The sequence below is a fragment of the Neolamprologus multifasciatus genome, chromosome 6 (assembly GCF_963576455.1).
Source record: "Neolamprologus multifasciatus chromosome 6, fNeoMul1.2, whole genome shotgun sequence".
Lineage (NCBI taxonomy): Eukaryota > Metazoa > Chordata > Actinopteri > Cichliformes > Cichlidae > Neolamprologus > Neolamprologus multifasciatus.
Window position 1 is genome coordinate 16,964,252 of NC_140444.1, and position 69,393 is coordinate 17,033,644.

Below are 69,393 nucleotides of genomic sequence, written 5' to 3' on the forward strand. Positions count from 1 at the left end.
GATTTGCAGAAAACTAAAAGAAGCTGCTAAATGGTTTTTCAGTTGTTGTTGTTGTTGTTGTTGTTGTTTTGTCAGGCCACTGTTAAAAAAAAAGTCAATAATGCAAAGCACGTCTAGTGTGACAGACAGCAGATTTTTTTTCATGTGATTTTAACTGTCTTTGCCCTAAAGGCATTCTGCAGTCAACCATAAACCCCTCTTCCTAGCCCGTTTGGCGCCCCGGGCGAACACTCCCTCTGGTCCCCCCCCCACACACACACACAAAACATATTAAGGATTATACATTAACATAAAACTGTTGTCGGAACCATACTGAATTTCGCCAGACAAACACACACAGACACACATATGAAGAGAGAGAGAGTATGCATTGATGCATTGTATGCAAACAGCTACCAAACAGCCATCATAATTCCTCATACAATGAGAACAGGATAAATCAACAATTGACAATGACTAATTAATATTGAAATCTGTAACATATTGTATTGTTTGGAGTTTAGTCTGTTACTGTTACTATTTTTTACCATTTCTTCTTGGAGCAGCTGTAATTCACATAATTTCCTTAGGGATTAATAAAGTATTTTAATTCTGATTCTGATTGTTTCAGGATGACCTGCCATTATCCAGTGACACATCTGCTTACCTGTATCTTTTGCTCGTTTCTCTTCCTCTTCTTTTCTCTTTTTTCTAAACTGAGCACCTGATGGCTTTGAACTTTTCTTGTCCATCTTGGTTTTAATTTTGCACTCCAGTATGAACACAAATCCCCCAACTCGAGGATCACCACAACATAACCTAATAGGCTTACACCTTAGTTCACAGATTCACTTTATTTCTGAGTTTTCACACAACCCAGGATTCAAATCATGAATACATAATGGGCTTGGATTTACAACATTATGAATTAAATGTGCTCTATTTGGAAGCAGCCAGCCCCCCTCCCCTTTCGACGGGCTGTGTGTGAGACTTTAAATCATCAAACTGTAAATTATAAATTTTAAATTGTTATTGATCCCTTTACCCCGAGTCCTAAAGTGTATATTTATTTTCTTACTCTTCTTATATTTATTGTTTGTTTACTTTCACTGCTGTAACTGGAGCCTCGTCGTCTCGTCTCTCTATATACTGTACTGTATGTAGCGAAGATGACAATAAAGTTTACTTTGACTTCAGCAGCAAGCAGGCGCACTGAGGGCTCTCGCGCTCACTTTTCGTGTATAGAATTTCGAAAAAACATCGGTGCAAATTATAAGTCTGTATCATAATGTCGGGTGTTTTCGTGTTTGTTGTTTTGTTTTTATTTTGTTTTATTTTGCGATTGGATATTAGATGCCGCTCCAGCCAGCCAGAGAATCCCCCGCCGCCCCGCCCTCTCCTCCCTGTGCCGCAAGCAGCAGGCGCGCCTCGCAAACGGAGGGCGCCCTTACTCCCAGCAAATGGGCGATAGAAAACCTATCGGTGCCTATGTCGTTCCCAGTATGCGCTGGCTGATGTCGGGGCAGCATGAGTACGAGCAATTTTTTTTTTTGCCGATGTCCGTGATGCCGCCCCCCACCACGATGCCGCCCCGGGCAACCGCCCGTGTCGCCCGTATCTAAAACCGCTACTGCCTCTTCCAGGCGTTTGCTGTATCCACTGTGCCTGCTGGCAGAGGTCATCAAGTCAGGGAATCTTTCCTGTCCTCCAGCTTGCTTTTTGTTGCAGCAGACTCAACTGTTCGAAGTCATGACCACCAGTGACTTATAAATAAAAAAAGTTGGTATGTGGTTTTTCAGGGTTTCTTTTAAATGTCACACCACTGTTAGAAATAAGCTGTCAATAATGCCCAGCACACCAAGTGTAATAGTGCACCCAATGTAACCTTTGATAAACACTGAACACTAAGGTTTTGTTTTGTTTGTTTGTTTTCCTGTCAACCAGTGATTAAGAATGACTATCGCCTCACTCTCACTGGCCCTCCACATCGACTATAGTTAAAATAAAGAAAAATTACACAGCTGTTATGTGTCCAGCTAATTTAGCTCCTATAGCAAGAAAACTGTGTTTTTAGTGCCTGCATTTATGTCTACATTTGTCTTATAATACTGCCAAAGTTACAGTTAGGAAGACATGGTTTTTAATGCTAACATGCAAATCTGGTAAAGACTGTTGGTTGATTTGCATGAAGCTAAAAGAAGCTGTTGAGTTCTTCACTTGTTTTTCAGTTGTTGTTTTTTTTTTGTCAGGCCACTGTTAAAAAATGTCAACAATGCAAAGCATGCCTAGTGTGATAGATAGCAGATATGTTCTTGTGATTTTTACTTTCTGTGGCCTACAGACATAAGCCCTGCCTCATGGTGCTAGAATAACCCTGATATGATTTGTACAGTGCAGGTGTTCCTCCAGATGTTTGCTCTATCCATGAGAACTGTGCCTCCTGGTAGAGGTCAACAAGTCAGAGAATCTTTCCTGTACTCTGGCTTCCATTCTGCTGCAACAAACTCAGCTGTTATAAGTTATGACCCTTGATAGTCCCTTGATGCCACAGGCACAAATGAAAAACCTGTACTTTTCCTTGCTCTAGCAGAATTTGGGAAATTACAGAGCTGGGGAACTGATAGTCCAAGTGTGAGTGCACTCTTAACCAACACTTGGACTATCAGTGTATAGGAAGCATCCATCTAGAAGAGCAGTTTGGTGCCTCAAGGCTTACTTCAGCTTTTTCCTCTGATTGGATCTTTACGCAGACACACAACAGAGTCTTGGGGGAACTCTAAGTGGTGTATGAAACATGACTTGTCATTTCATATCTAGGATTTGCCAGTCCTTTCAGCCTTAAGGTGTATAGATGGAATGTTATTATGGACTGCTTGATGTGATGAGTGGTGAACTGTGGTTGCAGAGCAACAGGGCTTAAATGTCTTGGTTATATTATGGCAGCTCATTCCACGGGAGTAAACTCAAAAGTGAATGTTTATGCTTGCAGTCTCACAGTTAGCTTTTGGTGCCACCTTTTGGCTTTTAGGCAGAACATCAAATTCTGTGACCTGAATTACGTGTTTTGGAAGGAGGGGGAAAAAACCTTAGTGGTGTGTCAGCACTGCAAACAGATTCATCCCAAGCTCCTGTGCTATGTAGGAGTCATTCATGTTTTAAAGCAGAACTGCAGGAACATTATAACCATGTCTCTAGAGCACACACCATTATGTCTGAGCAACACAGTGATCGTTAAACAATGCCAGTGTAGTAATTTCCTGCTGGGGTTTCAACAATTACTCATACAGTTTTAAAGCAGTGTTACTGCATTATTCTATTTATTTTCTCATAATGAGATCCCTTTTTAAGTTGCTAAAAGAAGTACCTGTTTTGCAGTTTTATCCTTTATATGGTATTTATATCAGATTTTGATTGACGTTAATGCTGCAGTTTTTGGCTCCCTGCCAAAAATTGGCCCAGCTTTTCCTTCGTTTTAAGAATTCCTTCTCAATAAAAGCCCCCTCCCACGGGGATCGTTTGTCTGCCTTTAGTAATAAACAGAGGCGGGCCAACGCTTTGGTGGCGAGCTCTTATTGTGAAGGCGAGATGAGGCCGGCACAATGCTTAGTCACGCTGAGTTACAGCTTTCCCCTCCTTTCTGTGTGGCTCGCGGCTCGGCAGACCGCGATGGAGGAATTGTTCTAGACTACGGTAATTCTCTGTTATTCCAAATTTAAGGAGCCATTAGTGATTAATGTCAGTTGTCTGGACATATCTGGATTTTGTGCGGTCTTGTTAGCAAGAATATTTTGATACCGCTTTGTTAGCACGTTTGTTGCGAGCTCGGCTCACAGCCGTTACTCTACTGTCTATTATTAGGAGCCTATTTTGCTGTCAGCTCTGTTTCCGAAACGTTTGACTTGTTTTTTGAGGGGGATTACGGCTCTTTCATCGTGAGACCTTCTGAGTTCACCGTCGTTGCAAACCCACCAGAAACCTTCAACCGATTTTGCTTGCTCTGCTCTACCTTTGCGTGCCAGGTCTGTGGATTATTTTTGTTTTACAAACGCAAGCTCAGAAATGATCCTCGTAGAGGACACACGATGGCTTTTTGTGTGCTCTTCATGTTAGGTAAATGGCGCGGAAATCCAAGTCCATCAGGGTTTATGTAAGGCACTGGCTTCACTTCTGGGTCATGTTTTGGTACATCCAGTTCCACTGTTTGTTCGGTGAAGAGTTCACGATGAGTCACCGAGGAGAGCTGGTTGCCAAAATGCCCGAGAAACGCGCTGGACTCTGTACTTGTGTTTGTTTCACTTTTGGCTCGATTGCGTTTGCTGGCTTTGTAGCACAAAACAAAATAAAAATCGCTGACACAGCTGTAGGTGTAGCTCAGATCAAACTGTTAAACTTGTAGAGTCCCTCCAGTTGTTGTAAGACACCCAAGATCTGTAGGCCTGAAGGGTGGCACGCAAACCGACGTGCAGGGTCTCTGTCAGGGGTGAGTGTGCATCTTTATTACTGTGCTATTGATGAGCCAACTTTCTTGTCAAGATTAGGGTTGCAGTGGAAGATTTTTAGCAGCATCAGCATAAATCGCTGGTTTATCGTTCACGTTAGTCTTTTAAAGATGTATACTGGACATTTTCAGTTTCTGTTTGAGTTCGTCCTTTAGTAAGGATTTACTGCTGCCAACTCCTTGAAACTTCCTTGTTTAGTGTCACCGTCGATTGACAGTTTAATTGCACTTATAGAACCTGTAATGAACAAGTTTTTTCATATTCTTCTTAATAATAAATGTAATCATAATACGTGCAGTGTTTGTGAGCTGATTCATCAATTGATTGATTCAACAACAGATTCTTTAGAGCGGCTTGGACCCAGTTATACCTGTCGCATTCATCATACCCCAAAACGTGTTTTTATTATTGATGAAATGTCAGAGTAATGCAGCAGGTATAGCGTGGGACTTGGGGAGCTTGTTTGTCAGTGAGTCGTTTCTGTCTGCTGTGGAAAGTGGGCGAGTTGAGCAATATGTTCTCCTGTGAAACTATTTCACCCAGAATCCTGGAAGGGGGGAGGCACAGCAGTAAATGTGAATCGCAGTGTGTTTCATATTACAGCGAGCTTAACTGGCTGACTTCCTCATGATGAGTTCCATCATGGTTACTGACGTGTCCCCATTTGTTGGTAAAATGAATAACTCTCCAACTTAGTTTGGTTTTTTTTCCCCCTTAATCTTTAATGATTGCAAAGCACACTGTAACCTATTTGCAGATCGGAAAGCTACAAGGTCATATAACCTGGCCTTTTGTTTTGTTTTGCGTCCTTTTATCAATGCTCCACTTAACGATCAGTGTGAGTGTGTGTTTGTGTTGGTGTGCATACACAACTCACGGGTGCTTTGTTATATAACTGAACCCTCACAGCAGCATTGTTGCTGAGTAATTCAGACTCTTCCTGATTAGAGCGCTCCAAACAGACATTAACCACATGTTTCTTGTATTGTACGTCAATGTTGCAGGCAGTTCATATTCTGAAAAGAAGAAGTGGGATTGGAATAAAAAGGAAGGCATTAAATTTTCAACTTAATGGGTTCAACGTAGTGGATCTGATCCCACCTATTACCTGTAGAAGTATTTGTTTGTAAGCCAGTCTGCAGAGCCAGAGCCCTCTCCTCCTCCTGGATTACTCCGATAAAAGTACCTCTTGACTCTGATTAAAAGATTGTTTTGTTTTCTTAGCCTAATTTGGTTTAAACATGTCTGGAAGATGCTGCAATAGATGTACTTGGATTCTGCTGTTGGTTTGAACAAACTGTTCCTTCTGTTCAAACCCCCAGTGGATTGGCAACAGGGCAGAGCAAGAGCACACTTACTCATGCTGGCCTGTTAAATTAAAGCCTAATTTAAGTCACGGCGTTGTCCTTTAAAATGAGCAGCACTCCCTAGCTGCTGCTTACACACTCACTTACACTTGTCGTTTTGCTTATATTGTTAGCCTCTCTATGTGGACATTTTTTCCTTTTAAAAGTAGTGAAAGTAATAAGTAGGATTCCAGGCATTTGAGTTCCTCACCAACAGTTTTTCCTTTGCGTGTTTGGAGTTTTAACACTAACTCACAATATTCACTTCACCCTGTCTTTTATCAGCTGTGCACACTACCTGTGTGTGAAGAGATGCCAGATAAGGAGAAACTATCATGACAAATGAAAACGCGTTAGGCTATGTCCACACTAGCCCGGATAGATTTGAAAACGGCGTTTTCGTCTGAAAACGCTCCGCGTCCACACTAGCATTTTCAGTCGTTTTCACGCAAAAGCAAGTGAGAACTAAAGAATTTGAAGAAAAGTTTTTTAAATTGTCTTGCACACAGAATTAGTAAAGCAATGTTTTAAATCAAGCCTGATAATGATTTCCAGGGTATTTTTCGTTGCTCATTTGTATTCAAATGTATTAAATAAACACTGTTCCTGGATTGGTACCCAGTACTAACACATACCTTATTGTATGTTGAGTTGAGGTAATTGTGTCGTATCAGAACTCGGGTAAAAAACAAAACAAAACTGGATCCGTGCATTAGTATTGGCGACTGATAGAGAGAACTAGAGCTTGGGACTCATAAAAGCAGAAGATGGTATTTGTTTTTAATGAGCTGCATAGTCATCGTTACAAAGACAAAGCCTTGACTGTAAGTGGAGTGCATGAGGAAGAATGACAGAGAATTATGTGTCACTGCATTGATAAAGTTTTGTTGTATGAGTTCATAGATAAAGAATAGTGCTGAATCACTCGCTATGCAAGGCACTAATGTACGTATGTAGACCGAGCGGAGAGGCAGAGTTTATCAGTATGAAACAAACACATGCTCTCTCTCTTTCTCTCCCCAGCTGTCAGCTGAACCAACTGCTTCTTAGTAAGTAAACAAACAAATAGGTGGGCATCCTCAAGGAAGGCTTCTCCAGAGAAAACAACGAAACACCGCTACCACTCCATTCCTAAAGGCTCAACTGCCTCACCTAGAGTCTCAGACTCTGAATAGCTCTTTTGAAGACAGCTTTGATTATTACTTTTTGCAACAAAGCAATAGATTAAATTTTTTTTTTATCACTGTGCAAGATTGATCTGCACAGTTTGTGAATCTGGCACAGCTCTTGAGTTGTTTGATTGAAGACTTTTTGAGCAGTCAAAATATATTTGATTAGAAGGCTCAGAGGAAGACAAGATAACAGAGACTTACTGCACACTGACTGTTTATATTGCTGGGTATGATTAATACCTTTCTGCTGAAATAATAGAGAAGTGGAAAGGAAAGCAACCGTGTTGCCAACACAAACAACTGATCCGAGTGTGGAGCAGTTCTTACTTTGCCTGCTATTCTCTAACTCTTTCTCTGAAAAGTTAACCTTCAAACAAAACCAGAGGGACCCTTAATTCAAGGCATTTTAATTATGTTGGAACTGCAGCATATATTAGTACATGCAGCCACGAGTGGCAGCTCGCATTCAACGCTCTAGTAATGCCATAATGGGCCGAATGGCTGGACTGAAGTACTGAACATAGCAAGGAAATCCCCATGTTTTTATAAACCAGACATAACTCTTTTACTCATAGAAAAGTCAGGAGGGCCTGGAGCTTTCTGTGTGGCTGTCTACCAAATTCCTCAAATTAAATTCTTCTTTTATTTCGACCCATGCCTGCATGTGGTGCAAGGATGCCCCATAACGCCGTCCACTGTTCTTGAGAAGGCGACCAAAGAGGAGGAGAAAGGGTAGGAAATGACGGAGTGTTTGACAGAATACAAAGCGCTGGTGACTCCGTCCACGCGCAATGGTCACCGCGTCTTCAGCTACACGCTCAAGAGCCACACGTCGGCCGCCTTCGCCATCATGAACGAGCTGCGACTGGAGCGGCAGCTGTGCGACGTCACGCTGCGCGTGCGCTACAAGGACCTGGAGGCGGTGGACTTTGTGGCTCACAAGGTGGTGTTGGCCTCCTCGTCCCCGGTCTTCAGGGCCATGTTCACCAACGGCCTGAAGGAGTGCGGTATGGAGTTGGTGCCCATCGAAGGAATTCACCCCAAGGTTAGTTTGTTTTATCCTTGCCATGTTTTGTTTGATTTGTACTCGTTTAAATGTAAGCTGTAGTATTGTGTTTATTTGTTGACTTCCGAATAACTAAATGGGAATCGAGTTACTCCTCTTTCAGCGTAAACCGGCCTCACATTATTACAAGGGAAATCCAGTATGTATGGGACTTGTAACTTTAAAACCAAGCTGTATACCACAATGGGCTTTTCCAGCATTGTTAGAAAAAAAAAATGGCTCCACTTCCACAAAAATTCTGCACTGCTTTAAAGTGAAACAGAAAGTCAGAATTGCTTTAAAACCATACTCAAATTATCATACCTTTATAGATAACACCGTCTACTGTTTTTCTTTATCATTTATCTTTGTACAAGTGCAATTAAAAGTCAAAACTAAATGAATATCAGCCTTACATCACACTGATTATTAACCAAATGGGTTATTCCAAGCATCTTGGAGGGTTTGCTACAATGCCTGCCCTTTTTAGTTGCTCTGTAGGACTCCTCCTTGTTGCTATATGACTGCATATTTGGATTTTAAATTTTCTACATCACACTTTATGATTGTTAATCTCTTTATCTGAAGTGTCTAAAACATTTTTATAATACATGCAATTTATATTTGGAAAATCTGTGTACCCATGGATTGAGTGCATTTCTCTTTTTTTATCTTTTTTTTCCACGAGCAAATAATATGTTCAAAGTAATTATGAGTCATATGTAAAAGTGCATAAATATTTTTCTATGGTACTCAGGACTGAAGTTCCACCTTTTTAAAAAGTAAGCTCTCTCTCTGTGAAACAGGTATGCACAGTGGCTAAACAGTTTTATCTTGACTTCCTTTACTTGCGTTGGGTGTTTACTGAGCTCACATAGAGCGTGATCGACACAATATCTATGACGTGATAGCTTGTGAGATGCTAATCTGGGTTCCTTCCTTCCAGAATTAAGCATAGCATTAAATTATTTTTCTCTCCAGCTTCTCTCGCTCTAATTTTCTCATCTGTGCACTGACCTCCCACAGTCCAACTCCTTACGTTGTGTCTTTTCACCATTTTAGGTAATGGACAGACTGATAGAGTTTGCCTACACAGCCAGCATCTCTGTGGGTGAGAAGTGTGTCATCCATGTGATGAATGGTGCTGTCATGTACCAGATAGACAGCGTGGTCAAGGCCTGCTGTGATTTCCTCGTCCAGCAGCTTGACCCCAGCAACGCTATTGGCATTGCCAGCTTTGCAGAGCAGATCGGTTGCACAGAGCTCCACCAGAAGGCCAGAGAATACATCTACATGAACTTCAGCCAGGTAAGGCTTAAATAGCATCTCGAATGAAAGCATTTTCGTTAGAATCACTGAACTGCATTGTTTTTTCCTAATTTGTGGAGCTTAAGTAATGATTTTGTGATTTAGAAATCAAGAATTAAACATGGGATATTCTACAAATCTGTTCAAGTTTTTGGGGCAGGAAATCTGTGTGTAAAGTGTTTTGAGGTCTGGGTAAACAATGTTTCACTTGCTGCATTGTGGTTTCTTCTGGTGAGTTCAAGCTATGAGTCCACTGGCAGACTCATAGCATGCATTCTCTTCACAAGAAGGCCAAGAGAATTCAAGCTATCAGTCACAATGACTTGCGAGTATCTATGTGGGTTTACTTGCGGCTGAAGCATACCTGACTGCAAAAGATGATGGTACAACGCAGTACAAGAAATGAAAGGACAGTTAATATTTCTCCCTCATAAGGAGATAAGATCAAGGGCAAGTCCAGCTTATGACAAAGACGTGTCACATGTCTGTCTGTGAGGTTAAACCTATAAATGGTGTAATATTCAATACATGCCTGCTCACCAGAGGTTTGACTTTTTAAATATATTGTGGCTGTCAGGGTAGGAAACCAGTTTTCCTTTGTTAGAAAGAGATTATTTGTTGCCAGAGTTGGTTTTGTTCTCACTGTTATGTTATAACTGATCAAAATAAGCAAAAACAAACAAACTGATAAAGATTACATGATTGATCCGTAATTTAAAATAAATCTGTTTGTATTTGGAACAGAGACTGTGCACAGTTTAATTGATCCAGCAGTTACTTTAGGTAAGAAAATTAGATGAGAATTTGCTGCTGGTCTAGATTCCATTCAGCCATATATGTCTGGATTTTGGACTTATGCAGCTATCATTAGCGGTCTGGAAACTTTTAGCTCAGAAATATTAATCAGTTGTTTGGAAAATCTTTCCAGTTGTTGTAATTACTCACACCAGATACTTTATTCTTTAACAACACTTTTATCATAAAAAGTTACTTTAAATCTGTACTCCTGCTTTCCAGGTAGCAACCCAAGAGGAATTCTTCAACTTGTCCCACTGCCAGCTGGTCAACCTGATCAGCCGCGACGAGCTCAACGTGCGCTGTGAGTCCGAAGTCTTCCAGGCATGCGTGGCCTGGGTGCGATATGACCGGGAGAACAGGCGACCGTACGTCCAAGCCTTACTCCAGGCTGTCCGCTGCCATTCCCTCACCCCCAACTTTCTGCAGACCCAGCTTCAGTCTCTGGACTGGGACCCACAGTGTAAAGACTACCTGGCTCAGATCTTCCAGGACCTCACCCTCCACAAACCCACCAAAGTGATTTCTTGCAGAACTCCCAAGGTGCCGCAGCTCATCTACACAGCAGGGGGTTATTTCCGTCAGTCGCTCAGCTACCTGGAGGCTTACAACCCTTGCACGGGAACCTGGCTGAGGCTTGCTGACCTGCAGGTACCCCGAAGCGGCCTGGCCGCCTGTGTGATCAGTGGGCTTTTCTATGCTGTTGGTGGAAGAAACAACGCGCCTGATGGTAACATGGACTCAAACGCTTTAGACTGTTACAATCCTATGAACAACTGCTGGCTGCCGTGTGCACCCATGAGCGTGCCCAGGAACCGAATCGGAGTCGGAGTCATCGATGGCATGGTATATGCAGTTGGTGGATCACATGGGTGCATTCATCATAATAGTGTGGAAAGGTAAGTGAAGTTGGCTAATAATGGAAGGTGGTATTTCTTTTATTACACAGACCAATTCTGCCTATTCTGAATTTATTCTTTTATCAATTATGTGTGTTTGAATGTAGAAAGAAAACCAGCAGTCTTTTACTGGTTGAACAGTTAAGTAACAATTACAGTATGTGGTCAGCACAGGTCATTTTAATGAAAGGCTTATGATTGTGTCTGTCAAGAGAAGTAATCGGGTAACTTCCTGGAAACATTTTACTTCCTGCAATTTATTTTTAGATCACACAAAGCTGCTGTGAGGGTGTTTGAGTCTACAGGGAAATATTTTTGTAATATTAAACTTAGTGACAATTGAAAAGAGAAACAAGACACCTTTTGTTTTCTAAGCTTGGCACGAAATGCTTGCACGAACATTGTTATATGACCAGATCAAGAAGAACTAATGCTCATTCTTTCTCAGATTGCTTAACATCTTGAGATAATCCTGCCGGATGCGGCTTTTAATCCACACCTGTGAAACGGCAGCTTTGCTTAGGTGCTTTCTGGTGTTGGGTGTTAACAGTGACTGAACAACATACATTTTAATAAATAATAACAAAAAGGGAAGCGGAGAGCCCATCAACAAGTCCCATGAGAAATATCCGAGGTGCCGTATTGGCCTTGCTCTGACTAACCTTGACATAAACCTGCCCCAGATTTTTCACTGCTATCCATTTAAAACGGGGATTACTTAAATTTTAATTCAAGGCAGAAACTTTACCCAAAAGTTGGCTTTGTTCCTAAAATAGAAGCTCTTACACAGGTAGCCCACAGTCTCGGTAAAAGAGGAACATGTCCAGCCGGTCTGAACAATCACGTAACATCCGAAAGCACATATGACGCAGATACTGAGGAATGAAACTAATGAATCTGTGGTGCAGACTCCTGGCAGTGGTTCATTCATTGGGATGATTAGTTACAAGAGTTGGTTACATTTGCGATTTAGAAACCCGATAAGTAAACTGACTAATGTTACTAGTTGGCAAAAAGAAAACGGGGAGATAAAGCTCAGAAATATAGCGATAATTACTTTCTTTTCAAACTATGTAGCCTTCTCAGTTTGTGTTGGTTCTCCACAGGTATGATCCAGAACAGGATCAGTGGCAGCTGGTAGCCCCGATGTTAACACGACGTATCGGTGTGGGTGTGGCGGTCATCAACCGGCTGCTCTACGCTGTGGGGGGGTTCGACGGGGCCAACCGGCTCAGCTCCTGTGAGTGCTACAACCCCGAGAAGGATGAGTGGAAGACCATGGCTCCGATGAACACGGTCCGCTCCGGAGCTGGTAAGAAGGAATTGTAAAGCTGCCTCCTAATGATGAAAAACATTTCTGACAAACAATCAATTTACACAACTGCCCATGCAGTTTTCCACCTGTGATTTGTAAAGATATGCAAGACTTCCTGCCCCTGCAGACCTTCCTGTTTTTGCTAGGTAGACCCAAGCAGTACTTAAACCAGACAGCAAGGGCAGCTTAATAGTGAGGCAAAGCAAATAAACAAAGATTTCAGGTAAAAAGCAACATTTCTCAAAAAAAAAGAAAAAACAATTGAGAAATTAGACAGAACCTATAATGATCTTGCAGTACACATCACAGAGTGTATATGGAAAAAGTGAAGCCAAAATATCTAGGCATTTTATTGCCGTCTTTTGGCAAGCTTTGAGATGTGAAATCCAACTGGACTCTGGGAAGAAACTAGTTACCTCAGCAGTTATTACTCATATCTAGAGAACAGACCCAAGACTTTGGCAGGAAGTCTTTATGTATGGATGCTTATTAGTACTCTTATTGATACTACTTTCCATATTTTGGTGTAAAATAAACAGAAGCGTGACTATGGCCCCTTTTGTCAAATTGGTAAGCTTAGTTTTGTGTTGCTTTTTTAACTTCTGCAATAAGTTATGAAAGCAAGGTGTGTTTTGTAGCGTGCATCTGGGGTTAACGACTGGTAACAGGTCTGACCACGTCAACACTGGTTATTGCTCTGTCCACAGTTTTGAACAGTCTGTCCTGTCAACCGTGACCAAAAAACACTGGATTCAAACAAACAGCAATGTTAAAGGTTATCGCTCCAGCAGCAGCTTCCTCGTGATGGGGAGGTTAAAAATTTGTAAACTTTAACTTTGCAGAGTACCAATAGCAGTGCTGTTTGTCAAGGTGCTTATCAGTACTTTGGTATACACCAGTCTCAAATGTTAACAATCAAATGCTGTTACTTGAAACCTGTGTGAAATTCAGTGATTGTGTGGGTCAGTCAAACTTTGATATCATGTAAATCATGTATCTGTTTGGAAAAAGACTTCCATTTGAATAGAAATCTAAGTGAAAATGGCCCTAAGCTACCTTTCTCTGTGATCTCAGTGAACTTTCCTCATGACTTATTAGGGCTCAGTCGCTAGTTTCAGCTCAGAATAAATCAAACATGCACAGATCCAGAGATAACTCCTCACTTATGGTTTCAAAACATACAGATGGAGATGGTGAAAATGCTCAGGTTGAGGTTTCGTAACTGGACTTCCCAAACCAATGAGTGTCATTGCTCTGGCAGCATCCATCTTCTAAACTGTGTGTGATAGGATAAAGGCATCCATGAGATATTTTGGCTTTGCTACAGTGGGCAAAATCTGCTATGTTGTCAGTCTCTGTACAGAGTCAATAAACAAGAAGTACTCCGAGCACAATCCCCCACCCAAGCACCTCACCTTTTGGGCACTATTTAAATTTTAAGGGATTAGTATTGTGTTTTGTATACATTCATTTTGTTTTTTGGATTTCATTAGTTTTCAATTTGCTTAAAAAAATAAAGTTTGTAGTGCAGTAGAAATTAAATGTTGACAATAAAAACATAGGGGCAATACTAACCACAGAATAAAAATATACATTTTTATTTAAGTTTCACCTTATTTGACTCCGAAGAAGAGGTCAGATGTCCAAAGAAAATTTTATCTTTAAAATCTCCATTGATCATACCTTATATGATGAAATGTTTCAAATAGCTCTACGACCTCCAGATCTGTGTGTTGACCTTGAAGAGGTCAAATTTGACATGATAATTAAAATCTTTATGCTGGTACTTCATATATGTTGACACACCACATTTGTAAGGATCATAGTTTCTAAGTTATAAGGATTCTTTCTTTCTTTTTCTTTTTTTTTTTAGCAAATAAATCATTAAGTTGACCTTTTAAGATCATGGTGGATGTAAGCCAAATTTGAATGGATTGGTAACATTTTACAACCGTCACAGAAGTGTTATAATAAACACAACCTCCTTGGCAGAGGTAATGATTTTTCTTAACCAAGAAACGCATTAAAGAAAAAACCGAAACACTTATGTGGGGAGTGTGTATGTCTTTCTTTGTGTGTCCTTAAATACATGTTTGGCCTGGAGTTTTAATTGTATTATTTTCTTTCTTTCTTTTTTTTATGATGGCAGTCAAAACAAAACTACCTGTGACCGTAGCGTAGACGTTACTCTTTTCTTCAGCCAGTTCTGCCATGTGCTTACATGTGTCTGCCCACATTTAGTTTGAATAAATGAAACGGTCGACCTTTTCTTTTAGGCGTGTGTGCACTTGGCAATCAGATCTTTGTGATGGGCGGATACGACGGCACCAACCAGCTGAACACGGTGGAGCGCTATGATGTAGAAACCGATACGTGGAGCTTTGCTGCCTCCATGAGGCACAGACGCAGTGCTCTGGGAGTCACTGCGCTGCATGGACGCATCTATGTGTTGGGTGAGTAATGTAGCTCGTAGAAGCCCGCTGAGAGAAAAGCAACGATTTGATTTATAAAATATGTTTTAATTATTATACCGATATCAATGCAATTATTTTGTTCACCTCCCACATTTACAATCATTGGGTGTGAGCCAGTACTCATTTAGGTCACGAGCACCACACCACAGCATTTCATTCAGGTTGAGGTTTGGACTTTGGGATATTGCAACACCTTCATTGTTTACTTTTTCAGCCATTCTTTAGTAGCTTTGCTACTGTTCTCGCGATCATTGGCCTGTTGCATGACCTAGTTTTGGCCAAACTTCAGCTGTCAGGCAGATGGCCTCGCACTTGACTCTAGAATACTTTGCTAAACAGTACTTTGGTCTTGTGGCTGTAAAACATGCCCATATTATCACGCCTTCACCACCATGGACGGTTGTCTTGTGGTTTGTTCAATTGCGTCTTTGCAGGTTTGTTTGTTTTTATTTAGTTTTTTTGTTCCTCAAAATGCCAAAAAATATCTGATTTTATAGAAGTCCTCACACTTGCTGATGATCAGTCAATGAAGTGCAATTAATTATCAGCACTTAGCTGCTACCGACACTTTTATTTCTTATGCAAGTAGGGAAGGTGTACTTTGGTTTTCACACACTGCCTCTGCGTTTCAGTTTGTGTTAAATAAATAATGACAGTGTGTAATATGTCATGTGATGTTGTGTTTACGTAGGAAGTCACAATTAGAAACAGGGTGTGCTTTCTTTTTCATGTGTCTGCGTATTAAAACTATTTGTAGTGTAACCGTTAAGTGTTTAGATGCATTTTGCAAGGCATGATTATCCTTGGGTAACTTGTTCAGTTTTTGTGACTATAAAATGTAAATATTTAAGTTTTTATGAGTCACAGTAGCAATAACTAACTCCTATTTACTCACTCCACTTAGTGTTTGTTATCCATAGCTCAGATCTGTGCTGTGCTTACAGGAGGTTACGATGGCAGCACTTTCCTCGACAGTGTGGAGTGTTACGACCCAGAGCAGGACACTTGGTCAGAGGTGACCCACATGACTTCAGGCCGCAGCGGCGTGGGAGTGGCTGTCACCATGGAGCCCTGCCAAAAGGATTTATTGCAGTGTCAGGCGTGTGACGGTGGAAGAACCAGTGGCAAGGCGGACCCTTCGGCAAATGCACGCGAAGATCTGAGCAGGACCCGATCCACACACTGACACGCATCTCAAAACTGACCTGTGAAAACTGGTCCTTTAAATTGAGTGTCGTTATAAGATCCAGACAGTCCAGCTGTGCTCCAACGCGGCATTTAAAGCCCTCAGCTAGATCATAATTTGTAAAGTTCAAGAAAAGGGCTCCATAGTAAAAAGGTCACTTTACTGGCCCGATGAGTCATCAGGGGCTCTTTATTGCATTTAAAGAGCAAACTAAATCTGATAGGTGAAGGAAATACTTCAAGCGATCAGATTATGTAAACAAAACGTAGCGTGTGTGTGTGTGTGTGTGTGTGTGTGTGTGTGTGTGTGTGTGTGTGTGTGTGTGTGTGTGTGTGTGTGTGTGTGTGTGTGTGTGTGTGTGTGTGTGTGTGTGTGTGTGTGTGTGTGTGTGTGTGTGTGTGTGTGTGTGTGTGTGTAGGCAGCAATCAAAGTGCCATTACAATGCCTGTGGGCATTATCACTATGTTGGTATATTCTCCTGAGGTGCTTGTGTGGGAAGGCACAGGCTGAGTCACTGTGTGGAAATTAGTGTTAACCCAGAGAGCCACAAGATGAAGATCGTACAGTGGGCCTCATGCAAGAGCTTGTTTGATGTGCTTATACAGGCCATCTTAATTCAGTCCAATAGTTCTTTACAAAATCACAATCTGCACATTAAAAAAGAATACATAAATAAATGAAGAAGAAGAATTTAAGCTTCTGATGTTGGATATATCCAGTACTAGCAGTCCAAAGAAACTGTGTAGTAACAGGAGGTTTTTGATATAGCACAGGAACCATTATTTCCCTCCTGTTTATTGTATATGTAGACAGTTATTTGCTGTTATTTTTAGTAGTAATGTACATGTTTAAACTCACCATCTGTTTAGAACTCATTTTTATGCAAATAATCTATTTTTATTTAAAGTGGATATCCTGTATGACGCCTGTGAAGGCACGCGGAAGATATTTAAATCGGTTGTTGTTGATCTAAGCTGAAGACAGATTCTGCAGCTCCAGAGCTCTTATCCCACCTTAAATATTTTCAAGAACATTTTGGATTACTGGATCACACACAAGAATATACCTGTGATGTAAAAGAGGATTTTTTCAAGCAAACTGGCAAGGTGGTTCCAGTTTTAAATCCAAGAACAAACGGCCTGTGCGAGGCATTTGGTGTTGGTGTGATCCCTCGCCTGCAATACCACCCATGACGTGTGCTGTTAGATTCCAGGAAGAAATACTTTGGCCTTTCTTACATGACTACCTGACACTCGGCTGCAGGTTTATTTTGGTAGGCACGGCTAAAACTAGCAGTCCTGCGGTAAATCCAGCTTTCACAGTGGGTTTCTACTGTTTTGTCGCCTTTTAGTGATCTTACTGGGGCAAAATAATAAACGCCTGTCACTTAGTGCATAACACTTCCACAGAATCACCACCTTTTTATGGAACCACTTAATCAGAAATTACAACCTTCACGAAGGTAGGATTTATTGCAGGATGTCATATTATAGAGCATTAGATCTAGTTAAGTGTGTATAATCATAAACTGGCAGCTGAGGTTCTGTTCCTTCAACTGCAGTCATGCAGCTGTACGGGTGTGGGGGAAAATGTGCATGCACCTGCCAAATTGTATAAATTGTCATCTCAGATTATGGTAGAAAAGATCTGCTTTAAGCAAGTGGTTGTTGCATGAGGCCCACTGTCACAAATTCAAGTGTTGATGCAAGAGTCTGCATAGTAACAAATGTGTTCTTTAACTGATTGCATAAAATGTGAAACTTTAGTAAAATACTGAGCGATGCTTCTTCTCGGGCTCCACGATTGTCGTCCAGTGGGATCGGTGTGCAAAGCGCCAACAGAATGAAGAAATTAGTTTAGGCTGTGTTTAGAGGAATCAATATTGTATCATTTAAACAGCCTGGATTCAAACATCTCACTATTTACAGACAGAAATGAGACCCTCCCACGCGCAGTAAACAATTTTTTGGATTTTCACATCCTTGAGACCTCAGACACAGAAATTACCATGTTTGTGCATTCGTGTTCAAATATTGTATACTAATGATTTGAAAAAGGGGAAAAAAGAAAAACTTGCTTAAAAAAATGTATTTGTAACAGCGGTTTAAGCTACAAATGTTTTTAAGTGATGTTTTGTACATTGATATTCTACAAAGTCTTGTACAGGAATTCAGAGCTCACTTTTTTATTTATTTGTTCAGGTCCTTTGTGATTTTTCTTCTTCCTCTAAACTGACATCAGCTTTGTATTAAATTGGACTCTGGTGTAGTGTTTTAATAACTAGCATGCATTGTAACAAACTAGGAATGCCTGTTACAGCAGATTTTGGATGTTTGTTTAAAAAAAACAAAAATAAATTAAAAAAAAAAAAAGACACCGACGCTTCACCTTGAAAGGGACCTTTTTTCCCCCCCTGTCCAGTGGTTGGATTAGAGATGAAAATATTTAACATCTGCTTTGTACATTTCTCCCCAAGCAAGAACTACCCTGTACAGTAATGCACTGTTAATTAAAATGTGTTTATTGCACTGCTGTAGTCATGTAATAATTTTAGTTCTGATAGTTGCTGGGTTGTGTGTGTTTTGTTTTTTCTTCTTGATGTTACGTTCATTTGTGCTGTTTTCAAATCAGTAGTGGCCACTAGAGGGAGCTAAAGCGCCTTCATATCTTCTTGTATTTTATTTCTACATTTACCCTAAAATAAAGTTACCAGTTTACGCTTTTTGCTAAAGATGGATGCTCCCTGCCCACTTTGATAGGTACATCTGATTAACTACTCATTAATGCAACTATCTAATCATACAATCACGTGTCAGCGACCCACTACATTCGGGCATGAACACATGGTCTACGTGGCCTATTGAAGTTCAAAGTGAATGTCATCAAGATGATTCTGAGTGACTTTGAATGTGGTGTGGTTGTTGGGGCCAGGCAAGTTTTTTTTAGAAACTGCAGATGTGCTGGGATTTCCCCCACACACAACCACCTTTAGCGTTTACACGGAATACAGCAAAAAGGAAGAAATATCAAATTAGCAGGAAAAAAACTCTTGTTGATGCAGTAACTCATTTAGCACTTGTTACAACCAAGATATGCAGAAGAGTATTTTTAGTAGAGGCGAAATGTTGAAGCAGATGGACAACAAGAGCAGAAACCCACATCATTTCCCCTCTCTTGCTCTGATGATTCTTAATTTCTGCTGCAAAATTTGTGTGGTGGGGTCAGAATCTCATGTAAGCAAGAAATCCTGCTTTATATTTATGTTCAGGCTGCTCGTGATGGTGAAGTGTATACTTTGAGCCCCAACTGAGCATCATTTAAACTCCACACCCTACCCGTGCGTTCTTTCTGACCATGTCCATCTCTTAATGACCAAAGTGTACCCATTTTCGACATTATCCTAATTTTAGCGGAATAACCTGTAGGATGTTGAGCTTAAATTGTCTCAAACCAGTTTCCTGAAAATGACAATGAGTTTGCAATTCTCCGATGGCCTCGGCAGTCACCAGACCTCAATCTAATAAGGCATATTTGGAATGTGGTGGAACCGGAGATTCATATCATGAATCTATGCCATGAAGGATTAGGACATGGCAAAAAGAGCTTCAGCCCAATATGAGCAAAATGCACCTAATAAAGTATGTGTGCGTGTAGATACTAGTGTGCAAAGTCTCGTTTTTATTATCTTTCTAGTGTGTTTTTCAGTGAGGCAAAAGCAGGCATGTCATTTACCGACCACCCATGATACCTCCCAACACATCTAATTTCCTGGCTAAACCCAGCAGGTGGATAAGGTAGACCACTGTTTACACTACCGAGAAGTATTGTGTGGGCTTATAAGAGTATTAAGACTTGGCAAACACAGGCCTAAAAAACACAGACTTAAAAAAGAATCTGTGAAGATATACAGCTGCGTCATCAGTTTCTCGTTGGAAGAAAACAATATCTTTCAAATATTGCAGATGGAAATTTAAGCAGTTAATAGGCCTCTAAACTTTTCTGCTTAACACCCGACGTCAGATTGTAACCAGAAACGCACGTCAAAGACAGGAGGATGATAAGTTTGTGATTCAGTTTGGACGGAAAGAAAGTCACTGCGGTAACTTCCTCTCTTCCTTTCTTCTCCCGAATATTACCACAGCATGAGTTTACAAAAATGTCAAGGTTACGCAACACTAATCGAGGTGTGGCTGAAAAATAAGGAGGCTGTTCCTGCTTTGTCTTGCGTGAGACCAGGAGCGTTATTTAATAACCATGCCTTCTTATCATTTGAAAGTCATACGATAACAGACCGCGTGCTTGTATTCTGATGGGTTTATGGGTTGTTGATTGTTAGGACCGGGCAGGGATCTTCTATTGTGATAGGTGAAGAAATGTCCGCTTATACACTTTGATCTATTAACTCATCTTCTACACATTGAAGAAATCTCCTGTTCAAGTTTTAGCATTTACTCTCTCCTAGTTTTCCTGAAAATAAAAATGGGTCTGGAGTCTTATGGGTTAATTTAATATAAAGCCTCATTTGAAATTGTTGCTAGGGGCGCAAATATACACTAACTGCAGTAATCACATTAACTACGTAAAGATTACTTGAAGTGTGCCTCTGTAAAGTCAGCGCTCACATGCGTTGAACATGCTCGCTGACAGTGGTTTTATTTTGAAAGTTTCGCTTGGATGTGCCGCGTGAGTTCTCGCGAGCTTCACACCGGTGAGCGCCTCTGAAAGTGATGAAAAAAACTCTGGCCACTGCCACCGGACACCAGAGGATCCTGTGTGCGCGCAGGTATGTAAAAGTAGTCTTGCTGACGCTTGCTTCTGTTTTACTCTGTTGGGCGAAACTTCTGAGATAATTTCAAACTTCAGTGGAAACTTAAAACTTAATGGGAGATAAGTTCTCGAGGTTATACTCGTTTGATTTAGGAAGTAGCTTTGGAAGTTCACTCATTACCTGCGTTGTTAAATGAAGACAACGCCACAAGAAACGCCACTTTTACCTCAAATTTAACACAAGCAGCGATGTTAAGAAGAAATTAGCCAGGCAGAGGTCTGCTGCAATGATTTGTATTTGGTTACCTGTGTGTGCACAAATCCGCACAGCTCACATCACAAATTAACAGGATATTTATCTCGTCTTGATGCAGTAGTATTGTTATAAAACAGTGGAGCTTCTGTCCTTCTTTCTCTGTTTATCTATTAAGGTGGGCTTCAGGACACAAAATTGTTTCCATTCTTTCCAGAGAGAGAGAGAGAGACTCTCTTTGTTGTCAGACTAGTTCATCCTGTTTGAATCCCCCTTTGAGCGCAGGAGGAGCGTCCATTCATTCAAGGTCAATAAACAGCCAAAGCTCATGTGTGTTCTTTGTGTCATGTAACTTTAAAACCTTTGACAAGATTTTCTCTGGAGACTTCTCTGCATTGAAAGCCTGTTCCAGCTTCATTGCTCAAATCCACTCGTTCCTTTCCTTTCGTCTCCTTTCATCAGTGTGGAGCAGCAGCCAGGATGATCCCAGTGGGTGAATTCAGATCCCTCGGCACAGAGCCCAGCTCGAAGTATAGGGTCCTGAAACCATGGTGGGATGTTTTCACAGAGTATCTGTGCATTGCTATGCTCATGATTGGAGTCTTTGGATGCACTTTGCAGGTAAGGTGTCTACACTTTGTGTCCATAAGTTTTCAAAAAGTAAAACCAAGTCATCGCTGACCTTGTCTGTCTCATTGTAGATGCCATGATAATTCCTGCGTTATCTGCCCACCCAGTCACGCGAAAAAGGAAAGCACTACAGCTGAACGAACTTGTTTCTCCTGACCCACTTTGTGCACATTCAGATCACAAACTGGCTGCTTAATGTGTGTCTCTCATCACATGAATATCATTTCTGTGTCACATTAAAATAGCACCAAAGTAAAGCAAAGGGACTACAGTGTAGTCAGCGCTAATCAGATATAATAACATACAAATTTCACAACTTGTTTACTGCAGATTTCTTAACTGTTGTGTTTTTCAGAGCAGAAGCATCAGTTTATTCCTCTAATTGTACTAAATTGTTGTTTAAGCGTAGACACCAACAACAAAGGGGCATTACAGGGGACACATTCATGAAAAGAATTGGTCACAAAGCTGTCTGAATTGCTGCACCATCTACACAGTCTGTTTGGCGAAACTGAATGTGTGAAAATAATTCAGCAACCAAAGGGGTTATCTATAGTCTGACACTCATTATTCCTTCTGTCAGTGTAACATTTATGAAGTAATTATGGATTTCAACCAAGCAATTAAACATATAACCACCACCTTTACAAGGATGGTGTAACACACACATTTAATTTTAAATTAAAAATATTAAATCATCTGCTATTTTCGACCAAAAATCTCACAACTCAAAGTTTATCCAGTCTGGTTTCTTTCATTTACGAAATATCTCAAAAATCTACCAGTAATGAAGAAACTTTTGTACATACTTTAATTTTCTGCCATCTTGATTATAACTAACTCACTTTTCACATGCATTTCTCAGTCTGCTTTAGCCCGTCTACCATTGGCCTAGAATACAGCAGCTAGGCTGCTAACAAAAAACTAGTCAATACTCATAACAAAAGGCTATAAATAAAGCCATTAATTATTTTTGGCCTTTTGTTCTTCTCATATGTGTATACATAAGTGTGTATGTAGGAATAAATGAAAGTGTGTTTGTAAGTATAAATATGTACTTTTATTCTTTAATCGGTTTTTATCCAAACTGCGAAGCACTTTCTAATTGTGGATTTTAGTGTTGTGATTTCTTCTTCAGACATAGGTAATCCAATTAAATGTAAAAATAGAAATGACAGAATTAAATCTCCCTTTCACTTAGTGCTGTTAGACACGCTGTGCTCTTTAACCTCTGCAGCAGCACAAAATCTCGTTAATTAGAAAACAATAAAGAAAATATTCCACTACAGTGGAATCTTCTGCTTTGGTGATGGATTTTTCTTGCTTTCCTACAGCAGCATGTTAATAGTGACTTTTACTCTGAAACACTGGTGCTTAGTGTCTTAATGAAGAGGTGGAATGGATCATCCCTCCAAGTAGTGTCATGTCTGATGTCATGGCTTGGAAAGTATAAGCCTGTTTCTGATTGTTGCTCGTCTGTTTGATGACGCATCAAAGGGTGGAGGATTTCATGTATTTTTAAACCCCTATCTGATTTTATCATCTGCAGTTTTTAGCTTTTGCATTTAGGCTTTACCCGCAAGGTGAAACCTGTTAGTTCATCACTCCCAAAGCGTAACATTATACACTAAGTGATAAATTGTCAGTATATTACACTTCCGGGAACCCATCACGTCCCTATATTACAAGATCAGAAAAATGAGGAAACATGAGAACCGTTTAACAAACGTACACGTGTAGATTCATTAATCTACACATGTACGTTTGTTTTACTTAAATCACTTTGGAAAACACTATCTAACATGCTGGTTGAGGTTAGGGATAGAGTTAGGGTTAGGGCTGGAATACATGGCTGGAACGTGTATTACCGCGGGAGCATCATTCTACTAGATTTCATCCATAACCTGGCACGTAGCATAAGAACGTGGAAGGTCACCTTTCGCATTCCTCAGAAACGCCTCGGGATTTGACAAATTGTGACTATGTTACGCCTGAGAGTGAGAACAAGCGGATTAGTTTAGGCCTTGCTGTTCTCCAGTCAGAAATACTTGCGTACCAACAAGTGAACTGGGCTTTGTTTTTATCACGATATTTTTATGTTCTTTTTTTTTTTATAGCTCACCCAAGACAAGATTGCATGCCTGCCAAGCCACTTCACCAGTCCAACACCAAAAGCAATTGACTGCAGCAACATCAGCAGTTATGGGGACAATGAGAAGTTGCAGAACACACTGGTGACCCCGGCGAGCCCCATCATAGTGGAGGTGTTTGGGCGGAAGAACAATCTGGACATTCATCAATACGTGTTCGTCAACAACTATTGCTATGAGAGGTCTGTTCACTGGTATGCAAAGTACTTTCCGTACCTCGTGGTTATCCACACCATAATCTTCATGGTAACAAGCAGCTTCTGGTTCAAGTTTCCTGGAACATCTTCTAAAATTGATCTCTTTGTCAACATTCTTGACAAGTGCTTTGACTCACCCTGGACCACAAGAGCCCTGAGTGAAGTTTCCGAGGAAAGAGGCGAGGAGAAGCTAGTCAACTGGAGGAGGAACACTATGACTAAAGGCTCCACAGAAGGACAAATCGATGAGGAGGAGACTGTGGGCCTCCTTCGCTCCTGCTCTGTTAAGTCTAATCAAGAAAAGAGAAGTGCAGAACCGAAGTCTACCCTCTCTTTGTTGGATAAGAAGGAAGGAGAGCAAGCCAAAGCTCTATTTGAAAAGGTGAAGAAGCTCCGAACTCATGTAGAGGAAAAAGACATTTTGTACCACATGTACGTGCTGCAAACTTCAGTAAAGGTCATCCATTTTCTTTTGATTATTATTTACACTGCATTGCTGGTACCTAACATTGAGATAGTTGTGCAGTGTTTGGTTCCGCCTGAGCTGACTGGTTTTGATATCTATTGCTGTAACCACAACAAAGCACATCTTTTCTCCAAGCTTGCCTACTGCTATATCTGCTTTGTGGCCGTATTTGGACTTCTGCGTATCTATACCCTCTACTGGCTTTTCCATCGACCTCTAAAGGAGTACTATTTTGAGCAGGTCAGACTGGAGACCGGAATTAATGACATACCTGATGTGAAGAATGATTTTGCCTTCCTCCTGCATCTTGTGGACCAATATGATGCTCTTTATTCTAAAAGGTTTGCTGTCTTTCTTTCTGAAGTCAGTGAGAGCCGCCTCCATCAGCTTAATCTAAACTACGAGTGGACGGACAAAAAGTTGCGCACGCGTCTAGCCAGGAACACCAGAAACCGTCTAGAGCTACACCTATTAATGTTACCAGGGCTTCCAGAAACCGTTTTTGAGATTCCCGAACTGGAATCACTCAAACTCGAGCAGATGAAGAATGTCACCATACCGGCTAGTATAGCAAAGCTAGAGTCTCTCCAGGAGTTATCAATGGTCTACTGCCCCGCAAAGCTCCAAGTTGCTGCCCTAAACCACCTGAGAGAACATTTAAAGATTCTATATCTAACCTTTGAGCATTTCGAAGAGGTTCCTGTGTGGATGTACACCTTACACTGCCTGGAAGAGCTCCACCTGGAAGGTCCTTTAACCAACGAGGTGTCCAAAAGTCCCATTCTGGATTCCTTTAAAGAGCTTAGAGCTTTGAGGGTCCTCACTTTTCGCTCCAAACTTACAAAGATCCCCTCCAGCATAGCAGATGTTGCGTTCCAGTTGCAGCGCTTGCGTATCTACAATGAAAGTGTCAGGGTCCAGGCTTTAAGCATCCTGAAGAAGTTAACCAACTTAGTTTCACTGGAATTAGTGGGCTGTGAGTTGGAGCGCATCCCAAGCGCTGTCTTCAGCCTGAGCAATCTGCAGGAGCTGGACCTGAAGGAAAACAAACTCACTACTGTGGAGGAGATCCTGAGCTTACAGCACTGCAGGCATTTAGTGACACTTCGGCTATGGCACAATAAAATCTCATACATCCCTGAACATATATCTAAGCTGCATACCTTGGAGACACTGGACATTAGCTGGAACAAGCTAGGAAAGCTTCCCTCTCGGCTCTTCTACTGCACCAAACTCCGGCACCTCGACATCTCTCACAATCAACTCACTTCACTCCCTTCTGAAGTGAACATCCTGCAGAGCCTGCAGTTCTTCTCCGCAGCTTTCAACTCCTTAGAGACAGTGCCAGAAGAGCTGTTCTCCTGTAAAAGGCTAAAAACACTGATTCTTGGTAACAACCGCCTTTCACACCTCAGCTCAAAAGTAACCAACCTTGCCCAGCTGGTCCGGCTGGATATTAAAGGAAACCGTCTGGAGTACTTACCTCAGGAGATAGGGGACTGTCCCCTGCTGAGTGGGCTGATAGTAGAAGATAACCTGCTGGATCAACTGCCATCAGATCTAAGAAGCAAGTTAAATAACAGCTGAGTGTGTGGAGCTAAGGTTTGTCACATACTTGTGTTTTCTAATTAAAGAGTGGTGGGTGAGCTTGAAAAAACATTTTTGATACAAATATTTTTCAGAGAGAAGGAAAAGGAAAACCCAAACCACAGCTGACCACTAAAAGAGAACCAGTAACTCTAAAGCTGAAGACTTTCATAGGACTGACCTAAAGAGGTGCTGGTGAGAACACAAAGGTCTAACACAGTTGGATCAGACGGTCTTTAATCTACCAGGTGCCTAGCACAAAGTCCATGTGATGTCAAATTGTGCCATATGCAAACTGCATGCATTAAGTGGACATCATGAAGGCTGCTTCCCGCATGCTTTCTCCAGGCAGCTTAAACCACACTGTGCATTTCTAGTAGGGAAAACACATCTGTGGACAAGTGTGGAAATCCTAATTGCCCCAGTTTTGCATATCCATTAAAGACTCTATTTAAAAGCAGTCATAACGAAATGATTCATATTTTTTGATTTTCACAGTTGAAAATGTTTTTTATGTGTTGTCCTGAAAATACCATCTTTTTTGGTAAAACAATATTTTATTAAGTTAAAATGTGTAAAAACACATCTACATTTCATTTTTACAAAACGTGATTTTTACTTCAGTAGATGACACAGAAATGTAAAGTGGAACAAAAAAAGTGTTGTGATTCAAGATCAGATTAATACTGTATGTGGGGATGAAATAAGAGCTATAAGTACTTTACAGAAATAAAACAGCGAACATGCCTTAACCTTCAAATATTTTGGGACTGCACCTCCGTTTGTTTACTAAAGACTTTTGAACTGTATCCTGCTTGACGGGTTTGCACAGCGTGAATATGCATTTCATACAGTGTGGTGGTTCATGTCGCTCTGTTTCAGTTCCAAAACACATGGAGGGAGAAAAAGCCTTTCAGTAGCTGGATAAAAGGTGTTCATATCTCTGTTTACACATTCAGTCAAATGGAGAAGTGAGTGAATTCATACTGGGGTGGTATGAATAAGGTAAAGGTTCACTCTCTACAACATTGACTGTGCATGATGTGAGTGCCAGTGGTAATGGCTGCTGTTTCCACTAATGTTTCAGCATAGTGCAGGTGATAATTGGAGGTGATGTCCAGTCTTGTCCAGCAGAATTTTAAAAAGCTGTGGCACGTAACATGCAACTATGGAAACTTGCTAACTTGGATGACTAGGCTGATCTGTTTAAATGCTTTAAACTGGATATATTTTTACTTGAAGTATTGTTTTTCTTTCTTTTTAAAAAATTTCAAACATCCTTTATGCAAAACTTTAGATGCATGGATTCTGCACTTTTCCTTCACCATTGTTTCCTCTATTCACATCTCATGTTCAGATGCACATAAAACCGGTGCTTCCTGGAAACAGCTTCCACTGCTCAAATGAACTGCAGTCGGTCATGTTCTGGCTTGTGTGACTTCTTAATATGTTTGTGTCGATCAGCACACTCACTTGCCCTTGATTCAAGGATTACTGTGTGTGCTATTTTCTGTCACATTGAGGAATTGAGATGTTTTAGGGAGAATTTAGCACTTGTTATGAAGGGAAATAAGTTGCACAGTAAGTGATTTGTCAATAATTTCTCTATTTCTTTAACCCTTTTACACATAGTGGTCACTACAGTGGACAGCTATTCAAAGGCTGTTTTCTTGTATTTGTGTCGGTGTTGATGGTATACACATAAACCACTACATTGGACAATGATGTGTTAGTCCATACACATCTGTTGTCTGCCTAAGTGGACATGTAAAGAGCTCTTTGAAAAGTACATGTTTAAAATAATGAAGTTCAAAAATCTTTTTTTCATGCCTAAAGATGAATAGAAATACTTAAGAAAAATCCTGAATGAGGATTTTCATAATTCATTCATGAAAGGGTTAAGTCTCAGTTAAAGTAGCAGTCTAAATGTGACTAATAATTGACTGGAAAAAATAGCAATGCAATGTCTCCAAGACGGTTGTTGCTTTGGGTTGTGAGGAGTGTGCAGAGAGCCGCTGGTTAGGCTTGGTGTTTACTTTTGTAAAATCGGATTATTGGGTGTCTCAGCTATATGTGTGTTTCTGGTAAAGGTTCACATTCAGTCCCTGCAGGCTGTGATTTCGTGCAGCTTGATGAAGTGAGAAGCACAGCAGAGCGTGTAACAGCTTCCAGTGACTCATCGTTTGGAATCTCACCAAATGCCAAAGGCCAAACAATCCAGAGGGAATAACAGTTTCAAATAAAAAAAAATGAAGGAAGCACTTGATTTGCAGTTCTCTACATCTTACAGTCTAGTAAAAATTGCACACATGGGTAGCTCCTCCTTTCAGGAGCACGAGAGCATTTTTTAAAGATGAAATTAATCCCTAAATCCTTTTAAGCTCTATTACATTCCTAAATGAAAGAGATTAGAGATCTGCAACCAACTAATAATCTTAATTACTGATTATTTGACATATTATTCTAATAAACAGTTTGGTCTAGATCTGAATAAAGCGGTGTTACAAAACCAAAGTGCTCCAGTTCATTTCACCAAATATCTTGTTTTGTTGGACCAAAATTCTAAAATGCGAGGAGTAAATTCAGATTTTTGAAAACATGTTTTAAACAAATGATCAAACTGCTAGTTTAATATGCCGATTTATTTTCTTGGCAACATAATCACCACAGCTGTAACAGAGGTCAGGGGAAGTCATTTGGTATCGATTCAATACCAAGTAAATACAGGGATGGTATTGCCGATATCAATACTGATATCAACACTTTTAACCTATGAAGGCAGTTTATATAGAGGAGAGCGGTGTTTCATGATTTATGAGATGAATCACCATCACTTTGCAAATTCTGAACACATTTTAACAACCACAAAATCACTTTATTTTAAAACTGTGTTTTTTGGAGGCCTGGGCTGTAAATGTTTCTGTCGCTAAAGCACTTTGGGTAAACCTCTGTTGTTTAAATGTGTTAGGCTATAAAAAATAAACACGACAGTCAGCACAAAAAAGATTCATTTTTCATAGTGCACGTTTGAGGTACATTGATTTAAAACAATTCAGTGGGCAAATCTCTAATATCAATCCGATAAAAATACCAGTGTTGGTATTGATACTGTTGAAATTTGGATTGATCGGCCCACCTTTATTGAGGGGCATTTGTGGAGAAGTGGGTTTATGAATCTGTGAAGCTGTGTCACCCCTAATGTCTGTCACCCCTCACTGCTCCCCTCCGCTCTTTAATCAAAATCAGAGAAACTTTATTAATCCAAGAGGGAAATTGAGAATACATACAACTGCATGAAATGAAGTGTAGAAACAAAGACCGATCCCCGTCTGCTCCAGTCTGCATACCAAATATCCTTTGGCAAGACTTACCCCAATGTTCTCCGATGCATCCACTGTGCATGTATTTAGATATAAATAGATATTAACAGACATATAAATATAATATAAAAAGACACAAGTATTAACAATAATAACAACACTTTAATCCAAGCAGAATAGAAAAACAAGAAGTGCAAAATCTTAGTTATTACGTTAGTTCGGTCAGACATTGGGATAGTTTTCCTTGTGTCATCTTAATTTACACACATCTGCGTGTGACTGCACCAGTACGCTGATTCAGGGTTTTCTTGTTTACTCCCACTATTGTTACTGTTGCTTGTAAACCTGCATATTTCTCTCAATCTGTGGATTAACCCAGCCACATTCAGGAAGTGCTTGAATGTAACAGCCACACACCCAGTCAGTGAAGTCGCTGAGCTCTACCTAGTGGCTGGGCTGTATATTTAACCATCCCGGTTTTGTGACTGATTTATATGTTAGGGTGAGAAAATATACTTAAATATCTATTACACAATTTAAGGGCGTGGTGACGAAGCAAACCGCTGAGCGGAAAGTTGCTAAACTATCTGGGAAAATATGGGTGGGGAAAGACAGCATTTTGAGCAGAATTGCTCCAGTAGACTTTACTCAAACATCAGATTCTGAGTGTGGATTAGCGCTGCTGAATAAACATCACATTCATTTAATGTTAAAATATTCCTTGAAGATGAAAAGATCAGCATTTAAAAGTAGGCAGATATTATCAGCTGTTCTAAAGCACAGCACTTGGTTTGTTTTTTATTTCATTCAAATGGAAATTTGTGTGTTTTCTATTGAAAAAATTTGATGTGTGTGATTGTTCTGTGACATCATTGGTGTCTGCATAGTGAGCTGTGAGCGCAGCAGTTGAACTGTATCTCCTTTCTTGGCAAGTAAAGTTGGCCAGCAGCACACAAGCAAACAAAATACCCATTGTACCACGAGAGCCCTGAGCACAAACATCAGCAAACTGTGCCACTGTTACCTACAAGCTCCAACAAAACAGGGCTCTCATTCATTTCTAGTTTCAGTTCAGCTATCTTTGTGACCTTTGTGAGACTTTTCACCGCGCTGTACATTCCAGCGTGGAGTTATTGCAAATGCCCTTGGTAGATCACCATAAGGACGTCTGGGCGGTTAAGACTGCATGAAAAGATGCAAAGAAAAGCACACAATGATTGATTAAATTCCTCTTTCAGTTGTGTTAATCTATTTTGTTTTGGGGTTTTTTGGAGGATTTTAAAAACATGAAAAGCATCGGGAGTCACAGACAGAGCCGGGAATTTTGAGATAGTGAAGAAGATTATCTGTGGACTCTTATGTTCCAGCAACAAGTAGGTGGTGTGGTGATGCAGCGGTTAGCAGTTTTGGCTCATAGGAGAAAAAAAAAAGCTTCTGGATGTGAACCTTCCTGAGGCCTGATGTGTAGTTTGCATGTTTTTTCTGTGCTTGTGTGGGTTTTCCCCGGGCGCTCCAGTTTCCTTCCACAGTCCGAAAACACACATATCTTGGCGATTATAACTGTTGATTTTAAGTTCATGTGGATGTGCAATACATAATAAATAATAATAATGGATTGCATTTTATATAGCACTTTTCGGGACCCCTCAAAGCGCTTTACAATACCACTATTCATTCACTCTCACATTCACACACTGGTGAAGGTAAGCTACAGTTGTAGCCACAGCTGCCCTGGGGCAGACTGACAGAAGCGAGGCTTCCCCCCATCCCCCTTCATTCTCTACATCAGGAGTGTCAAACTTATAGGTCACATGCAGTTCAATCTCAGTTTAACAATAAAATCATTGCACCATAACCTATTAAAAAAAAAAAACCTAAGTGTAAATAAGTACTTCCTTAAAACATTAAACCTGTAATAAATCTAGCCTAAGAACAAAAAATAAATTTACTTACACCAGAATTTCTCAGTTTTTTCAACTTTCTATCATTAAAAAAATGTTTCAATCAAACTCAACGAACCAGGTCAGCACGGCTCTTTGGTGAAAACTCCTACTCTGTAATTTTTAACAATTTACCCAGCATCCAGTGGTCCAGATTGTACCCCACCAGGCCAGTTCTGACCAATGGCCACTAAAGCCCAGAAATTAAAATAAAAGTAAATCACTTCCTTTTTAGCCTTTTGTTATGACACCCTAAATTCACACACACACAAAAAAAAGCTGAGATGTCCTGAGTGATCCCAGTGAGCAGAAACCCAAGAGCAGTAGCTCTTACTAGCCAATTACAGAATCCAAATCAAAATGAAAAGACAGCAAAACTTCAAGTTCAACACTTTATTTTGTGCTTTCTTCTTCAAATAGTGAAGTGAATAATCTCACTTAGATTTTAAAAGTATTTATATAAATAACATTTCAACAAATCACAATAAGGGTTGCTATTTACAAAGAGGAATATTCAATCCTATTTTAACAATAAATAGGAGTAAATCCAAACTCTAAGTACATCTAATTAATAGAAACACAACTATGCAAAGCAATCAGGGTGCACAATGTCAAGTTTTGTAAATTAAAAAAACAACAACATACAACTGTTACAATTCTTACACAAAGGAAATAATTAGAAAACACTGGGGGCGGGGGGACTATCTACAAATGTGCACTCCCAATTCATAGGGAAAACAGATATATATGTATATGTTCATGTAAGGTGCCTAAATTGCACTGTGCAAAAGAGGTGTCTACAGTATATAGCCACCCATCCACTGAAAATAAGCTGCCAAGACAATATGTCCTGTCACATAATAATGCTGAGCCACTGTTAACAAAAGAAAAGAAAAATCCTTTACACAGCAACAAAAATCAAGTTACCAGGACTGAAGCGAAACAAAGTGTGAGGTTAGGGTTAGTCAAAATACACCCACTTTTCAGGCTAACTATGAATGTGCGAAAAAAGCAAGTCAATCATATCCGGCACGCATGAAGCTCGGGCCACGTCTACCGCTGTCTGACCGCTGACGTTGGCGTGTTTAAGGTTGGACCGTGGCGCCAAATACTTCACAACATCCCGGTGGCCTTCCCGGATGGCGATGTGAATAGGGAGTGCGCCACTCCTGTCCGGGATGTTTACTGAGGCGCCATACTCCACCAGAACCTCCACGGTGTCAAGGAAGCCTGTTCGAGCTGCGTCGTGGACAGGCGTTATCCCGTGTCTGTCCTGGACGTTGGGGTTGGCTCCTTTTTCTAACAACAGGCTGGCAATCTTGGAGTTCCCCATCATCATCACCTGTTGAAGACATTAGAGGAGAGGTGAGGAGAGTGCACTCTCAAATTCAACACCAGTGTGCAACCCTGAGAGTTTTTTTTAACAGTCTTGCATCAAGCCGGATTCTTTTTCAATGTAATAAACACAAGCAAACAAAGTAGGAAGAGTTAGGCCTTTAGTACATCTATGCAGGAAAAACAAATCATGTCAATACAGCAGCCCTACATCAAATTTTACACCAGTGTGTTGCATTCATCTAGTGTTTTTGTTTTGTTTTTTTGTTTGTTTGTTGTTGTTGTTTTTTGGTTTTTTTTGGGGGGGGGGGGGGTTAGAAGAAAATGAGTTAATGTTAACTATTGCACTTAAATAATACTTGAAGTCAGTTATAAAGCATAAATATCAAACAGCTTTTTAGTTCCACTTCTGAAATTTTGAGGGTTTTTTTAATATATTTTATTACATATGAAACATCTCAAACTCAAAGTTTCGTCACCCTGAGTTTAGAGAAATTTTGAGGGACACTTTGTTTTCACTAAATTTGAACAGTGAATTAAATAATAAACCCAATAACTGCTGGCGACATCCCTGTTCGGGGTCGCTCTATAAATGGTGAGGACATGTTAGGTGGACTCCAGTGTGAGGCATCGCTCCTATTCACTGCTGTTTATAACATGACTATAACGCTAAATTCACGCCATATAACTAAACGGGCTGTGGGGGCAGAAGCTTTCGCTTTAAGTTAAATGATTTATAATTTTACTGTCTTTACAGACACCTTTATTGACACGCTTTATTCTAACATTAAAAACATGGCGCTACAAGCATATTCGAGAGAAGCGGCTGGTAATTTTTACGCAGGCCATCGTTACAAAAGAGAAGGAGATTATTCTGAGACCGTGGGACGAACTAGGTTTGTCCACCGAATGAAATATGTGCTGTTAATACTTCTGTATATGTTTATATATCTCACGTGAACACTTGAATTGATCCTCACCTGTAGGGCAGTCCTGCTAAACTCATTTGGAGTATCAGGATGCACTCTGCATTCCTCCAGGATCCTCTGCACCTCGCTGGTGTTCCCTTTGGCTGCTGCCGCCGTCAGAGCTTTGCCGGCATCCATCTGACTAAGGACCATTATATTCTGCCTTCCTGCCTGCTCGGAGAGAGACGTACCACAGTTACGAGGAAGCTCAACCACGAGCTCCCCGAGAACGCAAAAACAAACACGATAAGAGGGAGAAAAAAACAAACTGAGGCTGTCAGGTTATTGTCACCTACAGCTAACGTTACTACAGCATCCGGCTAACGTAAGCCGTAGTTCCCCGCTGACGCCATGTTATTTGACTCCGTGCTTACTATTCGGAGTTCTGCCGGCCGCTTTAACAAAGCGTACTGCTGAACAACACAAATATAAGCTCTACCGCCAGAGGCAAGTCAACTGAAAAACACAAACAACTAGCCTCCCGGCTAACAGCTAACGTTAAAAAGAGAGCTAAAAAAACAAAACGAAAGCGCTTTCAAGCTACCTGGTTTACTTCCACAATATCCAACGCGTCGCCAAGATTTTCGACCTCGCTGTCTCCACGAACCAGTAATTTTTAAAAGTAATTAAAACAACATACGTTTATCAACATTACAAAATACATTTGCGCGCTGAGCGCTATACAGCGGTGTCTCCAGACTACAATTTACAAACATTGGGGAGAACATACGCTGGCCAATCGCAGCTCGCCAAGAGGGTGTTGTGCTTCCATATATGGTAAATCGGGAGGAGTTACAACTCTGTTACTACGCTGTCACTGTGGTAACAGGAGCATTTGACCAATCGGCGCACACGGCTAAGAAAGCGGGCGATTCGTATACGTTGAGGTCTTCAAAGGCAGTTCATTCAGATTTCTAACCTTCGAGTGTATTTCTCCAGAGGCAAGTGTGGAAAAAGGCGGGTGTAAGCATTTAATTTTGGGCGGAATTTAGCGACTGTGATTGCACAAAGCCTTACTACTATACGATGGCAAAATCCACCTTGTGTGGTGTTTTAAACTCAAGAGAAAGACAACGTTTTTTCATTAACACCAAGGTTAATGATTACAAACTGTTCTAAGTGAATCATTTTATTAATTTATTAATTAAATAATTTGCAGTGCTCACACAATAGAACATCACAATCAAATTGCTCATATATTTAAAAAACACAAAACAACACACACAAGATCAATGTTACACAGAGCAGGTGAAAATTTAAAGACATTCTTTCAGTCTAGTTAAAGTGATCATTTATGCTCCTTAGGAAGTCCTGGAAGTGAGGAAAATGTATTCAAGTTTCTCCACAGGTGTTACACATTGGTCCTCAGCTGGTAATCTAAAAAAATAAAATAAATAAAGAGAGTTAGAAAGGTTAAAATTGGACTCAGTTATTGCATCTGGGTAGGTCACTTCCTGCTTGGTACAACCAAAGTCCAACAGACTACTAATATACCTCCACTTTGTGTTATGTAGCGGACCCACGGTAAAGCCTGGTACCCACTTTTTTCTATGATCTTCATATACCGCACCTGGTGGAAAAAAAGCAGCAAGACACATTTGCGTAGTTAAAGTCCAGCTTCCCACAATCATTACACCAATTGATACTGGACCAAAGGGGTGAACTACGAAGTGAGATTAATGGGTTAGTGAGCTATGCTGAGCTTAAAGAGCTTTCTGTGCCAGGAAAGTGGCTTACTTTATGCCTGGCTAAATCACATGATCAGAGGTTTTGCTTAAAACCGGATGAAAGTGCGATCTTTTATCTACAGCATGTTTTAAGTGCGTCATAGATTCTCTGCTGGGGAACCATTTACATTTAATATTTAATACTTTAGTCTAAATGTATCCAGTTTAATGTCCAGTCATCACCTTAGAAATGAAGAGGATCGCAAAAGAAACTTACGGATAAATCAATTAAATGCTTATTTTAACCTTCTCTGTAATTGCTAGATTAACAATTGCTTGCAATATTGCATTTTATTATTATATTTAGATTTGTAATTGCCATGTAATTATCGTATGATTGTAATAACGTCTCTGATTGGAGTAGGATAGTAGTCATTTTGTGTGGAAGAAAAGTCACACGACCCATGAAACAGACCTTTTTGTATGAGCGAGCACAGACGTTGAGGCAGAAAGTCCGGCTTAACGGAGAAAGCTGATAACTGCCAACATGATACCCATTATCTCCAACTGGGGTTTTAGGTTTTGTTAAGTCAAGTAAGACAAAGAAAGCCTGGCTGTGTTGAACGTTATTCATAGTATAATAAGCAGAATAGGAAGCTTCCCGGGTACCATTTAGAACTTTATAATGCATAAATAATAAAAACAGTATGCAAGACTTTCCATAAAGATGCTTTGATTATAGTTTAGTCATACTAAAAGGGTTTTTGGCGTTAAAGGAAACCAACACACCTGTATTCCTGAGACTGTGAAGTACGGGATTTCAAATTTCACAGTTATGGGAGGTTTGCTCTCCGCCTCTTCATTCTCCACGCTGGGCAAACCAAAATGAGCTCTCATGAGAAACTCTTTACCTCCCTGCATGGATGGACACACACAGTAAAAATGTGTAAGACACAACAAAGCATGACTTTAGTCTGCAATCCGATCTGCAATAGTTACAACATGTTGTGAATTTCTTACAGGAAAAGACTTGATGGTCCACACAACCAGGTTCTTCTCAGGCACATATTTGGCATTTCCTGTGCTGGTTTTGAACTTTGGCGAGTCTGCATCACTGGGGACAGGGACCCTCACTTCTACGTTATTTGCCACCGACTGCTTTTTAAACTGTCCCTTTGCCTGCAAATACAGGAATGTTATAGTAGGATATCTTATGAAAGTCACCTTTTTCCTGTTGTTTAAGGGAGACTGCCCCGTCACTGGACAGGCAGCGTAAGGACGTCATTAGTTTTTGAAACCGAACAAAGACAGTTAGTTACTGATGGTTAACAGGGAGTCGTGTGATTGTTGGTTTGTTTTTTTCTAATACTGTAGGGTCTTTACCTTACGATATGGAGCACTTTGAAGCAACTGTTTCTGTGAAAATCGGGCTATAAATAAAATGGAATAAATTGCTCTAACAGTTTGTCTCTAGCAGGTTTGGGGCTAAACAGTTAAACCATAGATATAAATGTAATTGTGGTTAAAAAAAAAAAACAAATATAATTGAGTACAGTACCTTAACCATAATTTCCACTCGACTGTGAGAAAATTTCTCTATGACAGATTCGATCCATATCAAAGGCTTCACCTTTAAAAGACAAAAGGTAGTGTTTAGTTACACACAAGTTTAACATTTTATCTACTTAACATGCAAATAATTCAGTTTAAATGTTAATTTAATCCACGTGTTAATGTATAGTACTGTAACGTTCACATAAGTTTGCTTTCTTTCATTCACTTAGTCTGTTTAAGTCTTTACACTGTTTCTTTTCCTTATCGTGTGAATTTCTCAGTCATTTTTATGTATTTATTTATGTAACTAGTACAAGGAAGTAATTCTATTAGCAACTTCTACAGTGCACAAAACATAAAGATTAATAAATGTAACAAATATCTGAATTTCATATGAGTATAAAGTAGTGAGCTGGACAATACATGAGTATTGATGCGGTAGGACATGAGTTCAGATTCCCCATCTGGAGGAATGAAGGAGATTGTTCGATCGCTCTCAAAACGTGAGAGACGGACACACTGATGGAACTTCACGTCTTCCATCATCACCGTCTTTCCTTTGTCACCTGAGCATAAATCAACACAGAGTACTTAAAGTACAAATAAACAGCACCGACTTGTTTTTCCTCTAACACTGGGGTAACACAGTGATCATGGGTACGCAGAGGTCGCATACGTACGTCCAGTGAGGCCAAAAAGCACTCGATCATTGAGGCCCAGGCGCAGTTCGGGCATCCCCGACAGCATGGTTTTTAGCTTGATGCTGCCCACAATGTCACTGCTCATCACACTGCCATTAGCATTCACCTAAACAAATGACATTATTAAATCATTTAAAAATGAGTTATTTTGACAAATATTTGAACAATTATTAAGGAGAAGAAAAGGATTCAAATAAATGATTTTGACTTTGTCACAAAAAGTTTTTTGTCACTTAAACTGACAAAATACATCAATGGCTTCACTAACACACTGCTAAAATTTAAGGGTACATCACAATATAATATCAGTTACACTTATCAGTAACAGTTACAATATCAGTTACATGCTACCCTGAATGCTGCTAGGTGCCAGGTTGAAATTCAGGTCATGTGCACATTGCACTACTAAGTTTTGCACTTACAGTTTGTATAGTTTCTAAGACTTTAAGACTCTCTAAGACTTTTTTTTCTTGCTTTTTATATATACTGCCTATTTAAAAAACATAACTTTTTTTGCATGTAGAAGAGTAAAGTGAACAAGTCAAATTCCTTGTTTGTGTGGACAAACTTGGCCAAGTCCTCAGACCCACTGCGAGACCTTACACTGGTGCAGTGGGCTCTGGGTTACTCGTAGTGCGGGACATTGCCTTACCTCATGAGACATGATTTCCTGGAATATCAAAGCAGACCTGAATCCAATCAGAGCATCTGACAGCACTACAGACTGTCCAAAAGCTAATTCACGGAGTACTCGAGTTCTGGGAGGAGATACCACTGGACAAGGTACCAAAATGTAGGAACTATATCAGCCTGTGATTCCAATCTTTAACCTTAATTGTTGGGGTGACTTTGAATCCACCCCCGAAATGTGTATGTCAGAAAAGATTTTTTTTAATTTGAATATTGCATTTATCCAGATCCAATGTGTAATTAAAGTGTTCCCTTTACAAAAACGTAAATAAGCAGTTAGTCCTAAAACTAACTTATTTATAGGACTAACTATAAAACTGAATTGAACAAGACTTCAGAATTGAATCAATAATGTAGTCGTTACATAACCAAACCAATAGTTAGTATGCAAGTCCAATGGAATGACGAATCCTTTCTTTCATCTTACCAATACATTGATGGACTCGATGACATCAATGAAGACCTCGTTCTTTTTGTACTTGATACCCTCTGACCTCCAGGACACAGCATTGGTCACAGTTGTCGGCACCTTGCTCTTTGCTACTTCAAGCTTGGCACCTTCCTGAGTAATGTACCTACAGCAGATGAGAGGTGAAGATTTGCTGTCATGCAACACCAGACTAGCTTTTAAAGACATATTAAAAAAAAAAAAAAAAAAAACACACACACACACATATGTGCTGTATGTGTGTGTGTGTGTGTGTGTGTGTGTGTGTGTGTGTGTGTGTGTGTGTGTGTGTGTGCATGTTGAAGATTCTCACTCTTGTAGTATCTTGCTGTCAGTAGTCTGAGGGAATCCAAAGTCCATAAGTTCATCCAGCAGCTCATAGACAACCACAAAATTATCCTGAATGCTCTCCTCTTCCAGTTCTTTAAAGTACTCTGTGAACACCTGCGTATGGACATGCAAACACCGTCATTATCTGGACAGGATTTGAGTAACTGCCAGAATTTACTCTGGATTACAGCCATCTTTGACTGTCATGTTTCACTGATGTCCCAGAACAACAAAACCATTTCTTTGGAACCAGGATGCACAGGTAACAGGAAATATTTACATTATTCACCACACCAGGCATCACTCACCTCAACTAGTTTGTAGAGAAAGGCATACACCAAGGAAGCGTTGGAGTTCTTGTTTGTTGTAGCAACAACTGTATCGAGATCAGGTCAAGGAATGTTATGAAGTTAAAAACACTGCTGTAAAAATCAAGGACTCATCTTTTCATATGATTGCTAACGGTCATTGCCTGCAAAGGATGTCATTAAACACTCAGGACAGGGATACGGTAGAGGTTGCTGTGTTTGATCCACATGAAGTGAACGTTGCCGTGTGACATTACGGGACAGAGAAGACCTTCCTCTTCATGCTGCATGAGCAAAGGCATGAAGTGGTCAATCTCTGACATGTCCACATCGCCTTTGTAGTTCCGACAAATCAGCACCTGAAGAAGGAAGCATACCAGCACGTGGTTACGAGACAACTGTTAATATAGAAATTACTACTTATGGAATGGCTTCTAGTGTCATTCTGTTAAATGATTGGAAGGGAATGGATATTAAAATAGCAGAGTTTCACACAGACCCTCAACTGGAAAAGCGATTAGAGAATGATTGGATATAATCACAATAATAACAACACTCACTAAAAAGAACTTAGCTCACTGATTTTAAACAACACTGATGAGGAAAAATATTAAAATTGTCTTTATTTTTAAGAAATACTCTTCTTTCTCTTTAATTAAAATTTTCTCAGATTAATTATCATTTTGTCCCTAATAGTGGGACAAAGTGATAAAAATTTGTCACAGAGATTCAGACATCAACCTTTTTTTAAGGTTCCGAGTCTTTTATTCATAATATTTACAAACATGTTATCTGTTAAAACACCAAAATATCCATAAATATCCTTTAAAAAAAACACAAAACAAACCAAGCCTTTATCTACCAGAAATTTACACAAATCAATCGATCTTTAATTAAACATGGCTTCATTTAGACATTTAAATCTAAAATTTTTGATGTGTGAATAAAAGTAAACAAGAAATTGGAACATGGCCTTACTCAGCGTTCACATTCCTGTTTTGGAATAATATGTACATTTAATATACGTTAAAATACACAAACCCCCAAGATGGGCAGAAATGTGAACATCAGAGGGACAGGACAAGCTGAGCACTTTGGAAACAAAGTTAGAGAGGTGAGGCTGAGATGGTTTGGAGGGCAAAGGATGTTCAATATGCAGTTGTCAGACAGAAAGAAGACAATAGAGGAGGTTCATAGATATAGCAAAAGGAGACATGGTGAGGGTTGGTGTGACAGATGAGGATGCTACTGGATAGGGTGAGATAGAGGCAGATGATCCACTGTGCAGACTCCAAAGGAAGCAGCCGAAAAAATTGAAGATTCTTAATGGAAGTAAGCACCTGGGGAAAAGCATATTATCAAAACTTTTGAACCCTGACACCTGCATATTCCTCCCTTAACTGATCAGACAGGAAAATAAATTTTAATGATCAGATTATGAGATAAATAAAATCAAACAGGCAAACTGCATTGTCAAAAGACAAAACCACTAAATATAAGAAAATACCAGTCATAAGTAAAATAATAGCAGAAAATTAAAGCTTTTAATCACCAATATGACAGCACTTTACCACAGATGCTGAGACAGTAATTACAATGATTAGTTACAATGTGACTATTATTATTACTATTATTATTATTATTATTATTATTATGAGTTCTAGCTATAAAGTAGACTAAAATTCTATGCTGTTTTCACATCCCTGTAGAAGTGGAAGAGAAAACCTTGTGCACGTGTCCACCAGCATGCAGCCTGTTTCAGTTGCTCCTGCTTTTTCTCTTTACTTTAACTTTTTTCTTACATATTTCTTTGTCCTTTAAGACTCTCTAAGGAAATTATGTAAAGTATTCCGATTCTAATTCTGAAGTGGTTGCTAATCTACTCTGAATGGAAATAATCATCCTTTTTTTGCCCCTTCATTTTAAAAGTATTAAAAAATGGAAAGCTGGAAGATAATAGTATTTTTGATAGCTCTGTATAAAGTTAGGATCCATAAATATTTTTCTTTTAGTTGTTGATAGGACTGAGTTGTTGACTGAACCTTAGGTGTAGGGGAATAAAAGTGTAAATAAAAGTTTTTGATGATGATTTGTTTAACCAATCAGAACCCAGACCCCTCCAAAAACAGATCTATATTTGGTACACCACCTCTCCATCTCAGTGTCGACTGGCCTTGGAAACAACACATGCAAAACCAACAACCTTGAAACTTGCTGGTGAAAAAATAAATAAAAAAATGTATGGATTGAGCTTGGGTTGGAGTAGATAAATAGTAATGTCACCCCATGGCACACGCAACATGAAGCCACGAGAAACATTAACTCGAGGGTAAAGTTACATGTTCTGTCTGTCATGCCAGAGTCATTCAGGCTCCTGTGTAAACATAAACGTGACGGTGACACAAACTATCTACCTGAAGGCTACATGTGCGGCAACACGCTTTCGCTTCCATTGTTTAAAGCTTTATTTGCATTGCCATGTATCCGGAAGTAGAAAACTAAAAGTAAAATAAAATAAGAAATATAAGAAAGAGTGTGAGAAAGAGAGGTCTGTTATAAATTTTTAACAACGCGTTTAATGTTTAAAAAGAGCACCAAAAAAATTCAACCAAGCAACCAAAACTGGTTGCTGTGTTGTTACTTATTCCTGCGCGCGTGGCAGGAATAAGTAAATATCAGTTGTCTAAAATTAGCTCGAGCTTTGCTCTTACCTTTCCCTTCAGATCCAGCACAAAGATAGCGGAGGCGGACATCGTGTCTGAACCCGGAGGACCAACAACGTGAGATTTCACGAAGCGCCGAAACTGAGTTTAAAGCCTAACTCGAGACTTTTTGCAGCAGCTTTGTCCTGAAAATGTCAGGAACCGTTCAGGCCGGGCTGATCGCGGACTCCACGGTGTCTTTTTCCTGAAGGTCCAGTGACGTCACAGCACGCAGGTGAAACATTAACTAGCTCACCTGAGTAAATGAAGTCCATGAAGGGTGTGCTCCCCGCTTTAGCCGGCAGAGTGCGCCACAAACCGACAAATCATAGCAGGCACCGCGACAAGTGTGTGACCTCGTGACCTCTTTTGATCGAGAGGTTTTTCAGCGTTGATCTTCTTCTTCCAAATAAGAGTCCACCCCATCACACCCTACAAATGCTGCTTCATATTACAAGTTAAAAAATAATGTCATAAACTTATATCTGGAATTAGGTTTTCAGAAGCAGTAGAAGCAGCACTTCTTAAGCACACCTGATTATTCACCTGTGAAGATTGTGGGTAGGTATGATGTTAGCTTAAATCTTAAGTCGCAAGTAACATTTTCTTATTTTAAGCATCTGTAACACATTTTCTTGTTGCTGTGTGACTGTTGTATAAGTTAAAAGAAATACTTGTTATTTTATTTTATTGCATTTTATTGATGTAATTGTGATTTTTAAGTTATTGGTTTATTGTCTGTAGATCGATGGTTGGATGTGTTGTGTTGTGGACCCTAGGAAGAATAGTTATCCCTGCGGTAACAACTCATGGGAATCTGAATAAAGAATAAAGAAAGAATAACGACTGAACTAATTATACTTCTTCTTCTTCTCATAATGATAATATTAATAAAAGTACTATGAAAGTTGAAAAATTCAAACAGAAGACCAAAAATAAAATTAAAAGTATACAGATTCAGTTTTTAGGGCAGCACGGTGGCACGGTGGTTAGCGCTGTTGCCGCACAGCAAGAAGGTCCTGAGTTCAATTCCAACATCAGGCCGGGGTCTTTCTGTGTGGAGTCTGCATGTTCTCCCCGTGTTTGCGTGGGTTCCCTCCGGGTACTCCGGCTTCCTCCCACCGTCCAAAGACATGCAGCTTGTGGGGATAGGTTAATTGGATAATCTAAATTACCACTAGGAGTGAATGTGAGTGCGAATGGTTGTCTGTCTCTGTGTGTTGGCCCTGCGACAGACTGGCGACCTGTCCAGGGTGTACCCCGCCTCTCGCCCTATAACAGCTGGGATAGGCTCCAGCGCCCCCCGCGACCCTGAAAAGGATAAGCGGAAGCGAATGAATGGATGGATGGAGATTCATTTTTAGACACAAAATTCAAAAGTCATGCAAAACATCTATCCATGTCTATAAATATTACATGTAAATACAAATTTTTACAGCAGCACAAACAGAAAAGCTGCCAAACCTGTTGTACGACTTTTTGCTTTCTTTTTGCTAAAAATCTAAGCAGCATAAACCTATTGAAGTATGTATTACACACTGGGGATTTTAGACTTCGTTAGTTAGTTGGTTATTAGCTTATTGGTGATGCAGTGCTCGGCGCTGTCACCTGTTTTGACCCTTGGGCTTTCCGCCTAGAGTGTTTGTCCTACCCAAGTTGAAATCTTTTTTGGATTCCTCCATAAGTCCAGTTCACCCCCTATCAGATGAAATATTCTCCAGCACACCTTGGCTCTACTTTTAGTGTAGTACATGCACTTATACTTGGAATGACAGGTATTGCACAAATTTATGAGCCCTATTAAGAACTCCATGAAGACAGAAATCCAATGTAAACATATCTGAGACACGTGGTGACCTCGGCTTATGCTTGTTGCTTTTTTAAAGATTATTCTTCTTTGATTTGTTTGCAGTATTTCTTTCATTGTTTAAGCTTGATCATTCTGTATTCACTATTGACATTTATAATATGACATTTCTTCTCTTAAATGACACCTGTCAGTACTTCTTCAATGATAAAGCTGTGTTTTAAATGAACAATAGAAATAAATAGTTGCAGTGTTGCAGACAAACAACACGTTCGGTGTTATTAATCCCCCGAAGATTAAATCCTGTTCTACGTTGATCTGCGAGTGTGGCATGCTGTCTTTAGCTTCAGGGCGGTACAAACATTTTTCTGCTCACGTGCTTCGGGAGCTCGGCCTCTCCATATGGTATTATGCCTCAGATCTCAGCCTCCACTTATCATCTGTGTGTAAAGAGGCTTGCCTTAGAATAACATGCGCGTGTGAACACTTGCATCAGGACACCAGATGGAGATCAGTCGTTTCCAGTATCCCACCCCTTTTGACAATATAGGGCTGGTTCCCCTTATCTCGTCACTTTTTTTTCTAATGATAAATTACTTTATCTTAGCTATAAAAAAGATAGGCACACCTTAGGCATGTTGCATTCACACAGGATATAAGATACAGTAGAAGTGACTCAGAATAGGCTGGTGCGCCGATATTAGTCATTTTATATGATGCATTTTAATTAAAATTGTGCGCCGCTACAGTTTCTTAGCATTGCGCAGCTTTTTCCATTCGAGATCTAGAAATGTTTTTGGTTTTAGGTACCAGCGTCTCTGCGTCTTCATGAGCAAAATAGAATATGTGTTTGGCTCTCCCTCATTAGTTGATGTTATCTGAACTATACAGAAATGACAATGGCAGAACAGAAACGGCTGCAAAGATAGGGAAGCAATAGTCAGATGAGAAGAAAAATAATTTCCTGCTGCTTACACACTTGACAACAAAACAATAGTATGTCCACTCCTAATTGTATTAAAATACTTCAGATGTTTTAATCTGCATCCATTGGAAATTGTGTCCATGTCAGCTTAAGGAAGTGAGCATGACTGAGGGTTGGTTTTGACCTGAAATGTTCAGCAGAATCTCAAATTCAGCAGAGCATTAAATATTATTTGCTATGTTGTAGCCAAAGTGGGATTTAATCTTAGATCCTAGCTTCTTATCTGTGAGTACAAAACAAACAAACAAATAAATAATTAAAACTTAAAAATGGTTTTCTTTGATTTGGATAGAATATATATATTTTCTGATGGCAAAACAATCACTCACAATGCCCTAATGTTATTAATATGATTTGCTGTGCAGAGTTTTCCACAGTGCCATCAGTAGAAAATGGTCATCGTCAATTTTAACAGGGTTGGTACATTTGTCTTACTATGACACTGGAAATATCTAAAGTATATCTAAAGTCTCAATTATTTTAAATCCATTCATTTATATATAAAATAGAAAAGGCCTTGATCATACCTGTCTTAATGTGACTTAAAATCAGGAGCAAATGTAAGAAATTTCAGCAAAACACCACTCAAATTAAACCACTTAATCATTGTGATTAATATTAATGTATAATTAACATTAATTAATTTTTTTAACTGCTATTTTACATGATGCTCCCATGATATCTCCACATACAGTAGGGTGGTATTTTGTACTATGCAAGATACCAGTAAAACTCACCTGAATATGGTAAATACACAGCACAGCAATAATAATTCACCATATTTAGGCATTAGCTAAGCATAAGAGTTAATTTTTTACTTATAATGACTCAAGATTTGTATGCTTATCTCTCCACAGGTGCTAGAAACATTCGTGAGCTTGGATGTGTGAGATAGAGTGTAATACAAAATCATGATTCTATGGGAAACACCAAACCGTTGACTGTCAGCACTATGCGAAAGCAAACGGAGGCTGCTGGGATCAGGGCGGTTGAACTCAGCATGGTGGCTAGGGTGAAACTAATATCATTAGAAAATAAAGGCTGTGAGTGCTAGCCTTGGACCGGATGTCGACTGTCCAGCAGAGATGTACCTGACTTTGCACTTTTCTCCTCATCCAATGGAGTCTCTTCATTTTACAGTGTGTTAAAACAAACAGCTTTCCATTTTACAGCACACGTATCAGCCGAGAGATAGCCAACCTGTTTGGCCTCTACATCGTCAAACAAAAGCAAAACAGGTTGTTGCTGTTACCTTGCCATCGGGACATTTGGTACTCTGTTTGGTAACCTGACAAGGGAATATCTATCCTCCATCTGTCACCCATCTCCTCCCACTGCCGGTTTTCGTAAACACTCCCCTTTGCTTACGAATCAGTGGTGTGAGATTGAGCTCCACCCTTTTTTTGCCACTAGGCCAATCGTAAGACAACAAACATATGTAAATGGTGAGGCGATTAGAAGATGCAGATGAAAGCCAGCATAGCGGGGAACAGGTGTCACTAGTCACCTGAGCCCTAAGGGTATCTATTGTCTCCTGGGTATACAGACAATGGTTCTCAAGCAAACTATCCGAGTGTCAACAGTGATGCTGGTGGCGAGGGAAAAATAAGGTTTAGTTTCCTGGATATGCTGTTTTACCGTACATGCAATCAGGCCAAATCGTTTGATTTAAATATGCAACCACAAGCTGACTGAAAAGCAGTTGTGCAAATATAGAGATGACATTTGGCTTCGAGCAGATGTGAGACTGTTGGGTGTGGAAATTTTCGAGTGGAATGTGGATCCCAGTTCTTGACAGACAACATACCACAGCGCTCCAGTGAGTCAACGTGACGATGATGCAGCATGTACCATCGTACGAGCAGGTCCCAAACGTGACGTCAAATCACACTTTAGCTCTCTTTATGCTATGCCATAAACAGTCCTAAAATAAGTCCAATAATTATTTATGTTATTTATCTTTTGATGGCTTACTTTGTGTCCTCTAATATGCAAACGGATAGATAGTACAGTAGGTGTACCATCACACGAGTAATACTTGTGCTGCATGCACAGTCCATAAAATCAAACCTTTATGACTTAGTTTTAATCATGTCTTTACTTCTCTGTTAATATCAGCCAAGTATTATGAGGAAAACTCACTTAACTTCCTTCTGTCCTATCATGATGTTACCTTTTAGCTTTTATAGAAAGACCTTTTTTTATTGTTTATTGTGCAGAACACAGAAGTATACCACGTATATGAATTGGAACTTATGGGTTAGCATGACTGTTACTCTCTTTCACTCAACACAATGATACAGTAAGGAAGTGAGTGAGTGTATATGACTTGCTGTAATTTACAGTCTAGATTAGATAACGGGCCCTTTTTACTAACTTCAACACTTTGCAACAAAATACAAAACTGTTTATCTCAGTTTATCAGCCCCCACAACTTTCGCTAAACAATCTTTTTGCTCTGAGGCAGCAGTGCTGATCACTGCACCTCTTGTTTTAAAAATTTAGAGTAACAATGATGTGAAACTTGAGTTTTGACTCACACCCTATGTTGCAACCTAGACACATCATTAGTGGTGTAACCTCTGGTTTTTCAGGTCTTTCAATATGATCCGCCCTTGTCTAGACAACTCAGTCAGGGGTAACCAGTCCCAACTTGTATAAAGGTAGCTTGTGGGTTCACCCTTTTGGTCCACACCAATCTTGGTGCCTTTTCAGCTGCATCAGTGATGTGCTTGATGGCTATCTTGCTGTGCAGTTCCCTGATCCCCAGTAGCTTGATAGACCTGTAGAGTGGCTCTCTGGCAAACTGTTGGCTGCTGACCTCATTCGGGGAGGAATGTAAGCTTCCCTCTTCCTCTCAAATGCCACTGACATCCCATCTTGCCAGCGAGCAGTCAACTCCAGGAGGACTACCTGCCTCGATGGCTCTGTCATTAGAAGAATGTTAGGCCTGATGGCAGTCACACCTATCACCTGGTTCATTGTCTGCTCCCCTCCACACCCTGTCGCATCTCAGCCGTTCTGCTCAAGTGGGTTCCCTCAACACCTGCTTGGATCACTTCCTGGACCACCCAGCTTCTGTCTTTCCCTGGACCTTGTGACATTGATGTTCTTGAGTATTGACAAGTCCTGCCTATCCTGTCACTACCAGCAAACTGTGCCACAGCCTCTCATTAATCTGATCAACAAACTCTGTATGATAAATTTACAACACAACAATACCAACAACACTCTGGATATTAAGCCAACTGAACACAAAAATAAAAACTAAATAAGATTAAAAAAAATGAAAAATAAGTCTCATACCACAGAACAAATAGTGTCATAAACTGATGGTGTTTTCCTAAATATTTCCAGTTTTCTTTACTTTTGCGTCATTACTTTTTGTGTGCAGTTGAACATCCTAAAATACTTCAAGAGTCCGATTAGTATTTTTAATATTTGTCAAATTTAGAATAATCTTTTATTTCTTTTTGTCATTTTCAATTTTCATCTCCTCCCCGACTATAGAATTAGATGCCGAAAGAGGCGCAGGCTTCATCAGGCTGTTACTTAACAAGTCTTCATGGTCTCTGTCATTGGTTTATATACTTGCAGTGTGTCTTAATTTTTCCATGAAGTGGACTATATCAGTTGGATGAATTATTCTAGTTGCTATTAAAGATACAGCACCTCTTCCTTAGTGACCAGCACTACTGTTCTCTGCATCCTTTTAATACACAGAGGAGAACCAGAGTTATGTAGGAGGGTTATTAGATTTATGAGGGGATGAGTTTTGGTTGTTCTTGTTTATTAGTGTGTTGGGCCATCTTGGACTCTTCAAACAGTGCTGCACTTTCTTTCCTTTTCTTTAATGACTTAGGCTGAATTATGCATGTGTACTGCTTGACCACGGGGCATTAAGGATAATGCGTTTGGCCATTTATCTTTAATGGATACCCATATGCATATGGGTAAATAGAGAGCGATTCCACTCAGAAATTCTCAGTACAGAGATTAAAAAAAGAGAGTTTATTTTCAAGCTTAATTTTTGTCCATTAAGATGACGAGACAAGAATATAAACCACCAACTCAAGTCCCATTAGTAAACTCTTTGCAGAATAAGGACAGCCATTAAGTTCCCAGTGAAAAATAAAGCATTAGATTACGCGCATGCATTATTCTCTGCTGCGCTGTAACCGAATCAAAAAGCTGCCCGTCTGTTGTAATGAATAGAGGGGATTGACTTTTCTTTATTTAAGTGTTTTAAACCGCGTCTCTCTGTAAAAAAAAACAAAAAACCCCCAACAACAGGTGAAATGAGCCGCTTATTTAAATGAGATAAAAATAATTTGTTTATGTTTGCTTAAGGACACAAAGTTCCCCATTGTTTGCTGGAAAAATACAAAGAATAGAATTGCTGGATGAGAGTTTAATGGTTATTAGCTGCAGCACTATATACACTGTGTGTGCTTATTTTATTGTGTTTGGAAAGTAATGGCAGCATTTCTAGGCAACAAAAGAAAAACAGGGTCAACAGAAATCCATTGTATGTTGTGTTAAATAATTAGCCCTGGCAGTGAAGGGCAAACATTCAGCCAGGTGATCAGCTTAACATTTAAACGCTTTAAACATCCACTTGAAAAAAGAATTGGGCTCGAGGATGAAAGATTTTGTTTTCGACTATTATAAGTCTCCCTATGTTCATCATCAGGGTTTTTTTTATTCAAATTACAACCTTATAAAAATGATATAACAAATATTAGTGAATACGTCCATTGTGGATCCTCATTAATTAATGCACCACACTTAGAAACCTTCAAAAATAGCTCAGGTTCTTCTTTGGTCTAAGTACAAGTGTCCCCAGGGTTGTAGGTGCTTGTGTTATGAGGTATGTTGTGTATGATATAATTTTAATCATCACACTAGGGCTGTGTAGTACTTACAAACCTAATGTCAGCTTCTTCTTATTCACAGATGGATACTGTTTCTGATGCAACCCCCGAGGGACTTGTGTCTCCTCCTGAGATTGAAACACAATGGAAATTTCTGGCACAACTTCACCTACTGCTAAGTATGTGGAGAAGAGCAGAAGAGGTTGAAGCTACAGCAATAACTTTATTACTTGACCAATGCAGATGTCGTCATCCCAGAATTGAACCAGGGATATTTCCCTTGTTGAGAAATGTGTAAACCATTACACTACAGAGGCTCTCAATGTAATGGCTACATTATTTTTTCACCTGTGAGAAGTTTATGGAGTTTATTGCACTGCATTTCCTGAGACTAGAGTACTTCAGCACCATATTCATACATGCTATCTGCTATCTCTTTTTTCAAAATGAGCCAAGGGAGACATTAGAAATATTTCCTTTTTTGTATTTTATTAAAAAAAATACCAACACAACCAAAAAGGGGAAAAAAAGATATGCGCATTTAACAAAGAGACTCATGCATACATTCTGAGTTGAATGAGAACATTATGCTTTGTGTACAGTCGTGCTGTATGTGCCTCAATCCCACAATCAAAACAAAACATCACAGTAAAAGAAAAATAAGTTATCTGATTCACAGCTGTATTGAAAAAGCAAAGGAGTGAGGAATAATAAGTTTCTTCAGTGCTGCTGTGTAAACCTTAAAATGCTAATAAGAGTTCTCAGGTGTGGTGACTTGTCCGGGAAACTGAGCAGCGTACGCAAAGGTTTGACTGACATAACTTAAATAACAGCTGCACGACGTAGAGGTTAGCCCACCTCTACTAGAACACCTCACTTAATATGTAGTAAGTACCACATTCACAGCCAGCAGACAACAATCAAAAACCGTAGCTCTCATATTTCCATAAATAAATAAAATAATCTATTACCTATTTACAGTGTTTCTCGATTAAAATTTACAAACGTAAAAAGACGACACCAAGATATATTTACAGAAAATATATACAGAAACAGTTCATAGAGTTGTGTAAAAAAATCATCTACAATCACGTTTACCTTAATTATCTTCATAGCGAGAAAAAGAAAAAAAGAAGAAAAAAGGATTTTCAAGCATTTTCTTCATTTTGGTTAACTTCAGAAAATGTAGCAGCTTTGGTGATTTACAGTGTAAACCATATGTAATCCACCACACTCATATCTTATGGATTCAAACAGAAAACATTAGAGATGACGGCAATATAAATGACTGACTGTCAAACTCTGTATGCAGGATAACAGAAGGCCATAATATGATACCGTGAAGACTCAGTGGAGTGGGATTACTAAGGCATTTACTGTATGTGCATCCATAAACTTCACTAACCTAAAAGAGTGTGACTGGAAGGCATACAGGAGTGTTAAGACAACATGGTTTAGGTTTTTCAACTTAACCTTGTAAATCGGCACCTAAAGGTGTTGTAACAATCTGTATCTTAGCAAGAATGCCTAAAAAACATAGATAGCATCAAAAGAATCATGGCTCCAGGACTAAGAACATCATCTACTGAAACTATCCAAAAGTCCTTCATTTAGTAATAATTTAGTGGTCGGACTTCTTTATGCCCTATTTTCCTAAGTTTCAAAGATTGTTTCCTTTTCTTTCAACCCTTTTGCAGGCTTGGATGGCACAGTGCTGAGGTCAGAGACATAAGCCACACAATGAGGTCAATGGAGGAAGGGAATGATGTTGTTAAGAAGCGGTTCTTGTTTCCAGCACTTCAAATAAAACAAGTTTTTTCTTCATTGGCAGGTCAAGCCATATCCGTGTCATCCATGCTCAGCATTTGCCGCTGGAAAAAAAGGAGTAACATTGTATGAGCAAAGCTTTCAAACTGATTAATTAATCTTTATTTATTTAGAGACAATATTTCTAAAATGGTTTTAGGTTAAGATACCTCAGGATACACGTAGCCGTCAGAGCCATTCCTGCAGATGTGTAACTCATCCTCGGTGGTTTTCTGGTACACGGGGTTGTCAAAGTGGATGGTGTTGGTGTTCTTCCTATGCCAGTGTCTCCAGAGGTACATTGTTCCAAATACCAGAAGAGCCATAATCACTTCAGAAGAAGAGAAGAGTTAAATACCATTCAATGAAAAAGAGAGCAGATTAAGTATCCTTGAGTAAGTGAGCAGGTTTAAGATATCATGTTTTGTTTGACAGAGAGCTGTGAAGAGCTAAAATTTAGGACTTACTCAGTGGCAACACAACGTAGAGAGCAACAGGGTGGGAAGGTGGGGCTTCCTCAGGCTGCACGGCTGCTTGTCTGTCACCTGCAAAAGCAGAAAATAAATGGTTTCTTCATACAGTCTCTTAAAAAACAATACCACTCTTATTTGACATGAGCCAGAAGACAGTTAGCTTAGTGTCACACCCAGTGGAGAGAGTCTAGGAAGTTAGCCATAAAATTACCCATAAAGATATAACTCAACATCATATATCACCCAATAAATAAATATCATTCAATAAAACTACTACTGGTCATTTCAACCAGGCAGTAAGTAAGTAGTTAGCTTTCTGTTGTTGTAACAGTTGTAACAGTGCCAGTATACAGTAAATGTCAAAATAATAAATTCTATTTTGGCAAAAGGTAGAAAAATACATACATACAATATGATACCAAAAGCAGCATCAGTGTTTTTGCCCACAATTTTAAAAAAAATCATAAATGGGATGAGAACAATAATCTGAGTGTCTAAAAATTTAAAGAAAGTTTCTGTACCTTGAGCAGTGACGGCAGGCTTCTCTGTTTTCTGATTAGGCTGCACTGCAGAGGTAGTTGTGGGTTTCTTGGTGGTTGTAGTTGTGGTGGTCGGGTCTGGCTGCCTGGGTGTAGCAGGATTTGTGGGCCCTTTTGGTGGGAGCGGAGCAGCAGTTTTGGGAGGCGCAGCTGTGCTTTCTGCAAAATAAAAATAAAGGGTTTAATTTCAGGATTTGATGTAAAATTCCATCTTTTTTAGTAACAAGAGGAGCAGACGTTTACCTGCCACGCATTTCTTCATGTCAGGTCCCAGGACCATGCCATCAGGACAGGCACAGGTGTATCTGGGAGACTGTGGGTCGTTCTGAGGGGCAGGTAGACACAGGAACTCACAACCTCCATTCGTGCACCAGTTTGAACCTAAAATAAAACAGGGAAGGCATTAGCTATGAAGCGCCTTGAGGCGACTTTTGTTGTGATTTGGCGCTATATAAATAAAATTGAATTGAATTGAACTGAATTAGAAAAAAGTGTTCTAATTTCACAGATTTTTTTTTAATATCTCTAATGTACAAATGTTTCCTTACTGGCTGGCTGCTTGAGGTTGTGGTGCAGTATGATGTCTTCTGGCTGGCCCAGGTCGTTTGCCAGCTCAGTGATGTCGCTTCCTGTCAAGCGGTTGGCACTAAACACAGCAGCGTTGTTCATGTCTGTCCAAAATACTTTCTCCTGTTTTTAGAAAGAAATACAACTTAAGTTAAACCGATTAACAATTAGTACAGCGCTCAACAATTGAAGCTCTGGCTTTGTATGTTAAACCATTTCAGATAAAAACCCTCTATGAACTTCGTTAGACTTGGACTGGCTGGTTTTAGCAATTTAAGAAAACAACTAGTGTTGCTAATAAGTCAGGCAGATTTGTGGTTCCCGTCCTGCAATCATTACCAAAATAATTCATCCTTAGTGGCAGTTTAATCAAATAACAACAATCCCTTTGACCTTCACTTCAAGTTAATCTGGGAATACACTGCCTTCATCACTAACCTCAAAGACGGTCAGGGAGAGTGGGTGGGAGAGTTTTTCCTCATTAATAATGAGACTGTGTCGGGCCCCTCCATTCACATCGATGCTGGAGAGAGAGTGCAGCTTGGCGTCCACCCAGTATAGACGTTGGTTGACCATGTCTGTTAGGAAAATGAAACACACAAATAATAGTTTTGACCACTATATTTTCATTACACAGTAAATAAAAATCACTACTAAAAATGCATTCAGGAAGCTGTGCTTACCCAGGGTGATGCCATTCGGCCACACAATGTTGTCTTTTACTAAAGTAGTGCGATCTGCACCATTCAGCCCACTCTTCTCAATCTTAGCTTCTTCACCCCAGTCTGTCCAATACATCAAACTAAAGAGGACACAGTAAAGAAATCATGAGGCTAAAGACAAAACGCACCAGTTCATGTCGAACTATAATAATAATAATAATAATAATAATAATAATAATAATAATAATAATAATAATAATAATAATAATAATAATAATAATACATTTTATTTATAGGCGCCTTTCAGACCCTCAAGGTCACCTTACAAAAACACATGAGCAATAGCAGCGAAAAATATATATTAAATATGGTAAAATAAATTTTAGACAGACAGTCATAAAAGTATAAAGGCAAATATAAGAACTGGGCAAGGTAAAAATGGACTAAGACAGATCAGGTGTATGCAATTCTAAATAGGTGAGTTTTGAGACGTGATTGAAAAGTGGTGAGACAGTGTGTGGTCCGGAGAGCAAGTGGAAGTGCATTCCAAAGTCTCGGGGCAGAACAACTAAAGGTTCTGAGTCTAATGGTAGTCAGGCAAGCAGGTGGAACTGACAGAAGGGAAACTGAAGAAGAGCGGAGTGTACGAAGGGGTGAGTATGCATGGAGAAGATCGGATAGATATGGAGGAGAAAGGTTATGAAGCGCTTTGAAAGTGAGAAGCCAGATCTTGAAATTGACACAGAGGTGAATTGGAAGCCAATGGAGCTGTTTAAGAACAGGTGTTATATGTTCAGTGGATCTAGTGAGATTAATCTAAGGAAACGTACTCGCTGTGATGTCTGTTTAAACACTTACTTGTTTACTGGATCGACTGTGATGGCTCGTGGCTTGTCCAGGTCCGTTGCGATCAGGGTCTTCTTCTTACTGCCATCCGTTGTTGCTACAGAAATAGTCTTCAAAACACTGTCAGTCCAGTAGATGTTGCCATGGATCCAGTCCACCGCAATGCCCTCTGGGGCCTCTATCCCACTTTCAACCACCACATTGTGGTGAGAGGAATTGCCAGCCACATCTATCATAGAGCTGTTTGGAGGAAGGCAAGAGTGGAGAGATTAATTTTATCTTCATCATGGGTCTTGAATGAGAGCCACTCCATACTATGCGAAATGAAGCAAGAAACTCATAAAGACATGTAAAAAAGAAGGGACACAGATAAAGATTCTAACCTGTAGATTTTCTTCAGAGACAGGTCAGACCAGAAGATCATCTTGTTTGGCATATCCATGTCGAGTGCCACTGTGTTCTTCAGCTGTGGGATCACACGCACATACTCGCTGCGGTCCACTGTCAGCTTCCTCACCTCGTGTTTGATGGTGAAGTACAAGGTGGGCACTGTGCCTGGTGGAGGCAGAGGAGGACAGTTCGGTTAAACTTGCCTGTCTTGTCTGAAGCTTGCGTCACAGGATCAAGCGTTAAGTGGGTTTAAGTGGGCTTTCTTTCTAACATTACCTGATTCAGCCTTGCAAGTTTTGGTTGCAGGGTTAATCATATAGCCCTCTTCACAATCACACTTGTAGCTGCCTGGCAAGTTGATGCAGATCTGAGTGCAAGTGTCCGGCTCAGCACATTCGTCAATGTCTGCAGAATTGAAGAAGTTGGCTCATTTATTTGTTTCTAATGTGCACATTGTCAAATGACATGTTTACGATTGTCTGGTCCTTAAGAGGCAGAATTTTAAATGTCTCCGTCCGCTCACCTTCACAGGTTTTGTTGTCCGCCTTCAGCCTGTATCCAGCAGGGCAGGAGCAGTTGTAGCCAATCTTCAGATCGTTGCAGTAGTGAGAGCAGCCGCCATTTCCGGTCAGACACTCATTGTTGTCTGCAGAGACAAACAGGCAAAAAGCTTTCAAATAATATTCACGACAACCAAATCCTTAGCTGGCCGGGAATTTACTCATTCAAACCACAAGCTATGTAGGTCAAGTCTGGTATTCTAGTCATATTTCCCTACAGGCTGGCAGCCATGAATGTGTACAAGATGACTTCACTTACCACACTCTTTTGCTGGTTCATCAGACCCGTCCTTGCAGTCGTTCTGCTTGTTGCACACTTTCTCCGTGTCGATGCACTCCCCACTGCGACACTGGAACTTGTTTGGGCCTTCACATACTGTGGAAGAGACCAGGGGAGTATGAATGAGACCGCAATGTAAGCATGTGGGACTTTCTTTCTTTTCAAGAAAGAAGCTTTTTACCTGTATCACATTCAATCTCATCAGTGAGGTCCCTGCAGTCAGCACGTCCATTACATTGGAGGCTTTTGTTAATGCAGGTGCCGTCCATACACTGGAACTCATCTGAGCGGCAAGTGGAATGAGCTGGAAGAGAAGGAAGAAGGTAAATGAACGAAAACACAAAAAGAGAGATGGGGAGAGAGAGTAATGGAATAAAGATATTTACTGTCAGTCTCCATTAAAAATGTAATGTGCAGGTTGGCTTTAATGGTAACTATAAAGACATTTTTAAAAACTCACTGCAGTTAGCCTCGTCCGAACGATCCAGGCAGTCGAACCCTCCGTCACACTTCCAGTTGCCATGGATGCAGTCCCCATTCGCACACTGGAACTCATGAGGTCTGCAGCGAGGCGTCTTCTCTGGCTCCCTTCCTTCACAGTTCTGGGGCCACTCATCAGACCCATCGTCGCAGTCTCTGTCTCCATCACAGCGCCACACCGCCGGTACACACATTGAGTTGTTGCATTGGAAGGAGCGAGAGTTACAGGTGGGTTTGGGACAGGAAGCCTCATCTGAGCCATCTGAGCAGTCGTTGTCATTGTCACAAACAAAGCTCTTGGATATGCACTTGCCATTGGCACAACGAAACTCACGGTCGTCACACTGCTTGGCCGCTGTGGTGAAACATGAGAGGAGGATAGGAGTTAGAAATCGATCAATTATGATATCAACAACAACACTTATTACATATTTATTTCTATTTATTAACTAGACTTCAGGATTATAAATACACTATTAGTATTAGCTTCTTTTTTTTTTAAAGATTACTTGTCTTTAAGTCTGTTCTTCAAATCCCTTTTGAGATATTAATATTATACAATGAACAAAATTCATTCTTGCCAAAAACACTTTCAGTTAGTCGTGTCTTGTTTGTGGACGCTTTAGCATGAACTTTGAGGTGTAGAAAAACTCGGCTCTGGTAGAAAACTTACTGCAGTTTTTCTCATCAGCGCCGTTAGTACAGTCGGCTTTGCCGTCACATTGCCAGTCTTTTGGTATGCACTGGCTCATGGGATCGCCACAGTTGAACTGCGAATCCCGACAGATTTTGACTCCTGAGGAGAGAAACATCAAGCATGACTCATTTTACGTGACCACACAAAGACACAGCTTTTTGCTATTATGTCGTAAAGCTTAACAATCATTTACTTGTAGAAGCTGCAGTGACTTTGTTAATGTGTTTCTGATTCACTGTGGTGACAGTTTGATCCAAAACTTCTTTTTTTTTTTTAATTTGAATTATAAGTTAGTGAACTTGCTGTTTTTTAAATATTTTCTAAATATTAAAAAATTATCAGGAAATTGATCAGTCAAGCATAAAAACACTCCAGAATCCCAAGTGTAAAGTGTAGCTGATATGTGATAACATACCGCAGCTAGCGGGCAGCTCGTCAGTTCCATCACCACAATCATCACTTCCATCACAAATCCACCTGCGGGTGATGCACCTCCCATTTCCACACTTAAACTGATTGGCGTTGCATATGTAGGCTGCATCTGTGAAAGACAAAAATCACAACTGGAGTTCAGTGTGACGTGAGGACAAACTGCCACCATGGTTTACATTCAATATCACCAGATCCTCTTATCAGCACTCATCAATTAGCTCACAGCTTGTTGGCCGTGTTAAAACCTGTGATCATTCCTCCTAAAAAATGTTATTACTGTGCAGTTAATGAATGACTGAAAAATACACACAGGGGAGAAAAATTACAACTGAAGGCCACTGAAGTTCAGACAAACAGCGGTGTAAAAAAACAAAACAAACCCAAACATGCTAACAAAGGAAATTTGTTAATGTGCTACTCAGAGTCAAAGACAGTAAAGTACGGATAAGTGATGCTGTAAAAAAGGGAGAGAAAAAACAGGTTTTACTTATTGCTTCACTCAGGAAATTAACAAATTAAGTTATTGACACTGTGTCTCATGTTAGCACTAATAAAAGTGACTTCAATATAAAGTATTTGGACAAAGAATTATTCCCCCGAAGTCATTCACATGCAAGACCCAGTTTTTACAAATTTAGTCAAAAGATATAGACAAAAACAGAAAATGTATTCAGTCTCGTTCCTTTCTTCAGCAAAGAGTTGTTTATCTGGGTAAATACCCTGGTTTATGTGGCTTAAACATGTGCCACATCAGATGTGTACAGATGGACCATGGCAAAGCATCGTTTCACTACTGTGTTTAAAAGTTTAAAGCTTTGCAACCTTAAACTGACCATGGTTTCAGGCTCAGAGGTTGCGGCGGTTACCTCAGTGAAATAGCCACTAAAAAAGGCCGGACACTGCCCCATATATGCGTCATCCTCCATCACCTCCTCAGTGCCTGTCCCTCCTGTGACCTGGAGGCTTAGCTTATTGTCAGGCTATCCCTTTAAGACAATAGCATGGGAGGAGTTGAACCATCACACCACCAGTTGCTGATTGGTCCCAAAGTGGCATTCCTCATAACAGCATCACCACAGTGACCCGCAGATGGAGGCGGAGGCTCTAAACAGAAGAAATTCTGTCATCCCAGAAGTGTAAATGAGTGATGACACGTTACAAAAGAAACAGAACAGGTCTGACTGATTACGATAAGTTGGTGCGGATGGTTATAGCACAAAGAGAGGATGCTTTCTCAACACTTGATATGTGGCCAAGGGTTGCCTCCCTGCTTTTCTGGCACTGTGAAAAGTAACACTGAATTGAGAAATGTACTGTATTTCTTGTCTTGCTATTTTAGCAACATTTAGTTGAGTCTGAGTTTCCCTTAAAGGGGGGGGGAAAAAACGCTCTGCATGTCCACTTCTGACACAAACGTAGGATGAAGCCTGGCAAACAGCCAGCAGAGGTTCCAGGAACAGACTTTCCAAAACATACTACAGAACTAACGCACACAGAGCACATTATTAGTGCTCAGTTTACATCTACAGCAAACTTTAAAGAACTCTCACTCATTTCCCCTTTATGAAGCAGCCATTTAAATTGAATCCACTGAAAAAAGGAGAAACCAAAGCAGGTTAAAAGCTGCTTCTTCCCGATCTTTAAACTTTCAATCTTGTCCCCAAGGGTGGAAAATATAAACTTCCCAAGCCTATGTTTTCATTTTCCACTGCTAATGTTTCCCACAAGCCTCTTTAGTCTCTCATTAAGACTGCTAAGTAAAATGAGGTTTCCATGAACTCATTACCGTAAGTCTTTCTCAGAGACAAAAGTAAAGTTTGCACCTGGCTGATGACGGTGATATACTGGTAAGTTCTCTCTGTTTTGTGTTTTGTCATTTTTAGACCTCAATGTTCAGAAATTCCCCAACGGTTCGTGGCCTCGTTTGCCACTTTGTTCATAACATGTCATAAAGCAAATTTGTGAACACTGCAGTTTAAATAGAAACTGATCTTTATCACTTTTAGTCAGTTTATAATCTGAAAACTAAGTTCAGAAGTATCACTACTGTATCAAAAACTACCTCTAGTCTATTTTAAAGATAGCTGTAGATGCAACAGCTAGAGCCTTAAAACCTAAGACCACAAACTGCCAGTATGTTTACTAGTTTGAACAGGATGTCAGACAGCTCAGGTAGAGCATACTTTGTTTCTGCAAGAGAAAGTGCACCCTCCAGTTTCTATTTATACCCACAGTATAAACCTTCAAAGCCACCAGACCTCACACATACAACACTACCATACAAGGCTATTCAGGCACTACCTTAAACACATGCCAGGCAGCTATGGTTTAGTTCAAAATGTAGTAAAACTGAAGCTTGTCTGACAGCAGAAACTTGCTTTACACAATCAGTCACAATGCTGAGTGATAACAATCATCCCTTGTGACTACATGAGACTTTGTTCTCTAACAATGCATTGCTGTCTTTCTGTGGTACGTGTCTGCAATATACACACACCAGAGGCCTTCATAAAGAGAAGGTTTTATTTATTCAATCATATACCCAGCAGTTAATTAATAACCAGGATGGATATCCATCACGAGGACCGACAGCACTCACTTGTGCATTAGGTCTGGATTTATGATGATTAGTCCAGTCATGTAGCTGCACTTTATTGAGTCCAGTGGAGTCATTGCATGATAAATGAAGACAGTAATGTGCTCGAATGACGTTAGATTGAAACATGCTTTGAACAAGTGCAAGGCTTGATAATGAGGTGGCCATCTGCAGAAGAGCGAAACTTGCAATGCTTTACTTTGTAACCTTCAAATAATTTCAGTATTTTAAGCCTATGTAAAGACTAAGTTAATGCGTGAATGATTCCTATACTCTAAAGCTGGAGGTATTTCTAAATAATAAATAGGCAAGACTATAAAGTGTCTCTTTTTGTGAGTCACTGCATTGTAAAGGTTTCTTCTCCCATGTAGGAAAAGGGAGGCTTTTATTACACACACACACACACACACACACACGCACAGCTATACATACAGTAGCAAATATGATGAATGGAAGCGACAATCTGAAAAGCTCTTGTTAGAGAGTACAAATTTTAGGGAGGATTAATGAAGCAGGGGGTGTTCATTCCCTTTTTAATGAATGTTAATGTTTCATCGTGTTAAATATTCAATTTAAGCCATTTATGGAATATATCCGTTTAATCCGAATTTTGACACCGCCTTTGTATTATCTGCTTTGTTCAGTTAATTCTCTTTAGTTCATATTTGTATTCAAAGGTTTCTGCGTCTCTTCTGGCTCAGTTTCCCCCATTTTGCGTCACAGTGGAAAACGTAGGCTACATCCTGTTTTCTGTGAGGCCTGGAAACCTCTGAGTGTCCAAACTGTTCATTAACATGTACATTAACTCATTCTTTATGCAGTCAGTAAAAGTACTTCGAAGCTATTTCCTCAGATATTTTTCAACAAATGTGCGCAGCTACAGTAAAAATGCAGACTTTCTTGCATCCAATTTCCTGCATCCCGCTGGAAGGAGGAAGCCTCGTCTTTCAGCCGCACCCTCCACCCCTCCCAGCTCCATTCGTTGACAACGGCCTTTTTGGGCCACGCCCACCCGAAACTCAAAGCCGGCCGGCAAGTCGAGCATGGTTGGATGTTCTGTTTCATTTTACAGCGAAACGAACCAATCAAAACGCCGTGCGTACATCCATTCATATATGCCGAAATCGTAAACCACGTTGTGGAATTATCGTCGAAATTATTGACTTGTATATCTTAAAGTATATTTTTTTAATCGCAGGTATATGAATCACAGAATTCATAGAACATTTTCAAAATTAGAATTATTTTTACTCCGAGTCATTCAGTGGAAGACGTCAACATTTAAATCTATAACACCGACAAAAACCAAGCAAAAAGCCCACAAAGCAACCAAAATACTGATACATCGAACATATTTCACAGCTATATACCGATACAAAGAATCAGGTTATTACACCTTTCATTACAAAAAAAAAAAAAAAAAAAAAAAAAAACGAGAAAGGAAATGCAGTTACCGTGAAATCTATTTCCTTACCTGTTTGAGGCAAACAATGAATAAGCATCAACAGACACCAGCAAGCGGACAGCCCGGCGAGTCCCTTCCAAATCCCAAACATGTCCCGTTTCTTCTTATATTGTCAGCTACAAAATAGAAGTCAGCTGTGCGCACAGATGTGAAAAAATAAGTAAGAGTTCGCGGCTGTATCTGTGCGTAAAAAGACTCCGGAGGAGACAGAGTCCCAGAGGAGAGTCACCCAGTGCTGGTCCGTGAAAGTCGAGTGTGAGCAAAATATATTATGGGGCCCGTGTCACATCTGACCATTTTCTATGAGGCTGGCACGAGGGCGGTGCCAAACCAGTGGTGTGATGTTTGAATTTGGCCTTGAGGATTGCTTGGGGGTGGAGCCTACTGGTTCCATCACTCCTCCATGAAGAAGCATAGCTTCCTCGTGTGTGTGTGTGTGTGTGTGTGTGTTTTAGAACGTATAATGTGTCTGAAAGGAAGAGGAAACTCTGACTGCACAATAAAGTATCTATCTGTAACACATTGATAGCATCTTTTACAAAAAAGCCGCAAAAGATACCACATGCAGTCTCACTACAGTCAGACTGACTGTGATGATAACACTTTGGTAAATGAAGGCAACAAAAAGAGCAAGTGTGAGAGTGTGCTACAACATGTGGAGTTAAATAGTAGCAAGAAAGAAGAAGAAGAGTGATGAGAGCCACACACATTTAGAGTGTGGTTGTTGTGCAGCTTTCAGCCCCCTCCACCACCACCCTTTTATTCAACCTCAATTCCATATTAAAAAACTAACCAGACAATTTATGAATGATTCTAACATAAAGATGACTGAAAAAGCAAAATGAAATGATGATAAATAATTCATAATAATGGGCCGAATGCAGTGCCGATATGTACGATACATATCTTTGTACTCCATCAGTTTCACTGCAGCCTGGCCGCTCTCCTGATCATAATGCCTTGAATTGTCGGGATGCTTTAACTCTGACAAACTGCCATACTTTAGCTTACTGTATTAACCAGGTCTATGCAAATACAAAATATCAGGTTATTTGTGTCAACAGTCACTGTTCGATCTTCAAGCGCAGGCAGATCATTTGCAAAGCAAAATATTGGCTTTATAAGTGAAGCACTTTGTTTGCTGCAGAAAAAGCTGCAATTTACTGGACTCAGTCAGATACTCTGGGGGCCAGACGCCTCATGGATTCTTCCCTGGAAAACCTCTACAGCCAGGAAAAGTGGTCTGCCACATCACTGTCTCCTCGTCCCTCCCCATAATGCTGCTTGATGTAACTCCTAAAAATTGAGCGTCTGGTTATACAGAAAAGTGATTCCAGGTTTTCCTCGCATGTTTTGGGGAAAATCACATTTTTAATAGGTTTGAGATCAGTGCCAATGAAGAAGAGAGAGTTTTGCTTCAGAATACATGGACATGATACATATGTAGAAGTCAAATCAGGCAGATAAAGTGTTTTAGCGTTTTTAAAGTGCTGTGTGCGAGTGCTCCCAGAGTAAGAAAGAGGGAGGAGGAGCTGGGCTTGGCTCCTCGTAGGGGCAGGGAATAATCTGTGGGAGGCATTCCTGGAATGTAAAAAAAAGCAGCTGGATTACATATTCTGGTTCCCAGCATCCCCACACACACTGCTAACACACACAGAGGTGCAGCTCTTAAACCATGTGTACACTTTAAATAGTGCCTACATCATGGCCGGTACATTTAGTCAAACATCAACTCTACTTACTTCCGTAGAGGCCTGTGAGTCATTAAAAGGGCTCCTTAATAATGACTTACAAACCCCATTTTTTCCCCTTTTTATTTGCAATGTGAACAGTAATACAAACACAGTATCACCACTGCTGTTAACAGGTTGGATCTGTTCCACTCTAGTGTGACACTGGGCCACCTGGACCTCAAACTGCTAAATGGAAGTAAGCCCTTATTTTATTTTATTTCAGAACAATGTCAGTGAAAACTTTTTTTTCTAGCAAATACATATTATTATTATATACAGTTGTTATAGATTTGGAACATACAGCGGTACCATGACTGGGGGGAGCATGGGTGCAAATAAACCATATGCTGTTTCTCAATGCTTGTTGCCATTAACATGATCTTGTTCTTTGACATAAGAGTGGGGATGTTATCCAGCATCACTCAGTCCTAATTAATCAGCAGCTTTCTGAATTATTGCCAACATTCTCCATCTTATCCTGATGACTACTGTGTCTCCAAGTCTCCCTATCTACAGTGTTGGTACTCTGTGTTCACACCCTGATTGCCAATCACTGATTCGTACCCTGAATTGATATTTTGCTTCCCTCCATTAGCAAACATATTAATAGTTGAAGATACCAGAGATGGAATAAATAGTGGACTAGTTCCTACTAGATAAATCTTCCCTGCTCTGTGAATTCAGGCAGCCTTGAATTCTTATTCACGCTCTTCTACTAAAGAGAGAACTGGACTCAGTCAGAAACACACCACATCATTAAATGCCTTGAGTTGTGAAAATTACGAGTGTCTCAGGTATGCATACGTAATTTGTGTGCACACTCTGATGCTCGAAGGCCAGATGTGATGTCAAAGCAGCTAATGTCTAACATGTTCCAGTTAAAATACAACTAACAAATCAGAATCGGAAGAGTACAGACACACACGCTCACACACTTACACAACTTTTCCCAAGAGCATGGGTGTGTCTTTATGTCAGTGTTGCGTGAAATTTTTGCAACTCACAGTCTTCCCCTAATTCAGGTCTGTCTCTGAACATTTGTGGTTCTGAAATCATATAACATTCTGCTTAAAATCAGCACTTCTCTGTGCTGCCTGTGAACACAGTGGAACTTCCTTTAGAGCAATAAATTATTTTATTGCTGACAGAAACGCAGAAGTATAAAAGTTATTGTGAAGCCATTAAAGGGAACTCTTCATGGACTTGGACTTCAAGCTTCTTCTGACAAAAAACTCTTATTATAATTTAAAATTATACAAGGAAAAGTAAATAAATAAAATTACACACATATGTCCATGTTACCAGATATGTGTGCTGTTTGTGTGACGTGTATGTTCACTGCTTTGTCGTGGCAAAGAAGCCCAAAATTAGTGTGAATTACTTTTCCACTGCTACTGCTGCTGCTGCCCCTCCTCCCTCCGCAGATGTTAACAGCTGCTTTTAAGTTGCTGCAGGGGCAGTCCAAGGGTTTCTAGAAATAAGGAAAACTAGTTTGTCCTCTTCCCCCTCTCATCCTTATGAATCAACACTGTGGACCTTCTGGAGTCTGCGATGTGTACATCTCCTTAGGCATACTGTACATTCATGAGCAAACATACATTTTAGGGAAATAGCAGTGCCGTTTGTCATCTGCAAGAGTTTCTGTTTTGATTTGCTGGTATCACCATACTTGGAGTGAGACTGTTACAACATCTACTTTTAGATTCTCTTGGATGCTTTGACCATGGTATTATTAATAAGAGGATTAAAGGTATAAATGAACAGAAGGACTCCTGATTTTGTACTTCTGGGATTTTTTTTTAACTCACTGAAGAAAGCTCTTTGGGTGTATGGGCTTAAAATCACTGACAGATCTAAAGAGCATGAATGTGAGTTCACTGGGTCAAGCCTAAAATATTTCTTCTATTTGTATGAGTCTTCCTCCTAGTGGTGAAATTGGATAATTACACCTTCCCACGTGTTTCATGGAGGGAAGAAATAAATAGTTTCCCCTGAGATGTTTCTTACTTAGAAGACTAAAACTTATAAATACTTCCAAAACTTTAGACTCAAACTCACTTATTGGGATTTCTTCTTGTTGGCCTCCAGCTGTTAGGAATACAATCTAATGGAGTAACATCATCAGCAACTAACTTTTCAGTTCTGATAAATGTGCCAATAATGCTGAGTAGTTGTTTATATTGAAAATAATTCTTTAAAGTTATTTGTCCAGCATAATCTAAACTTCACACAGCCTCACACTAAAATAAAAAGAAAGTCGTTTAAAAGCTCAAATGAAAAAATGCCTTTAATCTAAAAGTATGTCTAATCTATGTCTCACCATATTTTCGGCCCCTTAGTATCAACTGAGTGTCAGTTTAGATCATTTCAAACTGGTTTCCTGAACATGACAATGAGTTCATGTCACAGGGTGGAATGGACTACGTTTAACTTAGTATTTTTATTTCCTTGCATGTAGTGTTTTGTTTTATTCTTTGATTTTTATTTATTTATTTATTTTTAACATGTAGTGTTTTATTTTGTTGGGTTTTTGCATGCTTTTGTTTTGTTATGTGATTTGTTCCGGGGAGATGCCCATTCCTCCGCCCCTCCTGATCATTAACCTGCCACACCAGAACGAAGAGTCAGACAGGACGGCGACAATCCTGTTGGTTTCTGCGCCATTTGGACTCTTATGGGACTTGATCTTCATGGCTGAGGCTAGTGCATTTTAGCTGCATTGTTTTAACTGCTTTTAATGTTTTTAACGTCATTTTTCTGCCTGGCCAGAGTATTTTAGTGCTTTTTTTTGTAAATAAATTATAGTTTTAACAACTTGAGTTTATATTTACTACTTCCCTTGGCTGCTCCACTGCTCTTCCCGTCAGAAGGGTTTCCCTTCTGTTTTAAACTTACCATCCGTTAATCCTCTATTACATTCACAGTACTCAAATGGTCTCCACAGCTACCAGATCATCCAATGAGGCACCGGTGGGATGTGGTGACATGGTTGATTTGCGGGATGGATGGGCAGCTGACAAATCTGCATCAACAGTGTGACACTGCCACGGTTTAGGTTAGAAACCCCAAACAGTGATATCAGCATGGAGCAAGATCTCAGAGGAATGCTTCCAGCATCTCGTTGACTTTATGCCATAAAGAATGGAAGCATTTCTGGAAGCAAAATGGGTCCAAGCATGACATTAATGCCCATGATGAGTGTATATAAACTACGCTACATGTGTGGTAGAAGAGGTAACTAGCTATGTGTCCATAAATTTTGCAAGCGGTACATCCGTGCATTGAAATTATAATCTGAAAATACTCTATGCAGTATATCCAATACCAAAAAAGTGCCGAAATAATGAAACTGTTCTGAAGTCCCAAAGTCACCACACATCAGCAGAAGAACAAGTTACAGTACTCATGTATTACAACCTTGTGATTCCTGAATTCTACAATCAGCAGTTGTAAGTGCTCATACTGGAAGTGTAACAGGTAAGCAGCAGCAGCAAGGTTTTTATTCTGTAAAGTAGTGGAGAGTGACTCGGCTTCAGCTCCATCGAACCTCAGACAAATAAGAGCTGCTGAGATGTCTGGAAACACCCTGCGTACACAGCTGGCTGGCTTTCCAACCTAAACAGTCAGAAACATGTGATGTACACACACCTCAGAAATCACAGCAGGTCCAGAGAATGTTGTCACAAAACATCATCAAAGTGAGGCAGAGGTGAAACATCAGCTATGTTCAGATCCAGAGGATATACGGAAGGTCAGGCAGCAGCTTAAGACTGTGTTAAAACACAGCTCAGTCGGCCTTCAGTGTTTATTTCCTTAAGGTGTGAAACAATACTGAGTAAAGCACAGACTTCAGGTTATGTAAGGAATTATTTACAATTTGTCCAAGAATGAGAAAATACAGGTAACTGATTTAAAGGAAGCTAATGTTTTAATAGGGAAACTTATGATGGCAATATTTGACCTTAAGACCCATGTTTGACATTTAAAACATTTTCTGTAACTCAGTGAGTGTTACATGGTTATGTTTATTCCAAGATTTGGTCATGTCTCCTCCTGTTGGCATCCAAAAGTGGATACGACAAAACAGACAATTGGTGGCAGTATAGTAAAATGTAGTATTAATATTGGTCATCAATACCAATGCATTAACTTTTTAAATCTAACTTTTTTATACAGGTCTTAGTGGCAGGGTCAATCTCATAGCCCTCTTCACAATCACACTTGTAGCTGCCTGGCAGGTTGCTGCAAATCTGAATGCAAGTGTCCGGCTCAGTGCATTCATCGATGTCTGCAAACAAACAAATAGAAGAAAGAACTTGGCATCTTTGGATTCTTAAAAAAAGTAGTTTCTAATAAACATTCTTAAATCACATGTTTATGACCCATGGCCTGCTTGTTAGGGTGCAGAAATGTGTCTGTTCTCTCACCTTCACAGGTTTTGTTGTCTGCTTTTAACCTGTATCCAGCAGGGCATGAGCAGTTGTATCCAATCTTTAGATCGTTGCAGTGGTGAGAGCATCCGCCATTTCCGGTCAAACACTCGTTGTTGCCTGTAGAGACAAAGAGGCAGAAATATTTTAAATAATATTCATGAACAAAAGATGATTAGCTGACTGAAAACTCACATGCAGAAGCTTTGCTAATGCGTTTCTGAACATAACAATCAATGATCAGTAATATTCAGATAGGTGACACATAAAAAACATTTATTTAATCTAACACCGCATCTTTAGTAAGTCTGCTCTTTAGCAATGAATATGGCCCCCACTTCTTGTATGGTGCCTGACAACATCGGGACATGCTATTAACAACTGATGTCATCGGGTATCTCCTCACAGATCTGGACCAGGGCATCACTCAGCTCCTGGTCAGTCAGAGGTGCAGTATGGCTGTGTTGGATGAACTGAATCATAATATCTCCAGAGCTGTTCTATAGGATTAGGCTGCACAGCAGAGGTAGTTGTGTGTTTCTTGCTGGTTGTAGTTGTGGTGGTCGGGTCTGGCTGCCTGGGTGTAGCAGGATTTGTGGGACCTTGTGGTGGGAGCGGAGCAGCAGTTTTATCTTTAACGGGAGGTGCAGCTGGCTGAATTTCATGATTTGATTTTAATTCCATCTTTTTAGTAACAAGAGGTGCAGACGTTTACCTGCCACGCATTTCTTCATGTCAGGTCCCAGGACCATGCCATCAGGACAGGCACAGGTGTATCTGGGAGACTGTGGGTCGTTCTGAGGGGCAGGTAGGCACAGGAACTCACAACCTCCATTCATGCACCAGTTTGCACCTAAAATAAAACAGGGAAGGCATTAGAAAAAAAGATTCTATTTTCACAGATTCTTTTTTAATATCTTTAATATACAAATGTTTCCTTACTGGCTGGCTGCTTGAGGTTGTGGTGCAGTACGATGTCTTTTAGCTGGCCCAGGTCCTTTGCCATCTCAGTGATGTCGCTTCCTGTCAAGCGGTTGGCACTAAACACAGCAGCTTTCTTCATGTCTGTCCAAAATACTTTCTCCTGTTTTTAGAAAGAAACACAACTTGAGTTAAACTGATTAACTATAGAAATCATTCTTTACAATACAATTATTATAGTTCTACAACTGTTTATAACTGTTTATAACTTGCATTGTTCATATTTCATATTTCTGTATAGTTTTCATATGTATATCCTTTACATAGCTTGTACACTCACTACAGCCTCTACATACTTATAGTTATAGCATATTCATAACATACCTTCATACTGTGTACATTGTAACATACCTATAATCGACCCATTTTTGTAACATATCTATGTATCTTATTGCTAATATATATTTTGTAGTATATCTATTGCTAAAGCACTTTATGGATGGATGCAAATGCAATTTTAATGCGTATGACAATAACACTGAATTCAATTCTATTGTATTCTATTAACAATTAGTGCGGTGCTCAACAATTGAAGCTCTGGCTTTATATGTTAAACCATTTCAGATAAAAACCCTTTATGAACTTCGTTAGACTTGGACTGGCTGGTTTTAACTGTTTAAGAAAGCAACTAGTATTGTTAATAAATCAGGTAGATATTTGGTTCCTGTCCTTTTCCTCTTGCAATCATTACCAATTCTTAGTGGCAGTTTAATCAAATAACAACAATTCCTTTGACCTTCACTGGGAATACACTGCCTT

At 39.9% G+C, this 69,393-nt stretch overlaps 7 protein-coding genes across 13 annotated transcripts in view; 3 read left to right on the forward strand and 4 right to left on the reverse strand.

Moving 5' to 3' along the window:
- Positions 1–186, forward strand: part of s1pr5b (sphingosine-1-phosphate receptor 5b) — a 4,925-nt gene extending 4,739 nt beyond the window's left edge. Inside the window, exon 2 of the mRNA XM_085162889.1 lies at positions 1–186. This exon is cut by the window's left edge and continues 3,203 nt beyond it. The gene's annotated coding sequence lies outside the window, so the exon portion shown is untranslated.
- Positions 187–3,675: 3,489 nt separating this feature from the next.
- Positions 3,676–16,134, forward strand: keap1b (kelch-like ECH-associated protein 1b). The gene is made up of 6 exons (XM_085162870.1): positions 3,676–8,041; positions 9,104–9,349; positions 10,367–11,043; positions 12,150–12,355; positions 14,635–14,811; positions 15,777–16,134. Exons 1-6 carry the CDS (start codon positions 7,736–7,738, stop codon positions 16,016–16,018), a joined length of 1,854 nt encoding a protein of 617 aa, XP_085018996.1. The 5' UTR covers positions 3,676–7,735; the 3' UTR covers positions 16,019–16,134.
- Positions 16,130–26,511, forward strand: LOC146516760 (volume-regulated anion channel subunit LRRC8C). 4 transcript variants are annotated; one of them, XM_085162854.1, is made up of 4 exons: positions 16,130–21,345; positions 21,501–21,659; positions 23,786–26,100; positions 26,166–26,511. In XM_085162854.1, exons 2-3 carry the CDS (start codon positions 21,519–21,521, stop codon positions 26,066–26,068), a joined length of 2,424 nt encoding a protein of 807 aa, XP_085018980.1. In that variant the 5' UTR covers positions 16,130–21,345; positions 21,501–21,518; the 3' UTR covers positions 26,069–26,100; positions 26,166–26,511. The 4 variants fall into 4 exon arrangements, with proteins under 4 accessions (XP_085018980.1, XP_085018979.1, XP_085018981.1 ...); XM_085162853.1 differs by having other exon boundaries at positions 16,130–20,801; positions 21,217–21,345; positions 23,786–26,511; XM_085162855.1 differs by having other exon boundaries at positions 16,130–16,334; positions 16,437–21,345; positions 23,786–26,511.
- A 5,195-nt stretch (positions 26,512–31,706) lies between these two features.
- Positions 31,707–34,464, reverse strand: cdkn2d (cyclin-dependent kinase inhibitor 2D (p19, inhibits CDK4)). 2 transcript variants are annotated; one of them, XM_085162910.1, is made up of 3 exons: positions 34,362–34,464; positions 33,644–33,802; positions 31,707–32,670 (listed from the first exon to the last, which is right to left on the reverse strand). In XM_085162910.1, exons 1-3 carry the CDS (start codon positions 34,401–34,403, stop codon positions 32,317–32,319), a joined length of 555 nt encoding a protein of 184 aa, XP_085019036.1. In that variant the 5' UTR covers positions 34,404–34,464; the 3' UTR covers positions 31,707–32,316. The 2 variants fall into 2 exon arrangements, with proteins under 2 accessions (XP_085019036.1, XP_085019037.1); XM_085162911.1 differs by lacking the exon at positions 34,362–34,464 and adding an exon at positions 34,176–34,350.
- A 270-nt stretch (positions 34,465–34,734) lies between these two features.
- On the reverse strand, positions 34,735–42,253 carry ap1m2 (adaptor related protein complex 1 subunit mu 2). The gene is made up of 12 exons (XM_085162888.1): positions 42,041–42,253; positions 39,532–39,688; positions 39,330–39,397; positions 39,005–39,135; positions 38,671–38,818; positions 37,533–37,659; positions 37,276–37,418; positions 36,857–36,928; positions 36,319–36,477; positions 36,088–36,213; positions 35,126–35,201; positions 34,735–35,008 (listed from the first exon to the last, which is right to left on the reverse strand). Exons 1-12 carry the CDS (start codon positions 42,080–42,082, stop codon positions 34,983–34,985), a joined length of 1,275 nt encoding a protein of 424 aa, XP_085019014.1. The 5' UTR covers positions 42,083–42,253; the 3' UTR covers positions 34,735–34,982.
- Positions 42,254–50,169: 7,916 nt separating this feature from the next.
- On the reverse strand, positions 50,170–61,784 carry LOC146516763 (low-density lipoprotein receptor-like). Of its 2 annotated transcripts, none has more exons than XM_085162848.1 (18): positions 61,500–61,784; positions 57,413–57,538; positions 56,974–57,096; positions 56,281–56,655; positions 56,002–56,124; positions 55,800–55,916; positions 55,504–55,626; positions 55,257–55,385; positions 54,974–55,145; positions 54,603–54,830; positions 53,766–53,884; positions 53,521–53,660; positions 53,064–53,205; positions 52,759–52,896; positions 52,498–52,674; positions 51,971–52,048; positions 51,674–51,834; positions 50,170–51,568 (listed from the first exon to the last, which is right to left on the reverse strand). In XM_085162848.1, the coding sequence occupies exons 1-18, from the start codon at positions 61,579–61,581 to the stop codon at positions 51,530–51,532; spliced, it is 2,592 nt and encodes an 863-aa protein (XP_085018974.1). In that variant the 5' UTR covers positions 61,582–61,784; the 3' UTR covers positions 50,170–51,529. The 2 variants fall into 2 exon arrangements, with proteins under 2 accessions (XP_085018974.1, XP_085018976.1); XM_085162850.1 differs by lacking the exon at positions 61,500–61,784 and adding an exon at positions 58,296–61,473.
- Positions 61,785–67,129: 5,345 nt separating this feature from the next.
- LOC146516764 (low-density lipoprotein receptor-like) overlaps positions 67,130–69,393 on the reverse strand; it is a 9,350-nt gene continuing 7,086 nt past the window's right edge. For both annotated transcript variants that reach the window (XM_085162847.1, XM_085162846.1), the window contains exons 13-16: positions 68,596–68,737; positions 68,369–68,506; positions 67,651–67,773; positions 67,130–67,511 (exon numbers count right to left, since the gene is read on the reverse strand). In XM_085162847.1, the coding sequence (XP_085018973.1) occupies positions 67,369–67,511; positions 67,651–67,773; positions 68,369–68,506; positions 68,596–68,737 (546 nt within the window). In that variant the 3' untranslated portion in view covers positions 67,130–67,368. The remainder of the gene's footprint in view (positions 67,512–67,650; positions 67,774–68,368; positions 68,507–68,595; positions 68,738–69,393) is intronic.

What these genes read in the sequence shown, in the direction of transcription:
- keap1b (XM_085162870.1), top strand. Translation starts at nt 7,736, where the DNA reads ATGACGGAGTGTTTGACAGAATACAAAGCGCTGGTGACTCCGTCCACG. An exon ending in TCGAAGGAATTCACCCCAAG is followed by an intron (nt 8,042 to 9,103) that starts GTTAGTTTGTTT and finishes TCACCATTTTAG; the next exon opens with GTAATGGACAGACTGATAGA. An exon ending in CATCATAATAGTGTGGAAAG is followed by an intron (nt 11,044 to 12,149) that starts GTAAGTGAAGTT and finishes GGTTCTCCACAG; the next exon opens with GTATGATCCAGAACAGGATC.
- LOC146516760 (XM_085162854.1), top strand. Translation starts at nt 21,519, where the DNA reads ATGATCCCAGTGGGTGAATTCAGATCCCTCGGCACAGAGCCCAGCTCG. An exon ending in TCTTTGGATGCACTTTGCAG is followed by an intron (nt 21,660 to 23,785) that starts GTAAGGTGTCTA and finishes TTTTTTTTATAG; the next exon opens with CTCACCCAAGACAAGATTGC.
- cdkn2d (XM_085162910.1), bottom strand. Translation starts at nt 34,403, where the DNA reads ATGGAAGCACAACACCCTCTTGGCGAGCTGCGATTGGCCAGC. An exon ending in GCGAGCTGCGATTGGCCAGC is followed by an intron (nt 33,803 to 34,361) that starts GTATGTTCTCCC and finishes CTCTCCGAGCAG; the next exon opens with GCAGGAAGGCAGAATATAAT. An exon ending in TTAGCAGGACTGCCCTACAG is followed by an intron (nt 32,671 to 33,643) that starts GTGAGGATCAAT and finishes TGTCTTCAACAG; the next exon opens with GTGATGATGATGGGGAACTC.
- ap1m2 (XM_085162888.1), bottom strand. Translation starts at nt 42,082, where the DNA reads ATGTCCGCCTCCGCTATCTTTGTGCTGGATCTGAAGGGAAAG. An exon ending in CCTACCGCATCAATACTCAT is followed by an intron (nt 36,929 to 37,275) that starts GTATTGTCCAGC and finishes TGTCTTTTAAAG; the next exon opens with GTGAAGCCTTTGATATGGAT. An exon ending in TCACAGTCTCAGGAATACAG is followed by an intron (nt 35,202 to 36,087) that starts GTGTGTTGGTTT and finishes TTTTTCCACCAG; the next exon opens with GTGCGGTATATGAAGATCAT.
- LOC146516763 (XM_085162848.1), bottom strand. Translation starts at nt 61,581, where the DNA reads ATGTTTGGGATTTGGAAGGGACTCGCCGGGCTGTCCGCTTGCTGGTGT. An exon ending in TCTCTGAAGAAAATCTACAG is followed by an intron (nt 54,831 to 54,973) that starts GTTAGAATCTTT and finishes TCCTCCAAACAG; the next exon opens with CTCTATGATAGATGTGGCTG. An exon ending in ACGGCTACGTGTATCCTGAG is followed by an intron (nt 51,569 to 51,673) that starts GTATCTTAACCT and finishes CTTTTTTTCCAG; the next exon opens with CGGCAAATGCTGAGCATGGA.